General features: G+C 42.0%; 2 protein-coding genes across 2 annotated transcripts; both read left to right on the plus strand.

The window, feature by feature from the left end:
* The first annotated feature begins 5349 nt into the window (after positions 1-5349).
* On the plus strand, positions 5350-37510 carry BSH (transcription regulatory protein SNF5, putative (BSH)). Its single transcript, XM_086514110.1, has 11 exons — positions 5350-5506; positions 5591-5679; positions 5815-5909; positions 5981-6052; positions 6147-6194; positions 6285-6368; positions 36504-36542; positions 36608-36696; positions 36806-36865; positions 36949-37044; positions 37118-37510. The coding sequence occupies exons 1-11, from the start codon at positions 5451-5453 to the stop codon at positions 37176-37178; spliced, it is 789 nt and encodes a 262-aa protein (XP_086370236.1). The 5' UTR covers positions 5350-5450; the 3' UTR covers positions 37179-37510.
* On the plus strand, positions 28852-30187 carry LOC147455304 (uncharacterized). Its single transcript, XM_086515233.1, has 2 exons — positions 28852-29027; positions 29123-30187. The coding sequence occupies exons 1-2, from the start codon at positions 28983-28985 to the stop codon at positions 29555-29557; spliced, it is 480 nt and encodes a 159-aa protein (XP_086371359.1). The 5' UTR covers positions 28852-28982; the 3' UTR covers positions 29558-30187.
* Positions 37511-72089: the final 34579 nt, after the last annotated feature.

The following is a 72089-nucleotide window of genomic DNA, read 5'->3' on the forward strand; positions in this document are numbered from 1 at the left end:
TAACATAGGCCACTCGGGCCATTGTGGCCTTCAAGTGGGAGATTGTAAGGGTTCATGCCATATTGGTTGGGTGTTGCCCATTACTAACTTTCACCTTAATTATTCTATAATACATGTAATGGAATTGGCCTATTTAATTTGAGAGTAGCGGAAATTAATGAGAGTACTTTTGAGAAATGACTTTGTGAGCATAGCGGGTGAACATAATTGAAGATAGCAACATAATCATAGCAATTAGTTAACTTGGCATGAACAATACTTTTGCAAGAGAGAGAATTTAGAGAACATGACAACAGTTGAGGACCGGATTTATGTGGAGCCGGTCCCCCCTCCAACAGGCATTTGTATTATGATTTCTCCCATTAAGAGAGACTTGTTACAATACAATCTTTGTGTTCCTTGTGACCTAGGTGATGCAATGAAGATGGAAAGCTTCATGCATCACAAACATAACATAAACTTGAAGAAAGCTTTAACTATCCCAAGCCTCAGTCCCAAGACCTCAAACACCTTCGAAGGTGGAGAGAGCTAGCAGGGAATGAGGATAGGGAAGAGGAAGAAGAAACATTTAGTAGGAGAAAGAATTAGTTCCTCACTTATCATAACTCTTGTTGCTAGCATACATAATAGCATAGTAATGAAGAAGAAGGAGATGGCAAGCTTAAGCATTGAAGCATGGCTCTTGGTTGGATTTGCACTCCATATCCAAGAGTGTTGGTGTAGGCTCTCAACCTCTACTTGCTTGGAGAAGGAGATGGAGCTCTTGCACTTTGCATAGCACACAATGAGAGTGTTTGTGAGTATGTGTGGGTGAGTATACCCCCTAAGCAACCCCTCTCCTTGCTAGGTCGACCCCCTCTTCTAGCTCATCATTGAAGCTCATTGGCTCATGCCAAGCCTAGCCAATCACAAGCTTGAGCCATTTCTAGCAATAGGTGTAGTCTTGGGACAAGTTTCCCCCTTTCCCCTTTGAGAGAGAGGACTTGATAAATGCAAAAACAATTAGATAATTGTTATAAATTATCATTGGACCCCTTTTAATCCTAGCCAATAGAGTTCAAGCACCTCATGGAGGTAACATGGGTAGGAGCTTGACATGTGTCCCTGTTGCCTCTTTAAGCTTGGGATTTCCTTGAGAGTGTGTGTGTGTGTTCTCTCTCTAGCCCCTAAGAAAAGGGCTCGCCCCCCTCTTTGTAGAGATCTTTTTGACCTTTGGTGCTCAAGCACCTTAGTCATCAAGCATGACTAAGCACTTGGACTAGGGGTGTTCCCACAAGCATCTCAGGCAAGCATGCCAAAGCACCTCAAGCACCTTAATCATGCAGCAGGTCAAGTACCTCAAGCATGACAAGCACCTCGAGCTTGGGCCGGGTTCCCACCTCAAGCTCAGACCTAGCTTACCTAAGGTCAAAGGACTTTTACACACATTATTGGAGGTCTTCAATGAAGCTAACCCTAAGGTCTTATGCTCCATTGGTTAGCCTTGCTCTTTGATAGACCATCTCTCATTTGGGCCCCTTTACCATTGGCCCCGTGTTGAGATAGATCTATAAGCACATATCTATATCTTAACACTTGTTCCCGTTCATTCTCCCACATTAAGTGATCAATTTAATGTGAGAAAATCATTTGGGTTGGTTAGATATTAGATTTTATGACAATACATAAAAAATAAAGGGATGTGGATGATCTATCCACATAGAGCTCCACCCATACAGCCGCTCGTGCTCCTGCACTCGCACTCACGCACGCTCTTACTCAGCTCACAATTTCTTCAAAAAGAAAAGATAGCCTATATATGCTCTAATAAAAATGTCAGAGAATTGGTATTAAAGTGCATCCAAAATTACAGATTAGAGTAACTAATCAATTGTGTAACACACTGAGCATTTTTCAACATGATAATTGCAAATCAAGAATTAAATTAGATTCAAATCACACATCACATACATGTACTAACACACACACACACACACACACACACACACACACAGAGAGAGAGAGAGAGAGAGAGAGAGAGAGAGAGAGAGAGAGAGAGAGAGAGAGAGAGAGAGAGAGAGAGAGAGAGAGAATTAGACACCAGAAGTCGAGGGCTGAACTTTTTGGAGCCAACCCCTTCTCTGAAAGAACTTTGTATTGGCATTATTCTTCTTCTTTAGAATAGCTTTTGGTCAATAAAACTGGCTAATTGCACTTCTAACTGCACAAATTGAAGAGATGAAAGCTCTAAAATTTGGCAGAGATTATGATTAGTCTTTTCACTCAATACACCTCGATGAACTCAATTTCAAGGCTCTTAACACCTCGCAGATGGTAGGATTTTCAAAGATTAAGCAAGAATTAGGTTGGAAAAAAGATATGTAAGCATTAAGAAGTAGTAATTTTGGTTTAGTTAATTATGCATAAGCTTGAGCAGCCATATCTCTGGAAATGGGTAGAGAGAGAGAGAGAGAGAGAGAGAGAGAGAGAGAGAGAGAATCAATGATGAGCCTTGAGAAGAGCATGGAGACGTTCCTTTGACTAAGGATTGTACGGAGCTTCAAGAGCCAAAAGATACACCTGTTCTCTTTGATGCAATCCCAAAGAAAAACAAAAAAGTCTACCTTTCGCAGTCCTCAAACCAAAAAAATTTGAACATGCAACTTGTTCATCTCGTTGTTTTCATTAAGACGTGAAACCCAATTTTTTTGAAAAATGCCTTCTTTTTTGAGTTATTCTAAAAATACTCACACTAGATCTTTTAGAGATAGTTTTCTATTTTTAAAACTACTCATTCTACCTTCTCTCTTGCATGGAGGCTTGTGGACCATATCCCTTACCTCCACATAGCTTTCAGCTGACATGTGTGGATGATAATACCTTGGGGTCCTATTCCCACCTTTTGGTTAGACATACTACCCACTTTTGGAGGCTTTCGAGATATGTTTTCCACTCTTTTGGACTTGCAAACATCGTGTTTTCTTCCCATGAAATATGGGATGAATCCTTCTCGAATTCCAATGGCACTTTTGAAAAATGTATTCAATTTTGGAACTCTTTAGTTCACAAACACATTTCTTTGTCCCTTGTACATGATTGACCCTTCTACTATTTTTATTTTCTCTCACTAGAATGGCCAATTCTAGAGAGAAAAAATTCATCCAAGTAAATAAAAAATGAAATGTGATGGCACCTCCCAAATATTCTAAATTTCCTCCTTAATCAAAGGAATCTCTAGGACATATTAGAATGAAACCAACCTCGCAAAGTCTTAGAGGAACCTTACAGAGAAACGACAACTGGATACTGATCCGCTGACATGCATCTATCTAGTCGTTTTTTATGGTAGAGAGAACCTCTGGTGTAATTTTTCCAAGAAAAGTCACCAATGTCTCCTACATCCACTAGATAAAACGTATCAAAAAGATCATTGAAAGTTGAAAACTCAAAACCTCTAAGAGAAGTTCTTAGTGCCTTATATCTTTCCTTTTTGGTTTCCACCATGTTATAGTCCCCCAACAACACAAGAGGTTTATCCATTTTAGCCACCAAAGAATTCCGTAGAGCAATTCTGTTTTGATCAAAACCACCCACATAGCAAATTTCACCAGCTTGCATCCAAGTCAAAGATAGTTGAGGTAGGAGTCTTGAAGTGGGGAGTGAAGATCCACAAGTCAGGGGCAATAACCTTGAGCCTACTATCAACATCATTAGCGGAGTCTTTGAGCTCTTGAAGAGCAATAAATTCAATGGGATTATTATTAAGCCATTATTTTATTAAAGATACTTTTTTAGGGTAATTGAAACCCTTGATATGCCAAGAAACTCCTTTCATCTTTTGGGTTTGTTAGGTTTTTTCCCTGGGTTATCTAAGGACTTTTGAGGAGAGTGTTCAACCTATGTATGATTCCATTTGTTATTCTTGAGGACATCCATGGCCACAATCTCTTTTTGGGAAATAACTTCCTTTTCTGACTCTAGGTTCATAAAAAGAACCAACTTCTCATCGTTTAAAGAACTAGCAAACATAGAGATTAGGGAAAGGTTTACTTGGTTGTTGAGGTTTGTGGGGCTGTCTCTCTTTTTGAGTCTCCTTGGGCGCTTGAGAAGTAGAAGTCCCTCTTTCTATCACTCTAGTTGCTATAGAGGGGGTTGTTTTTCCCATCGCAGAACTAGAACGTTGATCTTTTTTCTCAGTAGTTGTTGGGAAAACTGTCGGGACACCCTCCCTAGGTTTCCAAGTGGGCAATCCTTGATTTTATGAGTTTTAAGGCCTCAATGAAAGCAAGCATGAGGCAGGTGTTTGAAGACAATTTGCTGCAAGAAATAAGTCCCATTGTCTAGGTTTAATTTAACAAACTCGTGTATTGTTTTATCCAAATCCATGTCAACTAAAATTTTGAGGGTGCCATACTAGGTTGTAATCCCTAAGAGATCAACTACCAAGGACCTCCCAACAAATTGTGCTATGATCCTCAAAAAGTTATAACACTAGAACGATAAGTGTGGAAGCTCCTTTCAAACAGGATACATGGAAGAGTCAATCCCTTCAAGACATAAATAACATGATCATCGAACAAGACACAGAGGTGAGATTTTAAACATCCATTGCTGGCCCCCTAGGGTTGAACAACCATACCTTCATTATTAAGAAGAATAATGTAAATTTTTTAAGGTAAAACTTGGATATGCATAACCTTTATGCTCTTGATTATCCAATTATCTATGAACCAAGAACGCGGGACTTCTAAAGGAGGGTGATCCCCATAGATCATCATAACTAGTACACACTTTTCATATTCATTTTATGCTTATTAACCAGAACTCTTTATTGCCGTTGTTTCAGGATCTCCATTGCACGTAGTTTGTTGCATGTTTTCAGGAGCTTCAGTTTTGGTTTGACAAGAGACATCCTTAGTAGAGCCTAGATGTGGGGATGTTCCTCCTTTGGCAAGGTTTTGTTGCAGGGCATGGTGTAAAGCTGAGGCTGGTGCGTAGAAGAGGGTAAAGGGTCACTTGAGCCAGATTGTGGATGTTGTGTGAGCAACATAGTTGAGGTGGATGATGACGCACCTACTGCTGCAAAGAGGAGGATGAACCGAGTGAGTAGATACAATGAGTGGGGTAGGCACGAGTGCATGCAAATGATTACTCAATGGGGAAATAGAGAGAGTTTTCTCGAGCTTACTAATCATTATTATTCCATTGCCTAAGGACACCTTCATGCTCAACATGTGTCCTTGAGTGGTACAGGGGATTAGGATTAGAATCAGGGAACTGAGCATTAGTGGCGATTTGGGAAGTTAGCGGCGGGGTTAAATCTTGTGCTTTGTGTGTATTCTTTCTCCCTTGGTTAAATTCAACCCTCCCCAAAGACTCAACACCGAAGGTGTCCTCTTCAAAATGAGGTGTTCAATACGTTTTAAAGTTGTCGTCCCGTTTGCATTTGCGACGCAGTCCGACTGTCCGACATGAAAGGGGGTGCTCATGGAGGTGGTGCTCTCAAGTCCAACGTTAAATTTCGAATGTAAGCGAGATGGTCTACTTGTACGTTTTTGCATGTGCGAGCAGCGCAGACATCTTTGAAGCTTGCGCTTGCCTTGTCTTTCAGGCCAACAGCAGAGAACCTCATTCCTATCCGCATCGATGTGGAGGTCGAAGGGCAACGCTTTAAGGACGCTTTCACTTGGAATCCTAATGGTAAGCACAGTGAGTGCACGTGCGTCTCTGGGGTGTGTGTGTGTGTGTGTGTGTGTGTGTGTGTGTGAGAGAGAGAGAGAGAGAGAGAGAGAGAGAGAGAGAGAGAGCGCTTTTGATTTCTTACCATTTCTACAGAGCCTGATTTGGAGATTACTGGCTTTGCGAGGCGAACTGTGAAAGACTTAAATCTGCCAATGGCATTCATACCTCTCATAATCCAATCCATTCAGGTCTTTGTCATGTGCTTTCTGATTTAAGTTAAGAGTCACATGCTGACAGGTTGATCTTGGTTGCAAGTCAGACCCAAGTCAACGAGTTTCGTAGCTATGAAGGTCTAGAGATGATAGCAGGCGAGAGGGTTCATTGCTTGAAGGTCGGCATAATTGTACTGCAGAAGTATGATATTTGAGCTTGTATAAATGCATCTGTTTAGAGCTTCCTATTCGAAAAGGTCTCTGCTTTTGCAGCTTGATTTAAGAGTGAATAGCACAGTTATCCGCGACCAATTTTTATGGGTGCGCATTTTCCTTTGAGAAAGTAGATCTTTTGAGGTTCTCCATAAAGTCGTTCCATGGCATATTTAGTCTTTATTTGGATCTGTGTAGGATCTTGGGAACCTTGAAAGCGACCCAGAAGAGTTTGCCAGGTGTATTTGCAAGGACCTCGAACTTGACGATCCTGAAGTTGGTGTGAGTACTTCTCATCGATTGATTTAACTGTTTCTTCTTCAGTTGCAAGTTGCAAGGCTGTTACCATCAGCAGCTTCTTCTCTACTTGAACTCAAAGGTGTGAACTTAAAACATGTGCTTTGTCACATGGTTAGGATTCTTTTGTGCTAACCATGTCAAAGGGCTTGTGTGGTGTACATATGTTGTGCAAACTATGGATAAAAACTGTTATTAACCATTGATCTTTTTCCCAAGGTTCTCTGTCAGCCCTCTTTGTGTACAAAAGTCGTCAATAGCCTTGAGGTTGTTAAAGTTTATAGCATCTCAAGTGAATAGCCCAATGTGATCCCAATATTTATTTTGGCTTTAGGTATTTATTTTACTTATTTGTCAAATCTTGGGTAAGGCAATTTGCTAAGGTGAGTATAGAAGCACGCATAGCCCCCATTGTATAGATCATCAATTCATTGCCAAGGTTGGTTGTTTCAGAAGTCTCTCTCTCTCTCTCTCTCTCTCTCTCTCTCTCGTGTATTCTCTCCATTGCTCTACACTTCTGCATCGTGAACTTTGACATGGTATCAAAGCTTTGGAGGAACTAGCACGCGGTGAAGGAGGCCCTCTTGAGTCTCTCCAATGGCGGCGGCGTCGTATTGCTTGGCGTTATAGCGTTTTTAAAACCCAGGAGAAAATTGAGGAAACAACGTGTCGGAGTCTCTCACGGAGTACCAAAGTGCCAACGTTATAAAACGCTAGGCGTTGGTGGCTCCTGTTGTGAGTAGTCCTTGGCAGCATAGCTTTGACAACTAGGGTTTTGAAATCCTCAATGTTGAGTTGGGCGACGGTGAACCTCCCCTTCGAGGCGTATTGAAACGCTGGCACTAGAGCCTAAAGACAACGACCTTCCCCCTTGTTGGCTACCTCTCCCCTTGTACCAAAGAGAGCGTTTTGAAATGCTAGAGCCAAAGGGGCTATGGGAGGTAGGGATTGTGGGGTTCTTGTGCAGTGCAGATTCTCTTTGGAGCGGCTTGGGGGATTTTTCGAAGACTTTTGGCAGTGCGAGGAGGAACCCTAATATTTTCCAGACCTTGTACCTGCAAGATGGCCCCCCCTTGCTCGAGCGCTAGCGACAACAATGACCAACACCATGTATCGGCTATGGAAAGTGGATCAACCAACACCCAATTAACGGCCTATGCACGGACGAGGTTCTTAAGGAAGCCGTCAATATGTTTGGCTCAAAATTGTGAAGCCAAAACTAAATGGACCAGTTGGCTAGAGGACAAAGGCAAAGACAAGCTTGACAAGGACAGCAGTACTAGTGCTCAGTTAGCTGCCTTGGTACCCATGAGGTTCGAGAGCGGTTGTTATAAATGCGAGAAGACCCCTTGTTTGGCTCGAGAATGCGAAGCCATGGGCAAAAGCAAGAACTCACAAAAGGACAAAGGTAAAGGCAAGCTGGACAAAGATAACGGTGATAAAGATTTGACAGAGGAGATCAGCATGGCACACGTGGTAGCTGTTTTACAGGCTTGGACACTCCAAGTGAGATATCAATAGCAACACACAAACGGAAACTGTAAAATCATTGAACTTGACGAGAAAAAGAGAGAAGGAAAGTCTACACGGCACGGCGGAGTTCCGCGCCCAGATGCACTAGCCCCAAGGACAAGCGCCCCTTTTGGTATTTCTTTATTATTGAGTCGCAACAATACAACTTCCGAGGGTCCTCTGCTCTCAGACTCTGTGGCTAGATGCTCTAGAGAGTCAGAGGCCCAAGGGTCCTTATAGATTTACCAGGGATGCCCAAAAGCAGAGCTCCAAAAGCATCAGGTTCAAAAGCACCTTTTTGTCACAGATGCGAGCTCTTAGAAGAGTTCTAGAAAGTTTTAGAAGAATCTACAAAGTTCTAGAAGCTCGAAGAAGAATCTAGAAGTTTCTAAAGAGTTCTAGAAGCTTGAGAAAGAACGTAGAAGGTTCTTAACCTCCTTAAGCTCGAGAAGGTTCTTAACCTCCTTAAGCTTAAGAAAGAACCTAGAAGGTTCTTAACCTCTGTAATCACTTCCGGCGAGTGATCGGACGAAAAGGCAGATGGAGCGGTAATCTACACACTTGGCAACACTTTTAGTACTTCAAAACAACTTAAATAACTGAAAGAGAAGACACGACCCGGCGGAGTTCCGAGCCAAGACGTATTGGCCCCAAAGATTGGCACCTCTTTCGGTATTTCTTTATTATTACTTCAAGTTGGTACAACTCCCGATGGAACCAACTCTCAAGCTCTGCGTCCAGATGCCCTAAAAGAGTGGCCGATAGGGCACTTATAAAGAGTATAAGCGATGCCAGAGCCCCAAAAGCATAAGGCCTAAAGCACTTAATCCTTAAAAGCTCTGGCTCCAAAAAGCTCATGTAAAATGTGCCCATAGCCAGCGTAAAAACTTCACTTGACCCGCTGGCCGGTCACAAGGTGAGGGGGCAGGCGGCGGAGCGAGGTGACTAGCGATAGGGATGGGAGAGACGGGAGGGGCGGGTGGAGGTGGTGGTGGTGGCCGAGGGGTGGGGACGGTAGGCAGAGGGGATGTTGGGGGCGACGCTGAGGTGGACGGGGTATCTGTTGGCTCATCCGGCTGTAGTGGGTCGAAACGGTTTCCTATGGGAACCCACTGTTGCTGGCTTGGTGCAGGCCGACCACCAGGGTCGCCAAACTGGCGTGGGGTCCTTGGCGATGTCGACCACGAACTTGTTGCCAACTCTCTTCTGCCTGGGCACTTGTTTCGGAGGAGGTACCCGTCCGTGCTTCTTGAGTCCTTGTTTGCTGAGCCGGGCCAGCCTTAGTAGTTGGGTGTGTGGCGTGGGTCGAGGCCTCCTTCGTGGACATGCCTTCGCGAGATGGCCCATCTGTCTGCACATGAAGCACTGATTTAGCAGCCTCAAATACTTCACCTTCTAACGAAGCCAATCACCACTCACACAAGGTAGTAGAACGTCCTTTGGGACGGTGTGAGTGTCTCGAATGAGAACCCGTATCGAGGGTATATGTCACGTGACACATCCCAACCCTATGTGTATGTGGACAAGCTACACCACAGCAGGGTTCAGTGAGTCCAGTCAGTTTAGATTAGCAGTGATCTGGCACTTTTGTGAGTCTATTCGTAGACCGTGCATGCCCAGTCACTTAGCATAGATGCATATCCTCCGGTTGCACACAGCATGATCATCGGAATTCCCATCGGAATCCATTAGCATCAGTTAGGGGAATTTTCCAGTGCATTTAGCCTATTTTCCTATTTATTGGTTATTTTCACTTATTATTTTTAAGTGACTTTCCAACAAAAGTAGGTAGGGCAATTTTGCCAAGTTAATATATAAGCAAACCCAAGTTAGCACTTTCTGACAGAAGAGGCAGCAGGAGCTTCCCGCTCAATAGGCAACTTCTCAGCAGTACCCCCCCCCTCAGCACCCTCAGCACTTAGCCTCGCCATCTTCTCCCATCCCCTTGGCGTTTCCACAGCATCATCCCTCGCCTTGAAGCTTCCCCCTTCTGGCGACAGTTCCCCTGCAGATCAGCCCCAAGGCCTAGCGTTTGGGATCTCAGCCTCAGCAAAAACGCCAGCAAGTCACTTCAGCCTTTCAGTGTTTTTCTCAACAAGTACTAACGCTAGACCCTGCTGCCCATCCCAGCGTTTTCCATTTCAGCCACCAGCGTTTTTGCCCAGCAAGCTTCAGCGTTTTTGGCTAAAGGACACCTCAGCCAGCATTAGTGGTTTTCAGCCCCTAACTGCAGCAAATACTCTCTGTTTTCAGCAGATGAACAGTAGTAGATACAGCCCATAACAAGGTAGGATCAACACGTACGTCCGGAACCAATCCGTACCGTACGGTTGATCTGTACGGATCCGTACCGTACGGATCGATCCGTACGGTGCCTTTTTTTATAAAAAAAATTCCAGCTCTTATCCAACGTGAGGGTTTCGCAAGGCCTAGGCGATTATTTTTTGGGGCATACTTTTAAGGCACTGGAGCATTGAGCAGTAAGAGAAAACCAGTAACCAGTCACTACACAGAAATTGCAGAGAAACAGTGTGCAGGTAAAGTCTCTCTCTCTCTCTCTCTCTCTCTCTCTCTATCCTCCAAGTTCCTCCTGCAGGCTCCCTCTCTCTCTCTCTCTCTGTCTCTTTCTCTCACTCATGTGACGTGTCTGTCTTATTGTTTGCGATAGATTCATCATGCCTAAGCCATGCAACCCCTATTGAAAGGAGCATACCAATGTCATCCGCATTATCAACACTCCAGGCCAACGGGTTTCGGCACTCGACGATGGCAATGCAAGTACTGTAATTTTCAGCTCACGAGTACAATTTCTCGTGTCGTCAAGCACCTAACAGGCATTGGCACGACCAACAATTGTGGAGGGTGCAAAAAGGTTCCACAGGATATTAGGGACAAGCTGATTGCAGAGAATTTTTCGGAAGTACCAACACCAAAAAAAATTACAAGTAGCCAACACACACAAGATGCTCTTCATGATGCTCTTATTGGGGATTTTGGTGGTTCATCTTCCGAGGTTCAAGAGGATCATCCCACTGCTGATTTTAGTAGAAAGAGGGCTCGAGTTGTGGAGGAGGAGAAAGATCGAGGTGATATGGATGCACGTAGGCAAAGCACCTCGTCTTCGTGTGTGAACTCTCTTTCTTGGGTGAAGGAGCGTCAAAAGGTGGCTGAGATGGAGATTGCTCGCACTCTCATTGAGTGCAACATCTCCTTCAATGTTTTGAGAACTGAGCAATGGAAGAGGATGGTCCGGGCTATAGCTGATGTTGGTTACACAGATTCATGGTCAGGGGTGGAGTATAAGAAGATGCGCACTACAATGCTTGATGAGCAGAAGGCTTTGATAGATAAGGCTTTGGTCCCGGTCAAGGCCAGTTGGCAGCAGTTTGGGTGCACCATCATATCAGATGGCTAGAGTGATGTTCGTAGGCGGCACATCATTAATATTCTTGTGTCGTCTTGTCTTGGCACATACTTCTTGCGCGCTGCGGATGCAAGGAAGGTCGGGGAGCGCATCAGTGGTGAGTTTATCTTTGGGCACATCAAGAAAGCTATTGATGAGATTGGGAAGGAGAATGTGGTACAGGTTGTACAATGCCTCAAATTGTAAACTTATGGGTGAAATGGTCGAGGCAGCTTACCCTCGGATTTCTTGGACTCCATGTGCTGCGCATTGTCTTGACTTACTTATGGAGGATATAGGCAAGTTGCCTTGGGTATTGCCTATTGTTACAGATGCCACTAAGATGACCACCTTTTTCCACAAGAAACATCAAGCTTTAGCTATCTTCAGGAGTCACAGTCCACTTGATATGGTGCGACCCTCAAAGACCAGATTTGCTTATATGTATTTAGTGCTACAGAGACTCTTCAAATTGAGGGATCCACTTCTCCAGACGGTCGTGGACCTGAAGTGGAGATTGATGCATCACTCGTAGACAGAGCCCACTAAATACATACAACGACGATGGGTGCTCGATGAGTCCTTTTGGACACAGGTTTAGAGTTTGACAATGGCATTGCAGCCAGTGTATGTGCTTCTTCGAGTCACAGACATGGAGGGCTCTACATTGGGCCTAGTCTATCATCTCTTCATGGAGATGAAGAGACACATTACAGAGTGCGTGTCTCTGACACAGAGCTGGTAAGTACTTGTCTTTTGAAATCGATTATTGCTTCTGTTGCAAATCTTCTAGTAGTTGTCATTTGAATTTGCCAATTCAGCTTTGTTTTATTGCTGAAAATCTCAGCCGAGATGACATCATGGCCATTGTAGAAAGGAGATGGACTTTCATGAGTCGTCCCATCGTCCCATTCATGGGATGGCTGCATTGCTTCATCCTTTCTACAAGATGCCAGAGCTTTTCCATGAGAAAAGTCTCTTAAAGCTCAAGGATGATTACATCAATATGATGTACGACATTGACGATCAGCTGGAGATTGATGTAGAGATGATCAGCTTCATGAACAATCTAGGACCATCCTTTGCTAGAGCTGTGGTGTTGAGGCCAGAGGCTACCAAGTTTCCTCTTACATGGTGGCAAAATTATGGGAGATGAGGTCTTCCAACGCTTACACATCTGGCTTTACAAGTACTTTCACAGGTAATTGAGAATCTTGAGACTTATAGTTTTTGTACAATGTAATTCGTATTTACTATTGCCATATATTAAATCTCAATGCTCATTGTTGTAGGATTGCTCGGCTGGTGCATGCGAGCGCAACTGGAGCGCTTAATCCTTGATACATACGAAGATCCGCAATCGTCTCAGCATAGAGAAGTTAGTCTATTGCCGAGCAAATATGAGGCTTGTGCGAGGCTACCACGCTTTGGTAACACCCAAGCAGGTCTACTATTAATTTTCACATGAATGATTGAATCATGAATCATGATACACTCGGCCATTGAGTACTTAGTACATACTAAATAATATTTCCTCTATTTTCATTTTTCAACAGGCGGACCCAACACGCGTGAAGATGGTGGCAGATCCTTGTGCTATAGAGGAGGTGGAGATGCAGATAAAAAATGAGCAGGACGAGATTATTCGGCTGCTTCACAAGGAGTTGGAGACTGTTGATCGGCGTGTGACGAGGTCACGCGCACGAGCTTTGGCTATTCCTCTACGTGAGCATGTCACAAAGTGATGACGTGGCGGACAGCAGAAACCCTAATTTTTGCCAAAAACCCTAAAGTTCCTGCAAACCCTAATTTTTGCCAGAAACCCTAATTTTCAGAAATCGCGGAGGCTAGGGAGATTTTTTTTTTTTAATTTACTTTTTTTTAAAGATGAACGACACGAATTTCGCTTTTGAAGAAAATACTTTTTTTAAACAAAAAAAAAAGGAGAACTTGAGAGAGAAGAGCTTTTGAGCTCTTATGCTTTTTATTTTAAAAGCTTTTGGGGCTCTGCTTTTGGGCATTCCCTTGTAACCTTTAAATTAGTGGTGAGGGCCTCACTTCTCAGAGCATCTGGACGCAGAGTCTGAGAGTGAATCCCGACCCACTCTCTTGTACTTTGAACTGATTAATATAAAAAGAAATACCGAAAGGGGCGTCAGTCTTTGGGGCCAATATCTCTAGGCACGGAACTCCGTCGGGCCAGTGCAAATCTATTGTGATCTGTGAATTGTTTTGAAGTGGTTATTTGGTGCTGTCGCGGTTGATTCTTGACTTGGAGTGTCCAAGTCTGTTACAGTGGTATCAGAGCACGGCCGATTTCTCTTCTACGGGAAATCCGATCCCCGAATTTTTTTCCGCGGCACCTATGGCTTCAGGCAATGATAAGTCGACTCTCTCTGCATCTGGAGATGCGGGCAAGGATCACAACGAAGATTCCGGCATGGAGTATGGCCCGCCTAGGCCTACTCCAGCGGAGGAAAGAGAGATGACGCGTCGTCAATTGATCGGCGATGCAACGAAGATGATGCTCAGTTTTGCCAAGGACCCGAAGATGGCAAAATATATGAACTAGACCTCTTTGGAAGAGGTACAGATGGAGTGGCAAAGAACCACAACACCACTCCCGAAACCCGCTCTCAAGAAACCTTCTGCCTCCAAGAAATATACGGAGAAGGAACTGGAGAACGTGGTTGATGCACGGATTGCTCAGCTTTTCGACGTGCAAAAGAAAGACAAAAAAGCACGGCAAAAAGCAGAAGAAAGGCACTGACTTCCCAAGATATTTGGGTCGTCGGTCGACATTCGACAACGCAAAGAAACAGAAGGAGCGTGCCAAGTTTGAAGGCTTACCCAGTTCTTCTTCTTCTTCTGACAGTTCTTCTAGCTCTTCAGACTCGAGCGAAGAAGACAGAAAAAGCAAAAAAAAAAGCGAAGCAAGAAACAAAGCTTCGGAAAGGGTAAGAAAAAGGCAAAGAAGACTAAATCTCACCCAGAGACTGACAGTTCTACTGAGGACTCGTCTACAGACAGCTCAGATTCTAATGATGGAAACTTCTATGCGAACAAGAAGAATTTTTACAAAGCCAACCAGTATGACTTTCTCGAAGATAAAAGCAAGAAAGTCCGAGAGTTTAAGGAAGGTGGCCACTCGATCAAGTTTGATATTTTTTCAGGATACTCAGATGCTTCGGGCAGGTTATAGGGATCCTCGTGCTTTAGCAGGATTGACTTGAAGAGTGGATATCATCAGATCAGGATAGCGCCAGCAGATGTCTACAAGACAGCTTTTCGGACGACTTTTGGGTTATTTGAGTTTTTGGTGATGCCTTTTGGCTTAACCAATGCTCCTGCGACATTTAACCAGATGATGGACAGGATTTTTCGAGAGTACAGGCTATTTGTTGGCACTTTCTTTGACGACATCATTGTTTTCTCCAAGAATGAGGCAGAACACAGAGATCGTCTGCTTCAAGTCTTTCAGGCATTACGAGATCACACGTTAGTGATTAATGCAAAGAAAAGTGAATTTTTCCTACCAGAGATACACTTTTTGGGACACATTGTGTCAGCAGCAAGAGTGCAAATGGACCCGGCCAAGATAGAGACTATCCGTGATTGGCCCAATTTGAGGAATGTCCATGAAGTTAGAAGCTTCTTGGGACTGTGTTTGTACTACAGGCGGTTCATACGAAAGTTTGCAGAGGTTGCTTCCCCTTTGCATACCTTGACACAGAAAGGAGTACCTTTTCCATGGGGACCCATAGAGGTGACTGCCTTTCGGACATTGAAAGAGAAGTTGACTACAGGACCTGTTTTGACTTTGCCGGACTTGCAGAAGTCATTTGAAGTATATTGTGATGCTTGTGGTCGTAGTTTGGGTACGGTCTTGATGCAAGAAGACCATGTCATAGCTTACAAGAGCCGTTTGTTCTCTAGGCCGGAGATGACAACACAGATTTATCAGAAAGAGCTTTTGGCGGTTACCCATGCTCTTACTCAGTGGCGGCATTACCTACTCGGAGCGGATTTTACTGTTTTTACAGACCATCAGAGTTTGCGCTACTTCTTGTCACAAAAGCAGCTTTCGGAAAAGCAGATGCGGTGAGCGAACATCTTGTCACAGTTCCACTTCCAGATTGTCCATGTGCAGGGACAGAAGAATGTAGTGGCAGATACTTTGTCTCGGAAACCGTTGGTTCTGGCTATTTCCGCGATACATCATAGGAGCTTCGAGGATATGGTCGATCAGTATGCCACAGATACAGATTTTGCAGATATTTTCACACGGATACAGGATGGAGAGACAATAGCTGGATACTCCCTTCGGGAAGGCTACTTGATGAAAAAGACTATGTTGTGCGTTACACAACCGTTGAGGGAAAAGGTTATGACTGAATGCCACTGTCCACCTTTTACAGGTCACCGCGGCATTGCTACCACCATGAAAGGGGTAGAGAGATACTTCTTTTGGCCGTGACTCAAAAAGGACGCGGAAGAGTTGTGCGCAGTATGCCAGAAGGTCAAGTTTGACAGGCATAAGGCACAGGGATTGTTACACCCTTTACCCATACCCACCCGCCCCTGGGAAAGTATTGAAATGGATTTCATTTTTGATCTCCCGATTACACAGAATGATCACGATGATTTTCCGATTACATGGCACGTCTGAGACGATTGTCTCCAACAGAGACCCCAGATTTATGAGTTTGTTTTGGAAGGCAATTTGGGAGAACATTGGCACGCGGTTGCAATTCTCGTCATCGTTCCACTTGCAGACTGACGGACAATTTGAGATTGCCAATTCAGTGGTTTTAGATTTATTGAAGTCTTGTATCTCGGATCAGAAGACTCAATGGGAAAAGAACTTACCTTTGGTGGAATTTGCCTACAATAACACGATACACTCTTCGACAGAGAAGATGCCATGTGAGATTGTTGAAAGTGCTGCGAAGGTTCCATCCTCCCTGAGCACGAAAGATTAGATATTGGAAGCGGATGAATATTCGTGAGATTTGGATATGGCTTTTGCCAAGGTTCGCGAGACTTTGCAGGAGTCAAGAACGACAGAAAAAGGCAGCGGATCGCCATCGTCGCGACTTGAAATTGAAGGAGGATGATTGGGTGCTCTTACGTTTTGAGAAGGCACGCCATTGAAAGAAAAAGGGAAAGGAGAGGCTTTTTCCAAAGCTTAGTATGCGATACTACGGACCTTTCCAGATCACTGACAAGATAAATGATGTCTCCTTCCGATTGAAACTGCCAGATACTTGGAGGATTCACAATGCATTGCATGTGAATCTCTTGAAACCTGTTAAGGGTGATGTGCCTGATGATGGGGAGCCTGATGAGCAACCCGAAGTGGAAGAAAACGAGGAGATCCTTGTTTCTGAACAGATTTTGGCACATAACGATATGAAGAAAGGTAAAGTCCGAAGGCGGTTCTTGGTTAAGTTCAAGAACTTTCCTACATTTGATGCGAAGTGGATGGAGGAGGAGGACCTAGCAGATACTCCTCGGATTGTGAAACTTTACCTCGATGTTTTGGTTTAGCATAGTCTACTCCAAATGGAACCCAGAATTCAGCTTGGCCGGAGATCCGGTGCAGTGGGATGCACAAGAGGGGAGTCACTCCGCTCCCTTGTCAACAGATGCCTTGATTTTGATACTAAAGTCACTGATGTCTCTTTGAGCTTCAGGGATACTGAGAGCTGACAGTATTCTGCTGGATGACTTTATGAAATGGAATTCCTGATAATGATATTGATTTGTTCTTGACTTCTTGTGAGTGCAGGAACTGATAGCCAAAATGACTGCAGCATTTTGGTCTGATTGATCTCGAATAGACATGGTTGCAATAGGGGTTAGTCAATCGGACATCGATGAGGTCCCGATTGGACCTAGATGTGATTGCTAGCTACATTGCCAATAAATCATGGTCTAAGATCCGAATGAATGTTGAATGTCATGTGATGTCCTGTGATGTCTGGTGATGTCGTGTGATGTGACTGTCGATTTTGTACATGTGCTAGATGTGTGTTCCTAGTACGTAGGTACTAACAGTCAGTGTTTGCTAACACGATTTATGGCTTTTGTCAGTTTTGCAAGCGTAATTGCGGTCGATTACAATGCTTTCAAGAGGGGGTATGTCACAAAGTGATGACGTGGCGGACAACAGAAACCCTAATTTCTGCCAGAAACCCTAAAATTCCTGCAAACCCTAATTTCTGCCAAAAACCCTAATTTTCGGAAATCGTGGAGGTTGGAAAAAAAAATCTTTAAAATAAAATAAAAATGATGAGCGACGCGAATTTCGCTTTTGAAGAGAATGCTTGTTTTTAACAAAAAAAAAGGAGAACTTGAGAGAGAAGAGCTTTTGAGCTCTTATGCTTTTTATTTTAAAAGCTTTTGGGGCTCTGCTTTTGGGCATCCCTTGTAACCTTTAAATTAGTGGTGAGGGCCTCACTTCTCAGCGCATCTGGACGCAGAGTTTGAGAGTGAATCCCGACCCACTCTCTTGTACTTTGAACTGATTAATATAAAAAGAAATACCGAAAGGGGCGCCAGTCTTTGGGGCCAATATCTCTAGGCACGGAGCTCCGCCGGGCCAGTGCAAATCTATTGTGATCTGTGAATTGTTTTGAAGTGGTTATTTGGTGCTGTCGCAGTTGATTCTTGACTTGGAGTGTCCAAGTCTGTTACAGAGCATGCTCCAGGCCCAGATAGTGCTCGAAGAGAGAGCATTCATAAAGGGAAGCTACTTGTTCGTTCTTCTCAGAAACGGGCAAACGAGGCTGTTCGTCTCATTCAGGCTTCGATAGAGGCAATAGAGGATGATCTACATGTGGCACAGGTGTCCGTGATGCCAGAGCCAAAGTACGACGAAGAGGGCAATGTTCTGACGGATGGGGACTTGGTCTCTTCAACAGAGTCTTCATCTGCATCTGATGATTTTTTTTGAGGATGGGGCCATCACATGGATGATGGGCTAGCTTTGAGCTAGCTATTTAGTGCTTTCTACTACTCTATAGACAAATTTTTTGAGTAGGATGGTTTCATTTATGATTGATGATGAGCCTTTTGTTATGGCGTGGGCCTTGTAGGCTATCACCTATGGTACTTTGTCATTTGATGTTTTCAGCATTGGTGTGTTCATTGTTATTTCAGATCTCATTTGACTCTTGAACTTTGATGTTCTTGTTCAATTATCAATGTCGTCTTAACTTTTAAGTCTCTTGCAGTAGTTACACAGTATGTGGTTGTCTTGTAAAACATGTCTTTGAATGTTTCTATAAGTTGTTGGCTTCTCTCTTGATTTATATTGGAAAAGTCCTAGAAAATTTAGTATTTTGCGGTTTTTTTACAAGAGTACGTATTTTTACGTACATAAAATTTTTTCCTATACGGAACAACGTACAATCCGTACATATACGCCACGTACAGTACGTTTGGTACCACCTTGGCCCATAATAGTTGCAGAAGTTCCCCCATCATTAGCCAAAGAAAACGCAGCCAAAACAGTCATTTTAACTCAGCCACCAAAACAGTCCCCGAATTCAGCGATTAGAAGATCCCAGATTTAGCCGTCGTCATCACCGTCGTCGTCATCGGCATAGTCCCATTGCATCAGTCCATCGCATTCGCATTGTACACCTTTGTGCAATCAAAGTAGACCACTCTCGCCGACGAGAGTGGGGCCTTCGGAGGAGGGTTTTACAACCTCTCGGGTGTCGTATCTCTTCTCTCTCCTTCTCTTAGTCTCATTCACTTGCACGCACAATATCCATTCACTTTGTTCGTGATCATAGCACTCTCCATAAGACGGAAAGCTCTTTCTTTCCCTAAGAACTAAAAGGAACCTTGAGCAATAAAGATCACTAATCTTGAGAAAATACAACATTCATTCCGCTGCACCTAACATTGGTATCAGAGCTTTGGAAGTGTTCTGCATTACTCAAGGAAAGAACCACAAGAACCACAAGAATTTTTTTTTGCTTGTTGTGATCGCACGAACCCAAGTTTACTTTGGGCGTGGCGATTCCTAATCGTGTTTTGTTGAAGATGACAGGAATCCCAAGAAAGAAGGGCTTGTCTAGCCTCCCCTTGTGTCTGTTTTCACTCATTGAGAGCGGACCGTGCACTTAGCGGCCGGCCAATCGACGTGAGGTTGGAAAGAGCAACCTTGGTGTGAGCGCAAGGCCGCCAAGGGGTGCGCTGTCACAAACGGGAGCGCATAACAATATAAAATATACTCAGATAAATAGAATTTATCTCTCTTATTATTGAAGCCAAAGGATATATATATATATATATATATATATATATATAGAGAGAGAGAGAGAGAGAGAGAGAGAGAGAGAGAGAGAGAGAGAGAGAGAGAGTGAGAAGATCGACACAGTACTGGGGACTAGAAGATGGGCTGGCCCCCCCCCTTAAAGAGAATTCTTTATTAGGGAGAATCTTTTTACAAGCACAAGAACCGGAGAAAACCCCTCCGTTCTAAATCTCTGACTCAATGGTCGTTCCTTCCCGTAAGGGAAATCCGAGAGACAAGCTCTCAATCCTTTTTCCGTCTGTACTCGGAGTTGAGACTCCGTAGACAATTTCCGAATTCCGTTTCCGGAATTCCCAAGCGTAGGCCGAAGCCTTCTCGCTTCTCCTTCGCGATGGAAGTACCTGCAAACACACACGCAAACACACGACAACAATTCGTATGGCGAATCCACAATAGGTACCTGTCGCTCTTGCGCGAGAAAAGCGACTTCCGTGCTTCGTAGTCTCGCGATCTCTCGCGTCTCTTGGCGGCAGAGTCTTCTCTTGCTGGTGCTGGCAACCTCCCTTCGGTGAGGGCATGTGGTGCTTTTATAGCTCCTTCACCACGGCACGAATAGCTGCTCGCGGAGAGATTTTTTTTTTCGTTTTTTTTTTTTTTTTTCCTGCTCTATCCGAAATAGGGAGAGAGAATTCGCTGGTTGGTTTTGTTGCTTTATTTTCTAAGTGGTTGCCCACTTATTAAGTGGACGGTCGGCATATTTTTAAAATTGGTCTGAACATGCCCAAAAACTCAATAAAACCTTATAAGTTAAAATCAATGCTTTCACAGTACTTCCCAGGCGTCCCTGGATGCAACCACATGCACGAATGCAATGCAAACATAGATTCCTCGCGGGAAAGCGTTTGCTCTTCCCGGAAAACTCGTTCAAATTTTCCGCTTTTTAAGAAAAGCTTCTCAAAACCCATCTTTATTCTTGTGCTTGCGTCTTTACGCGTATTCCTCTTTCCAGTTCGGATTTTCTCTCGACTATGGATATCCCCTTTCCGATGCACCCGTCAGCCACCTTGTGACGCATCAAGAATACCCATCACCTAGTCCTTTCCTACCGAACTTACGGTACAATCCCCTTCACGATGCTCTATGTCACCCATCCTATGACGCATCAGAGATGTCCGTTCCCGGATGGTCGGATACTTCTTCCCGATGCTCCCTGTCACCCATCCGATGTGACGCATCAGAAGTACCCGTTCCTGGTGGCCTTACAGATATTCTCGTTCACAGTGCTATCGTCATTACTTTGAATGACGCACTAGGAATACTCTGTACTCGAATGTCTCCAGTGAGAAAAACCCTCACTTAAAATTCCAATAATTCATTTAGAATTATTTTTCCTTGATGTTCCAAGCGAGAAAACCCTCACTTATGAATCCAATAATTCATTTAGAATTATTTTTCTGTCAGATAAAGCCAATTTAGCAACATGCGCCAGCAGAAAGGAGTAGAACTCGGGTGAAGAGAAGATCCTTCTCCAACGAGATTTGCAAGCGAAAGAAAACCTCAAGAACCCAAGAACCTCAAGACTCAAGAACCTCAAGAACCCAAGATTCTCACGAATCAAGGACCTCAAGAACCAAGACCCTCAAGAACCCAAGTTCCTTGCGAGCTAAGAACCCAAGATGATAGTGCATGGTCGTCACCCGAAGCGGAATGGATACTTCGCATACAGGTGATGAGCATGAGAGAGGCGACGAAGACTCGTCCCCGCCCGGAGATGATTTCTTCAACCCTCCCCCTTCGCCATCTACTCCAACAAGTCCACCAAACCCTATGGAGGAAATGGTCAAGCAAATGATGGCCATGATGGATAGACAAGAAGCAAGTCGCCTTGCTCAGGACCGTGAGCGCGACAAAAGAGACCGTGAACGCGACGACAGAATTGCAAGAATGGCCGTAGACCAAGAAGCCAAGGACCGCGAGCGCGGCGAAAGAAACGCAACATTTGCCGCATAACAAAAAGAAAATCGCATTGCTTTAGAACGCGAGCGCGACGCAAAAAGAAAGAAAAGAAATAAGGAAGGAGGAAGCGACAGCACGAGCCGTAGCTTTGGAGGCCGAGCGTGAAGCTCGACGAGAGCTACGCACTCAAGAGTTGCTTGCCCAAGTCCTAGCCTCGAAGACCGAACCACCCAAAGATCGTGGGAGTTCGTCAAGTGGCGCAAGCCACGACGCGGATTCCAACCATCCGGTTACAAAAAAGTTTACTTTCAGTAAGTATCACGGTAAGATGGATGCTACAATGATTCATTCTTGGTTGCATCAATTTAATGCTTATTTTGCGGCAACTAAGAAAACAGGCAATAGCAAAGTTCTGACGGCAGCTATGTGCCTTGCCGGTGATGCCATCAATTGGTACCATGCATGACAAGAGGCACAGCTAGCTGCGCACCTAGAGGCAGCCGACGATTTCACGCCCCTCTCTTTTAGTTGGGCTGATTTCCAAGACAAGCTCAAGGCGCGGTTTATGCCACCTTAGTACCTCGTACGATTGAAGGACGATTGGCGCACTCTCAAGCAAAATGGTATGCCGGTCATGTCTTTTTCTAATCGTGTTTTGCAGGTAGGTACCCAACTATGCATGTCGGATGAAGAACGCAAAGAGGCTTTTCTCTTTGGATTGGACGAGTATATCAAGTACAATGTCGAGGTTCTCGATCCAATCGATCTCAACAAGGTGGTAGCGATTGCTCTCGCACAGGAGATGAAGCACAACAAGGGAAAGCCTAAGGAGAACAAGAGTTCCACAAGTACCCCGCAGACTTCTCAGAACCCTCAGAACGGTAAGAACGGTAAGAATGATAACTCTTCTAACCAATCTTCCAACAGTCTCTCATCAAAGAATTCTTCCAATGAATCTAAGGGTAAGGCTAACACAATTGCTAAACCTAAGCTTACTCCAGATGAAAAGGTAGCACAAGATCACGTCGGAAGAACAAAGCACGTGTTCTAAGGAAGGTCGTTGTTGTCATTGTCACATTAAGGGTCACATAAAAAGAACATGTCCTAAGCTTGAATCGAATGAATCTAAAGAACCCACAGCACCCACTACATTTGTCAATGCAATGAATGATAACACGGGTGTGCCCAAAGTTTCTCAGGACCCTCCCATTGATGATTCTCTCATTAAATGTTATGGTCGTACGTCGGGGCACCGTTTTGTCATATTGTTTGACTCAAGTAGTATGCATGATGTGAACAGTCCCTCTCTTGTTGAGAGAGCCCGCCTCGAAGTTAGTCCGATATCTCCTATTGAGGTCTCTGGCTTTCGTCCTGGGATGGACGCTCTCATCACGAAGGAGTGCCTTGATGTATTGTTTGCAATCCAATAGACTGCCTTCACTAGAAGATTTGTTGTTTCTCCTCTCTCAGGATGTGATATGATTTTAGGCATTCGATGGTTTGGTGATAATGACGCTCTCCTGAAATTTGCGGCTAACACTAAAACTCTCAATGCCGACAGTGATTCTCCTATTGTCATTCATGGAGAGGACATTGCTCCTTCTCAATCTCTCATTGCTAATATGCAGGACAAGGTTGAAAGGATTCGGGATAAGGAGATTCTCTCAATCTCTTTTTCTCCACAGCATGACACACAGAATTTGCATGATTATGAGCAGCATGATGAATTGAATGATAATGATTTGCATGATGATTTGGATGACAAAGACCAGCATGATGACTTGCTTGAAGAAGATGTGATTGTTCACCAGGATGAGGTGTTAGTTGATGCTTTTTCTAGCGAAGCTAACCTCGTTGTAGAATCGATCAATCACCAAGAATCGATCTTGGCTTTCGAGTCCAGGTCCACAGATCCCCCACAAAACGATTCGATAGATCCCGAAGAAGCGATCTTGGCTCTCGAGCCTTGGTCCAAAGAACCATCATAGGAAGTATTGTGTGTTCGCATGATCGATACGCACGCATTGTTCGAGTGTTTCATTCGTAAAGGTTTCCTGTATTTTAGTCAGCATCGTTATGTGATCCCTTTTCCTAGGCATGACATATTATATGTTGAGCACGTTTCTATCATGGATGAGTACGAATGTATGCGGATTTTTCGTAAAAAGCTGAAAAGTTTGTATCTCAGGAAGTCACATTCCATGTCTCTTCCTTGGCATGACACAGTTTCCGAACGAGCACGTTGCACATGATAGTATGAGCACTAAGCATGGGCATTTCCATTGTGATTTGCCACAGTTGATTGATTTCGATCAAACAGAAAAGATTCGACCTCATTGTTTGCATGTGTTTGATGAACGGGTTGTCACTCCGTCTCTATGTTCGTCTACATTGCATACACAATCTTTACAGAAGACAAGATTTTTTTCCTTCACTTTACATGGAATGGGTATGTTCATGGTTTTGTGTTGGAGATGGTTTTAGGAATTTTCAGCCATGGAGATTCTTGAAGACGAAAGAAGCAGGATACTCGACGAAGTTGAAGCATCAAAGGAGCCACTGAAGACTTTGTGTCGCTTTCGGCGCGGCCCAAAGAAGCAAGCGGTGCAAACCTATATGAAGTTCAAGTACCGCACGACCCACACATCAGAGTGGGCCGGCGAAGAGTCCCTTCCAGGATTCCGGATGCTATTGGCTATCTCCCTCGACGCCATACACTTCGGTACCAGTACCTCACTTTGAAAAGGAGGGGATGTCACGTGACACATCCCAACCCTATGTGTCCGTGGACAAGCTATACCACAGCAGGGTTCAGTCAGTCCAGTCAATTTAGATTAGCAGTGATCTGGCACTTTTGTGAGTCTATTCGTAGACGGTGCATGCCCAATCACTTAGCATAGATGCATATCCTCCGGTTGCACACAACATGATCATCGGAATTCCCATCAGAATCCATTAGCATCAGTTAGGGGAATTTTCCAATGCATTTAGTCTATTTTCCTATTTATTGGTTATTTTCACTTATTATTTTTAAGTGACTTTCCAACAAAAGTAGGTAGGGCAATTTTGCCAAGTTAATATATAAGCAAACCCAAGTTAGCACTTTCTGACAGAAGAGGCAGCAGGAGCTTCCCGCTCAACAGGCAACTTCGCAGCAGAACCCCCCCCCTCAGCACCCTCAGCACTTAGCCTCGCCATCTTCTCCCATCCCCTTGGTGTTTCCACAGCATCATCCCTCGCCTTGAAGCTTCTCCCTTCTGGCGACAGTCCCCTGCAGATCAGCCCCAAGGCCTAGCGTTTGGGATCTCAGCCTCAGCAAAAACGCCAGCAAGTCACTTCAGCCTTTCAGCGTTTTTCTCAACAAGTACTAACGCTAGACCCTGCTGCCCATCCCAGCGTTTTCCATTTCAGCCACCAGCGTTTTTGCCCAGCAGGCTTCAGCGTTTTTGGCTAAAGGACACCTCAGCCAGCGTTAGTGGTTTTCAGCCCCTAACAGCAGCAGATACTCACAGTTTTCAGCAGATGAACAGTAGCAGCTACAGCCCATAATAGTTGCAGAAGTTCCCCCATCATTAGCCAAAGAAAACGCAGCCAAAACAGTCATTTTCAGCCACCAAAACAGTCCCCGAATTCAACGATTAGAAGATCCCAGATTTAGCCGTCGTCATCACCGTCATCGTCATCGGCATAGTCCCATTGCATTAGTCCATTGCATTCGCATTGTACACCTTTGTGCAATCAAAGTAGACCACTCTCGCCGACGAGAGTGGGGCCTTCGGAGGAGGGTTTTACAACCTCTCGGGTGTCGTGTCTCTTCTCTCTCCTTCTCTCAGTCTCATTCACTTGCACGCACAATATCCACTCACTTTGTTCGTGATCATAGCACTCTCCATAAGACGGAAAGCTCTCTCTTTCCCTAAGAACTAAAAGGAACCTTGAGCAATAAAGGTCACTAATCTGGAGAAAATACAACATTCATTCCGTTGCACCTAACAGTATACCTGTTGCCCTGGAGGCAACAGAAGTTGCCGTGCTTGGCGTCTCCAAAACGGTCCCAATCTCGAAACCTTTCTTGGAAAGAAGCGGGAGTCTAAGGTGCAGCGGAATGAATGTTTGAACTTTGCTCAAGATGAGTGCTCCGAACTGTGCTCAAGGTTCCGTTGTTCTTATGGAAGGTAGAGCCTTCCGTTCTTAATGAGATAATGCTATGATCACAAACAAAGTGAATGGACACTGTGCGTGCAAGTGTATGAGATTGAGAGATAGAGAGAGAAGAGAGATACGACACCAAAGACGTAAAATCGTCCTCCGAAGGCCCCACTCTCGTCGGCGAGAGTGGTCTACTATTGATTGCACAATCTGGTACAAATGAATGCAAGTGACTGATGCAAGTCTAGGCTATGTCGACGATGACGACGGTGATGACAAAGTTGACCTAAGGGCTGAAATCTGAAATCTTTCTACTGCTGTCCAAAAACGCTATGGGCTAAAATTTGCAAATCTTCTATCGGCTGAATTCTGACTCTATGTCGATGACGACGATGCGACGACGACGCGTTGAAAACATAGATGCTAAAATCTGCGTTTTCCGGGCTGAAACTGTAAACCTGGCGGAAACTGATCGTGCGGCAAGGAACTGTTGCGGGAAGGTGAGATCTACGAGGTTCGGGACTTGATCCGCGAGTACTAACTGCTGAAAACTGAAAACGCTGATGGTCCTTGACTTTCCGTCGCGGGGAATCTGCAAACGCTAGGGTCAGGGTTGTTTCCGTACGTACGTACGGTTGCATTCAGTACCGTACAGTACTTCCGTACCGAATCCGTACGTACGGTATCATTCCGTACGTGCAGGGCATTAATTTTTTTTTTTCGCCGGTTGGTTTCTTATCCGCCTAGTCGGACTGTTTGGGTGAGGCTTTTTATAAGCCAACCTATGCTATACCTCTTATTACCACAACACAATAGCATAAAAAAGTCTCTGGAGTTTGCACAGTTTCTGCACAGAGACCAAGGAAGGGTGGAACGCCACCGATAAGGTCCTTCCCTCCCTCCCTCCCTTTGTGTTTGGAGTCTGCAAGCCTCAAGGAGGCACTCTAGAGTCCTGACCTCGCGAAAATGTGTAAGTTTTGTATTCAACTTTGATTCGTGCTTTAATTGTGTTGCAGAGTTATCATGTCTCGTCGACCTAATCCTCTTTGGGCCGAGCACACTAATGTCCTGAGAGTTGTCAACACAGGAGGCCAAGCAGGTTCAGGGACTCGCACTTGGGTGTGCAAGTACTGCGGAGAGCAGATGACCAGTACAATTACCAGGGTTTTGAAGCACCTCACTGGTATTGGCACCACTGGACATTGTGGGGGTTGCGAGGCTATCCCGCAAGCATTGAGGGATGCCTTGATTTTGGAGCATTTTCCTCCAGGATCTACTGCATCGTCACAGTCAGGGGGAGCACGTGCAGCAGCAGCAGCAACAGAGGATGCCTTGCAGGATGCATTACTTGGAGATATTGGCGGCTCTGCGTTTGCAGCGCCATCATTTGCAGGCACTAGTAGAAAGAGAGCTCGTGTTTCATAGGCTGAGGATGAGGGTGCTAGTGCTTCAGCAGCAAGTGCAGGTGGGGTTGAGGGTGTACGTGGCCCAAGGCAAACCACATTGCCATCACGTGTACACAGTGATTCGTGGGTAAAAGAGCGACAGAAAGTTTCAGAGATGGAGATTGCACGGACTCTCATAGAGTGCAACATTGCATTCGATGTGTTGAAGACTGATCAATGGAAGAGGATGGTGAGAGCTATTTCACAGGTTGGTGCTACAGATTCTTGGAATGGTCTTGACTACCAAAAGATGCGCACTACCATGCTTGACGACCAAAAAGAGATCATAGACCGAGCATTGACTCCAGTGAAGGTTGGGTGGCAACAATTTGGATGCACTATTCTTTCTGATGGGTGGAGTGACACGCGGAGGCGCCACATTATCAATATCCTTGTTTCCTCCTGCTTGGGCACATACTTCTTACGAGCCGTGGATGCAGGGAAAGCTGGAGAACGCATTTCTGCGGCGTTCATCTTTAAACATATTCGCCACGCCATCAAGGAGGTTGGGGAGAAGAACGTCGTGTAGGTAGATACTGATTCCTGACCATGTGGCATGCACATTTGAATTTTGCATACATTGTCCAACGTAATAATGTCCACACTTCATTTAATATCTTGTCATGACTCATTGTAGGTGGTCACTGATAATGCCTCCAATTGCAAGCCCATGGAGGATATGGTGGAGGCTGAGTTCAAGCACATTGTGTGGACACCATGCGCTGCACATTGCCTAGACCTTCTCAGGGAGGACATAGGCAAGCTTCCTTGGGTGCAGCCTACAGTGTCTGATGCGTCCAAGCTTACCACTTTTTTCTGCAAAAAACACCAGGCTTTGGCAATCTTCAGGAGCCACAGCACAGTAGACATGGTGCGTCCCTCAAAGACCAGATTTGCATACATGTATCTGGTGCTTCAGAGGCTGTTCAGATTGAGAGATCCACTGTTGCAGACAGTTTGGATCCAAAGTGGAGATTGATGCACCACGCTCAGTCAGAGGCGACCAAGTACATTCAAAGAAAGGTTCTTGATGAGACCTTCTGGACATAGGTGCAGTCGTTGGCAGTGGCTCTACAGCCATTGTATGTACTGCTACGGGTCACAGACATGGAGGGCTCTACACTTGGGTTGGTCTATCATATGTTTATGCAGATGAAGACACACATTTCTGGATGTACCTCATTGACACAGGATCGGTAAGTACAAACTACAAAGTGCTCTAATGTCCTCATGTGACATGTCTATTTATAATTTTTCAAAACACATACTTACTGTGACTATTTTGTTTGCAGTTGTGATGATATTTTGGCTATTGTAGAGACTCGATGGCAGTTCATGCGTCGTCCCATCCATGGGATGGCTGCAGTTCTCCATCCTCTCTACAAGAGCCAAGAATTGTTTGAGGAGGCTTCATTGCTCACACTACGCTCTGAATATCTTAACATTATATATGATGAGGATGAGCAATTGATTCTGGATTCAGAGATGAGTAGCTACATGAACAGTTTAGGACCCACCTTTGTGCGGTCCGTAGCATTGAGAAAGGAAGCTACCAAGCTTCCTTTAACATGGTGGCAGAACTATGGACGCCAGGGCCTTCCCAAGTTGTGTCACCTTGCATTGCGTATCCTTTCTCAGGTGAATACTGAAGTCTGAATGATAATTTATAATTATTGAATGATAAATCTATATTGTCACACGTGACACTTGTGACCCATGAGTGTTCGCTATTTGAATTGCTGTAGGATTGCTCAGCTGGGGCATGCGAGCGCAATTGGAGCGCATACTCTCTTATTCACACGAAGATCCGCAATCGTCTTAGCACCAAGCAGTTAGAGAGACTGGTTTATTGCCGTGCTAACATGCGGCTTGTGCGCAGCTTTCATGCCTTGGGGACACCCAAGCAGGTGAGATTTACATGCACATTTATGAAAACAAGTCAATGATCAAAAGACAGTGTTGAATCATGGACTCTGTTTTAACTTTTGTCTTGTCATTGTAGGTGGATCCCACAGAGTTGAAGATGGTGGCAGATCCTACTGCGGAGGAGGTCGATGCACGGATTAAAGATGAGCAGGAGGAGATCCTTCGAGAGTTGCACAGGGAGCTAGAGGGCGTGGATCGCCGGGTCACTAGATCTCGCTCTCGAGCTTACAGTATTCCTCTTCTCATTGCTGCTGCAGATCCAGAGGTTGCACACAGAGAGAGCATTCGCAGAGGAAAGTTACCTGTTCAGCTTGCTCGTAGACGAGCCAATGAGGCTGTTCGACTCATCCACACCCAGAGTTCAGAGGCTGATGATCCAGATGAGGGTGATGCACCCCTAGCATCTGTGCCAGAGGAGAGAGAGCCCGATTATGATGATGAGGGCAATGTCTTGACAGATGGAGACATGCTCTTTGAGTCTTCATCAGCCTCTGATGATGATTTTGAGTAGTAGTGATTGCCCAGTGCTTTGGGTCTTTGGACTTGGAACTTGGACGTTTGTCATGACTCATTTATGCTTTTTATTTTGTTGCTTGAGCCACCCAGACTCTTTATTGAGTGACTATGTTATTTTTGTATCAGGATTCAACATTCAGTTATGTACTTTTGAGTCTTGACTTACACTATGCCATGTGGTCTGGACTCGATTCTAGCGGTTACTTAACTTGTGGGGTGATTTTAAGTGTTTTTTCAAAGTTGTGGCTATGTTTAAGTATTGTGCAGTGTTTTTAAATTAGATAGGTTGTATATAAATTTGAAATTCTTTGTATTTTTAGCTTCTAAAAATATACTACGAATTTTACGTACCTTATGGCCCAATCCATACGGTACAATGTACAATACATACCGAACACGTACCGAATACTACGTACCTTACAACCTTGGCTAGGGTTGTGCTGCAAATCAAAAATGCTAGGGACTGAAATTGGTCTTTCTGTCGCCGTGGTTTTGCAAATGCAAAAACGCTAGGCTGATCTGCTGTGTAGCGAATCGCGATGGCGCCGGGGCTGATCTGATCCCAAAACGCTAGCTTTAGGCTTCTGCTCCAAAAACGCTAGGTCTCCTGGGGAGAAGTTGCCTATTGAGCGTGGAGCTCCTGCTGCCTCTTCTGCCATTTTGTGCTAACTTGGGTTTGCTTATATATTTTCTTACCCAATTTGCCCTACCTACTTTTGTTGGGAAGTCACTTAAAAATAATAAGTGAACAATGTCAAAAATAGGGAAAATAGGCTAAATGCACTGGAAAATTCCCCTAACTGATTCTGATGGATTCTGATGGGAATACTGATGATCATGCTGTGTGCAACCAGAGGATATGCATCTACACTAAGTGAGTGGGCATGCACGATCTACGAATAGACTCACAAAAGTGCCAGATCACTTCTAAATCTAGACTTGACTGGACTGACTGAACCCTTGTCGTGCTGTAGCTTGTCCATGGACACATAGGGTTGGGATGTGTCACGTGACATCCCCTCCTTTTCAAAGTGAGGTATTGGTACCGAACTGTATGGCCCCGAGGGAGATCGCCAATAGCATCCGGAATCCTGGAAGGGACTCTTCGCCGGCCCACTCTGATGTGTGGGTCGTGCGGTACTTGAACTTCATAAAGGTCTGCAATGCTTGCTTCTTTGGGCCGTGCCGAAAGCAACACAAAGTCTTTTGTGGCTCCTTCGATGCGTCAACTTCGTTGAGAGTCATGCTTCCTTCTTCTTCAAGAAACTTCATGGCTGAAAATTCTTGAAACCATTTCCAACACAAAACCATGAACATACCCATTCCCTGTAAAGTGAAGGAAAAAAATCTTGTCTTCGCTAAAGACTGTGTATGCAATGTAGATGAACATAGAGACGGAGGGACAAACCGTTCATCAAACACATGCAAACAATGAGATCGAATCTTTCTCTTATGATCTAGAGCAATCAACTGTGGCAAAACACAATGGAAATGCCCACGCTTGGTGCTCATACTTTCATGTGCTCGTTCGGAAACTGTGTCATACCAAGGAAGAGACATGGAATGTGACTTCCTTACATACATACTTTTCAGCTTTTCATGAAAAATCCGCATACATTCGTGCTCATCCATGAGAGAAACGTGTTCAACATACAATATGTCATGCCTAGGAAAAGGGATCACATAACGATGCTGACTAAAATACAGGAAACGATCCCGAATGAAACACTCGAACAATGCGTGCGTATCAATCATCCGAACACATAATACTTCATGTGAGGGTTCGTTGGACCTAGGCTTGAGAGCCAAGATCTGTTCTTCCTGAATGATCGAATCGTCTTGTGGGGGTTCTTTGGACGTCGATTCGAAAGCCAAGATCGGTACTTCGTGATTGATCGAATCTACAACAAGGTTAGCTTTGCTAGAAAAAGCATCCACTAATACATCATCCTTCTGAACAATCACATCATCTTCATGCAACTCATCATGCTTGTGAGAAATCACATCTTGATAATGCAAATCATCATACTTGTCATTGGCATCCAAATCATCATGCTTAGCAATGTCATTCAAATCATCATGCTTATCTTTGTCATCCAAATCATCATGCTTGTCATTCAAATCATCATGCAAATCATTGTCATTCAATTCATCATGCTCATCATTATTATTCAATTCATCATGCTTCTCATAATCATGCAAATCCTGTGGGTCATGCTTTGGAGAAGAAGAGACTGAGAGAGTCTCCTTTCCCCAAATCTCTTGCATCTGTGCCTGAACTTGAGAATAGAGTCGCCAGAACTCTTTGTTTTGTCAGTCGCTCTGGTCTTGTATTGCTTTGGCTTCCTTCCTTGCTGCTTTTCGTTCTGCTCATCTTTTTGCGTGTCTGCGTTCCATTTCTGCCATTCTTTCTGCATATCTTGCTTCGCGTTCTAACTTCCTTTTCATAAATATCTGGTCCAACTCCTCCATAAGAGTTAGTGCAATCCTTGACGTAGATGGGGAAGCGTCGGAAAAACCTCATGGTGGGGAAAATTCTTCTTCGCCTCTCTCATGCTCATCACCTCCAAGCGAAGTATCCATTCCGCTTCAAGTGATGACCATTCTGAAGTCGTGGGTTCTTGTGGTCTTGGGTTCTTAAGTTCACGAGGAACTTGGGTTCTTGGGTTCTTGAGCGTCTTGAGGTCTTGAGGTTCTTGAGGTTCTTAAGGTTCTTGAGGTTTTCTTTCGCTTGCAAACCGCGTTGGAGAAGGATCTCCTCTTCATCCGAGTTCTACTCTTTTCCGCGGGCACACCCCTTGGCGGCCTTGCGCTCACACAAAGGTTGCTTTTTCCCACCTCACGTCGATTGGCCGGCCGCTAAGTGCACGGTCCGCTCTCAATGAGTGAAAAGAGACACAAGGGGAGGCTGGACAAGCCTTTCTTTCTTGGGATTCCTGTCACTCTTCAAAAAACACGATTAGGAATCGACACGCCCAAGCGAACTTGGGTTCATGCGACCGCAACAAGCAAAAAAATTCTTGTGGTTCTTTCCTTGAGTGATACAGAACACTGCCAAAGCTCTGATACCAATGTAAGGTGCAGCGGAATGAATGTTTGAACTTTGCTCAAGATGAGTGCTCCGAACTATGCTCAAGGTTCCTTTTGTTCTTATGGAAGGTAGAGCCTTCCGTTCTTAATGAGAGAATGCTATGATCACAAACAAAGTGAATGGACACTGCGTGCAAGTGTATGAGACTGAGAGATAGAGAGAGAAGAGAGATAGGACACCAGAGACGTTGTAAAACCCTCCTCCGAAGGCCCCACTCTCGTCGGCGAGAGTGGTCTACTATTGATTGCACAATCTGGTACAAATGAATGCAAGTGATTGATGCAAGTCTAGGCTATGTCGACGATGACGACGGTGATGACGAAGTCGACCTAAGGGCTGAAATCTGCAATCTTTCTACTGTTGTCCAAAAACGCTATGGGCTGAAATCTGCAAAGCTTCTATCGGCTGAATTCTGACTCTATGTCGATGACGACGATGCGACGACGAGGCGCTGAAAACGCAGATGCTGAAATCTGCGTTTTCCGGGCTGAAATTGTAAACCTGGCGGAAACTGACCGTGCGGCGAGGAACTGTTGCGGGAAGGTGAGATCTGCGAGGTTCGGGACTTGATCCACGGGTACTAACTGCTGAAAACTGAAAACGCTGATGGTCCTTGACTTTCCGTCGCAGGGAATCTGCAGATGCTAGGGTTGTGCTGCAAATAAAAAACGCTAGGGACTGAAATTGGTCTTTCTGTCGCCGTGGTTCTGCAAATGCAAAAACGCTAGGCTGATCTGCTGTGTAGCGAATCGCGATGGCGCCGGGGCTGATTTGATCCCAAAATGCTAGCTTTAGGCTTCTGCTCCAAAAACGCTAGGTCTCCTGGGGGGTTCTGTTGAGAAGTTGCCTGTTGAGCGTGGAGCTCCTGCTGCCTCTTCTGCCATTTAGTGCTAACTTGGGTTTGCTTGTATATTTTCTTACCCAATTTTCCCTACCTACTTTTGTTGGGAAGTCACTTAAAAATAATAAGTGAAAAATGTCAAAAATAGGGAAAATAGGCTAAATGCACTCGAAAATTCCCCTAACTGTTTCTGATGGATTCTTATGGGAATACTGATGATCATGCTATGTGCAACTAGAGGATATGCTATGTGCAACTACACTAAGTGACTGGGCATGCACGGTCTACGAATAGACTCACAAAAGTGCCAGATCACTTCTAAATCTAGACTTGACTGGATTGACTGAACCCTTGTCGTGTTGTAGCTTGTCCACGGACACATAGGGTTGGATGTGTCACGTGACAGGGAGGTACTCTCTCCTCAAGCCAACGAAACAGATCGAAATGGGCAGGTTTGCCTCCTCGACAAGAACTTCGGTAGCCAGATCGAAGCCATGATGCCGCTGTCGAAAACGAGCTCTGGATGCTGGGATGGCCAAGGGGCTCATCGCAATGACCTGACGCCATCTCGGAAGTCTCAAACTCTATCTGATAGCTGTCAGATCTTACCAGCTGGCGGGCCTATACCTGATGCTGAGCTCTTGCAGTTGCTGATTGTCACTTTTCACCACTAGTGGCTTTTGGTGGTTAAGGTCCTTGATCTACGGTTGCTGATTGGGCTTTTGGTGGAAGTGGCTATCCTTCAGAGATTGCTGTCATCCTCTCTCCACTTAGCTTGTCAGGGCACTTTTTACTCTCTTTAGGAGAGGTTTTTTACCTTGGCATTTAGTTTTTACCGTTCGGCCATGTGCCTAGCTGTAGCTAGATTTTATAGTTTTTTTTTCCGTTTGATGCCTACGGGCCTGCTATGTAAACATTGATGTGCTTGCCCTAAGAATAGGCACCATTTGGGCGTTCTGAGGGGATTTTCAAGTAATAGAATCAGCCTCTTTTTCTTGGAAAAAAGGAGAGAGAGAGAAATGAAATGAAATGATATATTAACGTCTACAAAAGGCCAAAATGACCTATGAGACCAACTGATTACAATGATGAGTCTAGTACCAAGTCTAGGTACAAACAAAGAAAACTACAAACAAAGAACTGATCTAGGAGTGCTACCGACTCCTATGGTATCATGCCACAATGGTACAGAATGGGGATAAGTGTCACCATGATATAATATGCAGTAGCATGAGGCCTATCCTGATCGACACTCTGGGTGTCGTGCTAGAATCCTATGGATCCTCTGTCGCAATCTCCGTCGGTGCTGCGTGGCTCCCCTCCTCGGTCGCGGTCGTGTCGATCTCCCCAACTCTATAGCTCGGTCAATGAGAGTACCGTTGGTGTGTGTATGGGTGGGAACCGAGCTCTGTGATGGTGGTGTCCCCTCTGGCTCTGTGGTACTCAGACTGAAGAAATCTGAGATGCGTCTCTGGGGTTGTCTCTGTCTTTGCCCTCTCAATAGAGCGTCTCTATGTCTCTGTATCTCAAGTAGAAATAATCCGAGACATCTTTGATCCTGATATCTGATGACTCTATCTAACGAGTCAAAACCATCTCTGAATAAACAATGAAAGCGTCCCCGTATCTCATAGTAGACTGTGCAATGACATATGTAGTGAAACTCTGTCTCTGGCTGTGCATGGCATAACTGACATATCCTACTGTTTGCTGGTATGCCTCTGAATCTACCTGTCTCAATCCCAAGTTGGTGTGAACATGTGCGAATCTGGCCTATGGCACATCGTAACCCATGAGATAGATGTGTGTCCATGTAGCTGGGCCGTGTGACAAATCCGTGTGTCGTGAGTTGGAGAAGATGCTCTCTATAGAAAGCCCTCTTCGTACCCAACTCCCGTGATGGCTCTATCCATGTCCTCTTGCTATCAAGCTGGATAAGATCCTGCCGAATGAGTCTAGTAGTCTCCATCCGTGTAAGAGCCAAAGATGGTGCATCAAGAGAATACTGGAAAGGGGGCAGCTTGTCCATGCTGAAACCATGCCTCTGAAACCATGAGCTCATCTGTGCATACCAACATGATGTATCTCCCTGTAATGCCAGCTGTCTGGATGACTCAAGAGCAAGCCTAGCATACCTGTCCCTGGTGGTGTCCCATAAGCTGTGTACAAATGATACTGATCTGGTGAGTGCCTCAACCTCCATAGGTGGGGCAGCCAGCTCCGCACGTATGATGTCATGTGGAACTGAGGCCTTGGCTCTAATCAACCTAGAAATCATAGATATCAAGGGTCTCTCCATATTACTCCATCCAGCATTGTCAACAGAAGGTCCCCAAACCTGAACCCCGTAGTGCATAACTGAAGCGACCAAAGTGTCGAAAAGCCAGAGCTTTGTTCGAGGTTCCTGGAACTGAACCTGCGAACAAATCCTCTCTAAACCGCCTAGGGCTGCATAGGCACGAGTCAATCTAGTGTCTGCTGCCACTTTCAGTGTGAACCTCGGTCCACTAAAGACCACCCCAAGATATGTGTATGCATCAGTGTACTCCATACTGTCTTGCCCATATTTGAATGTAGGTGCTGATCTCCTAACCCACTGTGGCGTGGTATTAAATACCATGACCTTGGTTTTACCAAGGTTGACAGACAATCCACTATCCCCTGCAAAACTATGCAATGCGTCCAAATGTCTCTGCATACCCTCTGGTGAGTCTGATATCAACACGATATCGTCAGCATACAATAAAAGAGGGATCCATGTCCCCGCAAGCTGAGCACCTCTATCTTCTCCTCTGTCAATATAATCAGAGACCTCATCAACATACATACCAAATAAAGTAGAGGACAATGGGCATCCCTGTTTCACTCCGATAGTGGAGTGAACTATGTCAGATATCCCCTCTGATGTGCGTACATGACCCATCACTGAGAGAGAGAGAGAGAGAGAGAGAGAGAGAGAGAGAGAGAGAGAGAGAGAGAGAGAGATTTCTTGATTTGATGACAACACAGCCTGCAGTTGCTTTTGCCATTCGGGAGCAGCTTTATGAGGTAGGTTCTTTAAGTAAATGAAATTTCTACTAGACATATGTGAAAGTGTGGCATTGGTTCAACAGCTGGCTGTCCTCAGTGTATCTTCTGGGAGAGAGACTCGTATTAGCAAAAAGTCACGTCGGGAGTGGGCATTGGACTTCTCTCAATCAAGGTACAGATTTGCAGGATTTTGGCATCATAGTCCATTTCTTTGAAGGCATTCTTGTGCAGTGTAGCATTTTTGCTTGTTATTGATCTGAAATGCCTGTTTTTGGTTGCAGCAAGGCAGTGTCTGCCTTTGAGTTGATGAAAAGATCAAGCTCCAAGAGCAGTGCTGTGAGGTACACCATGTGTTCAGAAGGAGCTTTCTTGGTCAAATGATTGGTTTAATCTGAGTTCATGTTCTGGGATTATTGTGAACCAGGAAGAGGAATGAATGGGACTTTTTTGAGCCCATAGTAGAGATTTTGACTAGGGAAGAAGTCGAAGCTTTAGAGGCAAGGGAGGAGCGGAATGCAAGGTATATACTGGCCTGTTTTTAAGGCTAGATAAGTTTCTTGGAGTGGTGGGTGAGGGGTTCTTTCTTTGTACAGGATAAAGAAGAGGCAAGAGGAAAAGGACGATCTTTATGTGAACCGTTACTCCAGAGCATGATGAGAATTTTGATCTCCAACTGAAGATGAATTTCATTTCAAGGACATCATGTTGAGTTGTCAGTTAAAGAGCAGAATGCACCAGGTTTTGCCCCCTTGGGTCTTCACTTTGCAGCAATTACACATGAATTTTGCCCCCCTAGAGTTAGTGTGTGTAGGGCGTCACGAAGGAGCAAATTACACCCCCAATTTGGTCTTCTTTGATTGTAAAGCAGGAGCTGTTCAGGACAACGAGAAAAAACGCAACAACATTGGGCCACTAGACTGAGAATGAAAGAGTCGAAGTCATTCTCATTGGACAGTTAATTTAGTTTATTTAGCTTCCAACGAAAAGTAAGGTGTTTCAGCGTTGTTATGCAATGTCCATTTATGTAGTGAGAAGGGAAGAATCATGTGGTTAACTTAGATAACTGATTGGTGTTGTGATAGAAGTTCTTAATATAGTTGTAGCTTTTCACAGTCGATGGATTAGATGCAAAGAATCTTCCAGAAAAAAGCCAAATAATTAATAAAGAATATGGATGACTACCTTGGAGATAGTTGATTAACATTGTAGAACTTGCATCTTTTGGTGCTGGATGGGCTACTTTGCAGCATATGAAAATCTTTCCGTGGAAATCGAGAGTAGATCTAGCACCAAATTTCTCTATCAGCAGATATTGCATGATGAGAGTACGATGCCGTGAAGAGCGTTTTAGTAACAAAAATTTGCTTCAATTGGTATTTTTGTGTTATATGATACCAGATAATTAGTGAGCAATCATGGTGGCATTCCTGATATTTAAGAATTGTAGTGTCATTTGAAGCAAAAAAATGCCCAGTTAAGATGAGAGGTCTCATTGGTTTTTGTGATTCTTACTGAAAGGTAGAATCTTTTCTCTCTATTTGTATTTTCCTACTGTTTTTCACTATACAATCCCTGAAAAACTGTAAATTGACGTTTAATAATAGGGCTCAAAGCACCACAAAAAACCCATCTTTGGTATGTAGATGGTTTGAGATCCCTCGCTATATCACCTTGACCGTTTGTTCTAAAAGTGGAAGGGTGTACCTTACATGAAATGCTTTAGTATGCATTTGCATAATTTTTTTCTCAATAAATGATAAATAGAAGTGTCCTTGAATTAAGTTGGCCTTTTAATTTAGACGACCAAATGCCAAATCTTAAGGTGTTAGCAACCTTCGATCCAGCATATTTATGCAAAATATGCAGGCCTTGTAGTTACACCACTTGTAGTTCACAAGTTGGGCCTTCTTTTGGCTTAAGAGGTTAAGTTTGTTAGCATGATCAGAGGTTCAACTTGGTACTCTTTTGTCTTAAAGAATAAACTTGTTTAGGGGCTAGAAGGTTCATTTTGGCACTTTTCTCACTCGAAGGATGAACTTGTCTATCTTTTTCTTGTCTCAACACAATTGGGATGTTATCAAGTAGCAAGCAATGGTCTTTGTAGTGTTGCATTAGTTGATGTGCAACTAAAAGCATTGGTTATCCCCGGGATTCAAATTGAAGTGAGTTGATAAAAAACTAGCTGCATGCATATCCTATTGAGCCTCTTGACAAGAGAAGATACATCCTCCCCAAGCTCTCATGATCGATCCATAGAGCTTCATTTTTAATGCAATCTTGGATTGTTTGGCAGTAGCTCCAAAATGCCTCTCTAAAGGTGGTCCATGCCTCGTGTGCAATGGTACAATTGTAAATTGCTTTGCCTAGTCTCCACTCATTCAACCTTATTTAGTGGTTCAACAACTACCCATAGCTGTGCGCACATATGCAGCCCTTTGTTTTTGTCTACCATGTGTGAAACCTCCTTGGTTGTTAAACTTGGCAATGTCTTTTTTGACCCCAATGATGGTGCTTCGCTTGTGAGCAAGAGGAAGGGCTTACCCGATGGTGGGTAGTATCTAATCCTCAAGGTTCATATAAAAATGATATTACCTTAAGAGAGGGTAATGACATACATAGTTTGGGATACATGTTGGTTCTTAAGGAGGTGATTTAAAATACATAGCCAAGAGGGCCCTCGATAAAAATCATGTTGCTTTCGCTTGGCTTGTGGAAATTCTATGAATCTCTTAAAGTCAAGATTTAAGTGTAAATAATGCAAAGTGAGTATGTGGTGGGTAAGCTTCCACTTCAAGAGCTTATGGGTGAGAGGCTTGAAGCCTTGTGGGGATCGGCTCTGAAAAAGGTTACAAATTATGTGGTGGGAAGAGGCCGTTGGGCTATATAGCTAAAAGGATGAAAGAGCTGGTGTGCCAGTGGTAGTTGGCAGACCTCCTTTGGGGCTTTTAAAACAAGCTTACCACCTTTTTGAGATCCATTACTAGACGATTGGGGTAGGAGATTGGAGTGTCAACATGCGAGCAGGTAATTGGTCGCAATTTTACATGGGAGGGGAAGGTCTTACCTTGTGATGGGCAATATTTATTCCTCAAGGTATAAATAAGAATCATATTACCCTAAGTGAGGATAATGACATACACAGCTTGGGATACATGATTGGTGCTTGATGAGGCCATGTAAAATACAAAGTCAAGAGTAATTTTGACAAAAATTTAAGTTTTTTAAATGGTGTTTAAATGAGAAGGACCTTGGCTCATGGAGAGACCCTTAACTGTATGAATTTGCTCTTAATGACAAACTTTTAGTGTCAATACGTGAGTATTGAATTTCCACTTGAGTGTATGTTTGAGAGGCTTGAGGCCTTATGGGAATCAACTCTAGAGCCGAGGGGCTTAGGGTCTTGAGGTTGCAAATTTTATGGTGGGAACAAGCCCTTGAGCTATATAGCTAAAAGGATAAAGGCAGACCTACTTAGATGTATTAAAACAAGCTCTCTTGAGATTTGTCGTCGAATGGGAGAGATTGGAGTGTCAATGCAAAAGCAGGCAACCATGTGCAACTCTACATAAGAGGAGGTTGGTCGGCCAATTCAATTGAGGCAAAACCAAGATCTTTAATTTGGTTGGAGTCATCTGGTTGGACCTAACCCATCCCTTCAAATCAAGTAAGGCACGCTGTTGAGATCTTTTCAGAGGTCAGTATGCCTATTAGTTGGCCACATATTTCAAAGCTTAAAGACTCAATTAAAGCTTCTCTAGAGAGTATTCTAAACACATGCTCGAGAAGTGAAGTGGAGTTTTTGACCTTGAAGAGTAATCAAGCTTGAAGAGTAATCAAGCTAGAATAACACAAAAAAATGACTTAATCAGTAAAGCTAAAGGGGAGTCAATCATTGCTTGTAGATAGGTGGAATCAAGTGCAAGGTAAATTCCTTCTTCCTAATCACATTAGTACGAATAGTGGTAGTGCAATGAGACATATTCCATCGCTTATTGGCTTGAAAAGAAGATAAATTAGACAAGAAATTAGCAAGATGCCTAATGTGCAAGGCAAAAGCTTGATTCAATCGTGTGAGCAAGTAGAGGACTCACATAAATTTAGCAAATAGAGAATGCAAATGACCAAGATCTAAGTAATAATCTACACCACACTTTGATAACACTTGTTGGTGTAGGTTAATTAGGGTGGATGATATAGTGTACGTTCATGGCTAATACATGGTGGTTAGATTAAACTAGAGCTTAATTGTGCACTCAATATATAGAAAGATATAGTTTCAAAAGCTTAATTACTCTTTACAAAGTGTATACAAGGCATACTCTTTTGTAAAGCCAGAAAGAGTACAATAGGGGTCACATAATGAACACTACATTAGATGGCTCAAGCTAACCATACCACCTTTTAAGGTTGACTATGATTTCCACATCACATTCCACATAGCACTTATCCCCAATATTTCTACAAGGCTTACACATAATCACAACAATGGAAAGGGGAAGGGGGTTCACACAAGATGCTACAATGCCAACGGTCATTGTAGCCCTCCAATTGTCGTTGTTCCAAGGGAGTGATTCACATATCATCGTCGCTTCCGAGTTGACCATGCCAAACCTACTCTCCTACCTGCCCTCGCCTTTGTTGCAACTCCAGTAGACCCCTGCTCCCTCCTTGGAATGCTACACGCAATGTCCTTACTGGTCCTCTCTCTTGTCCTCTTCCTTGCACATTGACATGTTTTGATTGCAATAGCCCGGTCAGCTTGAATGTACTTCACTAGGAGTGATTTTTCTAGAGATTATTGCTTCTATCCATCTAGTCATATGGTCAACTGCCTTGACGATGGGAGAAATTGACATATTGTGCTCAAAGAGAGAACAAATTGCATTAGTTTTGCAATTTTCAAATAGTCCAAGGAACAATCTTGGTGATTGAGGCTCAAAAATAATACTCTTATCCCTTTCTTTATGACAACTCTTGCAGTTTTCACTACTCTTAATGCTATACATTTCTAAGAAAACTAGGCCACATAACGTTTGACTATAGAAACTTCCTACTGTCTCCTATGCAAATTGTCCACCCTCACAAGATAGAGAGGATCGATATGATATTCTTTGCGAAAGGCAATTTCCATAGTATTGACGTTGCAGTAGAGATCAAAATTGATCAGTATGTACCTTTTGCGTTCCAAATCAGTCATAGCCATAGTGATTTATACTTATTTTCTGGGACTCTTTTACTTTGGAGTCGAGTCTTGTTGATTGTCCATTGAGGTATGTTATGATCAATCCCAAAGATTACGGGGGGGTTTGCATTAGGTAATGATATTCACTATTCTCAATTCAACATTTACAAAAATCATTGGGAATATTGGACTCTCAAGTAATATTACTCCTGGAACCAACTTTAAAGAAAACAAAGTTGAAATTATCGATGTTTCAGGTAGCTCTGCAAAGGAGATAGAGGGAAATTTATTTTTTGTTTCTTCGGGTAACGGATAACCATGGCATTCATCGTTGAAACATAGGAAGCAACCATAACATTCATGGCAATATAGAACATTTTGTGGGTGCTACACCAAACAATGTTGCCAATGGAAAGCACTCTGCATGTATGCTTTTGTCACTAGTATTGATGAAATTGAGGCCATTCATCAATGCTACATTAATAATTGTGTATGAACAACCAACACTTCTTGCTAGTAGTTCTCCCATGTTGGGGATGGAACAAAAATATGATGGGCATTCTTAGGTGAAGCCGACCCAGGCAAGGATGACTTCCTCTATTGTGATAAGGCAAAGTAGATGTGGAAGTCATCTAATGTGTAGTAATAGCACATCCCATGAAAGCCAATATTCATCATGAACACACAATCACTCGTTTGCTAAGGGGGTATTGAGATCTGCAATACAAAGAACACGTGAGTTTGTTTCTCGTGTTATTTAGAAGTTCTGGCAACAACACCAAGCCACTTGCAACTAAATATTGCTAAACAGATCGTGCTGAAAGATGTGATGCAAGAGGATAGTGGTGAGCTAAACAACAATGATCTCTTGTGAATTTTGGAGGAGATGAGTACGAAGCGAGCATTTTATTGTGCAGGAGCAATGCCACATGTGCAAGAAAAACCAAAGAAAAATTCCCTAAAGGAAAAGCAAGCAGAGATGCCACCCTAATAGTAATTAATTAAAAAAATCAATGAAAAAATAGATTCATAAATTTAAACATGCATGTGTATGTTAGTATGTACAAGTGCATGCGAACATGCATATGTGTGTGCATGTGAGGATATGTGTAATCAAGAGGTTGTGTACTCACATGCATGCACTTGCGCGGTCGCAACATGTGCATCTACTAATCATTGTCCATATCCTATAGTCATTGTTCCAAGGCTTTCCATTTACCAAGTGGTGAGGTCTGTGCTCATAATATCTTTGGAAGCTTGCATGGTCGGTTGTACAGAGAGTTGATTGCCCTATGATGCAACTAGGCATCAATCAACATATGCCCATGCATATGCCGAATCTTCTATGAGAGAATAGTGATCCAGAAAGCAACAAGCCCGAGGATTAATCCTAAGCTGGCATTTCATCTTTAGAGATGGCAAGCCTGGGTAAGTCTCGGATGCTAGGTGCCCCTAGGTGCACATAGGCACTATGGTCTTTGCATTATATTTATGGTGGGCTTCCTAACTTGCTTATGATCATGCTCATAATATCCAAGCACCTAGCCACACTACTTGCTCCAAAAAAATAGAATGATGACTCTATTTGTCTACCAAATTTTATAATTGAGAACTCCAACATCCTTGATTTAAGCAAAATACTTACCCCAGCTTCAATATACTGCAAGTTCGCATTGAAGTTGGTTGCACTCATGATGTGCCCTATCATTGAAGTTGTCTACCATCAATAGTCCCTCCCTTTTTCTAGGTTACAATCTAGAGTTCAATTTGCTCCAAGTATGGGTTAGAAAATACTCCAAGCATATATCCAAGTTGGATATACTCCAAATTTGGCTCCAAGTTTGGGTTTAGAGCCTCAAAAGCTACTAATTGGAGATTCTAGTTTGAGATTCTTTCTCTCTCTCTCTCTCTCTCTCTCTCTCTCTCTCTCTCTCTCTCTCTCTCTCTCTCTCTCTCTCTCTCTCTCTCTCTCAAGCATTGGCACAGATGCTTTCTCATGTTCATGAGTTGAATATACTTGTACCAAGATGTTTTCATCTACTAATATGTTATAATGCAAAGATTTGGGTTTACATTATAGAGTTCAATACCCTCCAAGTATGGCTCCAAGTTTGGTTTAGAAATAAGTCCAAGTTTATATCCAAGTTGGATATACTCCAAGTTTGGCTTCAAGTCTGGGTTAAAGCCTTAAAAGCTATTAGTTGGAGATTCTACGTTTTGAGAGTCTCTCTCTCTCTCTCTCTCTCTCTCTCTCTCTCTCTCTCTCTCTCTCTCTCTCTCTCTCTCTCTCTCTCTCTCGGTGACTTGAGAGCATTTGCACATATGCTCTTGTACTCATGTTCATGAATTGAATATACTTAGGCCAAAATGTTTTCATCAGTTGACATCCAATATGTTTATAATCCAGGCTAATATTCTAGAGTTCAATATAATTTAAGTATGGCTCCAAGTTTGGGTTAGAACCTTAAAATCTACTCGTTGGAGATTCTAGGTATGAGAGCCTCTCTCTCTCTCTCTCTCTCTCTCTCTCTCTCTCTCTCTCTCTCTCTCTCTCTCTCTCTCTCTCTCTCTCTCTAGATGGATATGTGATCAGACTCGCCTATACAGACACTCATTTATCCTATGGGATACAATGTGCTATTGGTCAGATGTGCACATCATCGCATCAGCTAGAGATTGAGACTGTCAGATTTAGGAAAGTACCAACAGAAGCCAGAATATGCCAATTGTGTCATATAGAGCTAAAGACAGAGTTCCATCACATTTGTCACTATTTGGTATACTATGAGATATGAGGCCGCTCTCATGCCTGTTTAGAGAGGGCTTTGGACCGTTGGCTAGAGTCATGAGATATCAAGATGAGAGATTGCCTTAAGTTGTCTTTGCTAGATTTGCGCAGACACGAGGAGTGTTTCGTGAGGAGACCACGCAGTGGGAGACATTTACAGTGGGAGATCACTGACTTCTTTAGAGTAGGATTCAACAGCCAGATAAACATGCCTCACATTAGACTTCAGAGCCCACTTATACCAAAGGTATACTAGTGGATAGAGCCATTGAGCTCGGGAGAGCTAGGCGCCCACATCTACGTGGGTGACCACCATGATATCGACGGAGGCTTCACCAGAGGATCATGACTATTCTAGTACGATATGGGAGACGCCCAGTATGACTATTTGCAGAGGTGGACATTGACGAAGCTCTTTAGCGGACGAATGGAATACTTTCTTTGACAACGCCCAATGTTGAGCATCCTCGAGCATTGACGACGACGACGACGATTTTAGTCTTTAATCTTTCACTTTACCTCATTTTATTTTTGTACCCAGACATTGGATTAGATCCACAAGGATTGTATCACTTTGGTCTCATAGGTAATTTTGGCTTTTTAAAGACGTTTAGTATAACATTTCATTTCTCTCTATTGTATGTATTATCTCTCTCTTTGGTGACTTGCAAGCATTGGAACAAATTCTCTTATACTCATGTTCAAGAGTTCAATATACTTGGTAAAGATGTTTTCATTTGCCAATATGTTTATAATCCAAAGGTTGTAAGTTTAAATCCAAGTTAGATATACTCCTAGTTTGGTTCGAAGTTGGGATGAGAGCCTTAAAAGCTACTGATTGGAGATTCTAGGCTTAAAATTCTCTCTCTCTCTCTCTCTCTCTCTATATATATATATATATATTGTATTCATTCTCTCTCTCTCTCTCTCTCTCTCTCTCTCTCTCTCACACACACACACACACACACACACACACACACGCACACACTTGCAAGCATTGGCACATATGCTCTTGTACTCTTGTTCATGAGTTGAATATACTAGGACCAAGATTCTACACTTGAAATTTTGTGTATGTGTGTGTGCGTGCATGAGTGTTTGTGTGTGTGTGTGTGTGTGTGTGTGTGTGTGTGTGTGTGTGTGTGTGTGTGTGTGTGTGTGTGCACGTGTGTGTGTCTGTGTTCCAATAACAATATAGCATAAACACCAAAGAATCCTTTCAAATTACAAAAGACACTAGAAACTATGTCAATGAAAAGGTGGTATAATTCGCATTCATCATACTTTATACACAAGTACAAGAGAATCAAGAGCCTGAAGATATATAAGTCCGCTCTCCAAGCCAGGGAACTTTGAAAACCATAGTTGAGAAGGTAACCCTCACGTGTATCCATGGAAACATCACAACTTTCAATTAGCATTGGCACCGTATGCAGGTGATGCATGGGTATCCCACATGTTATAGATGTCACCCAACTTAATTGCTTTCAAAGATAAATAATAAGAAAGGTAAATCTAATTATAAATTTAGAGATGGTTTCATTTACAAGGTGGAAAACCATATGGAGCCCCTGTGCTTTACAAGCTCTCATGAGATAAGGCCGAAGACAAGTTTTATGAGGAAATTTAGCCTCGAAGTGGGCCACATATTCCTATTTCTTGCCTTTACAGTGTTTGGCTCTAATTGCCGCTATTTTTTCAGAGTCAATTGACAGTACTCATACGTGCGGTCAATCTATACCTTGGAGTCACCTGTAACATAAGAAGTCATTAGTAAATAAGCCCAACACCCATTTAGTCGGAGGCGGAGACCATATGTAAGGTAGTAAGTATGAGTGTTAAACCCTATATTTCATATTTCATTATTTTTTCAAAAAGCAAGGGATGTGTGCCACAAATGCCCATAACCTCAATGTAATAAGCGACCACATACGGCCTTATGAGCAGTCTAATTTACAACCAAAATTAAGATAATTCACAACCCATCCTAATCATAACCATATTCAGCCACCATCCATCATAACCAACCAATCATTTGGCCCATTTAATCAGTTATGCCCAAGAACCATAAACACAATAGCATGGACCGTAACTGAACAAGAGTGGAATGCTCGATAACCAACCAAAGTCACATCAACCTTAGTATAAACACCACGACAGCCTTACCAGACCATACATGCCAATGTCTAACACCCACAAGTGGGTTACCCCCACTATATAGGGTCATATACCAATCAACCCCTCTATATAGGAACCATAGAATAACCACTGTGGTCACAATCAATCATAACCCAGTATAGAACCACCCATTCATGGCTAAGTGATTAAATGTTAAAGCTCTATATCCACACCACTTAAAACAGTTTAGACCAAAACCAAGCGGCTATGGTAAGCTCGATAACAAATTCAGAGGCACAACATCAGTATTACACCAGCCGCGCCAGCCATAATAGAGTAAACCAGGCCGTATGATTACACCAAAAAAATCCAACCCTATCATATAGGCCATTCATCAAGAGCTTCTGTCATTATATTTTAGCTACAACAACAAATCATGGCAATTCAAAGCAACATTTATCTAGTGTATGCAAGAGGAAACCACCTTTTAAAGTTATTCTAAAAACATGCCTAAAAAAGCCCGTAGATATGCATTGCCTTGTATCCCTAGCCTCAAAGGGAATTTCAAAGCCGCAGACAAAAGGATGCACATATATATGCCAATGATAGGTTAATCATAGACTAAAAGCCTTTCCTAAACCCGTACGGTGAAAAAAAAACCAGTATAGTAAATGTTACAGTAGAAATTGCCATTTATGTATATTCCGGCATAAGCATGAAGAATATCACCATAACAGCAAGTGAATCATGTTACATCAAACACTATGGACAGTAGTCCATATCAATGTCATAGGTCACCTGAGATTGATTTGGAGCAGCCAACTCCACAATAGCTAGCTTATCCTTGCCTTTTGCCATATAACCGACAATGTTAACACTACACCTCTTGCAGGTAACACCCTCACAGTCCCAATGTATAGACAACAACTCTCAAGTACACACATACACAAAAAAATCATGCAATACCAATGCTAAGTGAGCATGGGAGCTCACCTTTTATAGTGTTTGGAGCAAGTAGCCACATTCCTCCAGCACAGTAAGGCGGGCCCATCATCAAGAGGTAGACGTAAACAGCAGTGCCGCGTAGTACAGAGAGAGGGGGGGGAGAAAGGGGGGGGGGGGGGGGGAGAGAGAGAGAGAGAGAGAGAGAGAGAGAGAGAGAGAGAGAGAGAGAGAGAGCACCTAGTGGCGCAGTAGCGCAGACCCGTCAGTAGGGAGCCACCGTGAAGTTAAGCGAAAAAAGGTAGGGTTTGCAGACCCAGGAGACCCGCCAAATGAACATAATCCCTTTAAATACAAGGGTTAGGTACCATTAAGGTACCACCCTCTAGAATCCTTTTATATTTATACAGTGAATTCAAGCCATTATTCCACCCAAGGTTTCCAAACCTAGCCAATTATACGAAGGATATAGCAAGGCAATGTGTCCTCCCCACTTTAACCCAATTAACAACCAAGAGTTAGATACCATTAAGGTACCACTTACTAAATTTTGTTTTTTCATTTCAAACAGGTTATACACCAAGGGCACCCCCAGCCAACAGTCTTAGCAAGATATACCAAGGAAATAGTAACATGCCAGGACTAGCCATGTATGTGTGTGTGTGTGTGTGTATGTGTGCGCGCTCGGTTTCATGATTCGTTATTTGACATTCGTTTTATTCGTGAATAATGATCGATTAATACGTTCTAAAGATTTATTCGTGCATATTATTCGTTGCCATGTCAGCTTTAAAAAAAAAAACGTTTTATTGCTTACATATCGATCGATAAACTATTGATCGATAGGCTTTTGATCGATAGTTTAAATTGATCTATATGTTTTCGATCAATATAATAGTAGTATATAAAGGCCAAATTTGCGTGTTTTAGCTATAATTCCCTTCACCAAAGTGTCAGGTTACCTCCGACATAGAAAGGTTGAGTTGTCAACTTAAAAAATCTTTGACTTTTTAAGAAAATATTATTTTTAATATTTATACATTAAAAAGAAAATAATCATATAGATTTGAATCACCTATAATTCTTAACAATAGAAGTTATCCTTTAGCTCTATTGATAAGATTAAATAAATTACTCTAAGCAATAGAGACTATACTTTTAGCTCTACTTGTTTAAGAATAGATAAATAATAATCATACGCATTAGAGGCTACTTTTCTAGCTATAGTGCGAATGTATAATCCTAAACATTAGAAGCTATACTCTTAGCTCTATTTGTTTTAGAATAGATACTAAAAGTGATATTTGATGGTTAAAATCTATCATAGCTATAATATGTGCACAAATAATAGTGTTAGTTCATACATTTTGGAACATATACACATACATGTAGGGTCTTTTGGTTGTCATGAACAAATGTTCTTACCTCCATATAGACATAGAATAGGTCCACTTAGTGCCTCTTTGTTGTTATGAGATGATTCTCTTACTTCCAAGTGAGGTTTAAGGTATGAAGTAGGATTCACTTGGTTGTTATCGAGCTTATGCTCTTACCTCTAAGTGAATATGGTGGATTACCTATAGAATTCACTAGGTTATAGAACGCACTAGGTTGTGATTGAGCAAAAGCTCTTACCTCCTAGTGAATATTAGTCATGCATAGTACTTAGGAGTCACATGGATGTTATCGAGCTCATGCTCTTACCTCTATGTTGATATAGAAATTAGAGAACTCAGTTATTTTAGGGTCGATTGGTTGTGTTTGAGCAGTAGATCCTACCTCCAAAAGACATAGATAGTGGAATGCGAGATGACTCCATCGCTCGTTTAGGTTGTCTTGAGCAAAGGCTCTTTACCACCTAGTAGCCAAGAATGATATATCCATTGGTGATCTTCCCCAAAATATTATCTTAACACTATTCATTCATCATTTTAATTTAGCAAATCATATCTATAACCTTTTATCTTTCTCATTGCACTATTATGGTGAAACATTATAATCATAGTGTATCTATTGATTGTAGGATATATTTTGTTAAAGTGAGAAAGCATGGTGCAAGGAAAAGAGTGGTCGTATGTGGAGGAAAAAGAGAGAGACAAAACAGTTTCGTTTTTGGAATGCAAACATTGTGGGCATAAGTGGCACGGCAACGCAACTCGCATCAAAGAATTTATTCGGCACTAGTCCCAATGTGAAAGAATGTGGAGCACCGCCTAACGACATATGGGTCCATTTTGCAGGGTATGTAAAGAAATGCAAACAGGCACAACTTCTTCCTAAGAGATAGAAGGGTATGATAGGTGCGTCATTTGTCAACATAGAAGAAGTGAGTGTAGATCAAGAAGACATGCGAGCTAACCAAGGACCTTTAATGGGAACAACCCGAACACCTCAAAGTCTTTACACTTTTCCAAATGGTGCCATGGGAGGGATAGATGCTAGTCCTGGGAAATCCAGCAGAGCCGGTACGCTTGGGACTCTACAGGAAGCATTCACTCAACATGAAATTCTCAAATCGCATCTAAAGTGGACACGAGCCTTCATGGCTTCTGGAATCCCATTTATTGTCATAAGAAATCCTATTTTCAAAGATGCCCTAATGTCAACTGCAAAAAAAGGATTCATCTATCTTTATTATAATAAAATTCGAACAAAGTATGTTGACAAAGTCAAGAGCAGTACAGAAGCAATTCTTAGGTGAACAGTGCTTGACTTTGTTCCAGCCTTTGGTTGTACCATAGCCCTCGATGGATGGACAAGTTGTCAGAAAAAACCATTGATTAATGTCATGGTAATTTGTCCCAAAGGTGCAATGTTTTTAAAGGCCATTGATACCTCATTGAAAGAGAAGACATCTCTCTACTTGAAAAAGGTATATGAGCGAGCTATTGCTCGACTAAGTGGACCGAAGAATGTGGCTTCAAACTACAAAGGAGCGGGTTTAGCCATTATGAAAAAGTACTCAGAAATTACATGGATTGGATGTGCAACTCACACCCTGAATTTACTCCTAAAGGATATGGGCAATTTATCATTCATAAAACAGGTTCTTATTGACGCCAATCACATAGTCTTTATACGGGAACATCAATTTACATATGCTTTATTTCGCTCCAAGTCTCCGAAAAAAGCACTTCAAATTTTCTGTGCCACATAGTTTGCTACATCATACTATGTTTTGAATAATCTCATTGAAGTGCGAGCGGCTCTTACAGAAACTGTTGCAGATCGCCGTTGGAAGGCTTGGATCAGCAAGTATCCAAGCCATCGCGAAGCAACTCAAAAATGTGTGTCCTTGGTGCGATCTTCTCTCTTTTGGCGGAACATTGACAAACTTGTTCCTATGTGGAACTACTAAGGGTTGTCGACACAGATAAGTTTGTCATTGGTAAGGTTTATTGGATCATGTCTGAGGCGTTGCGTCAAACCAAAGAATACAACCACTACAATGCAAGAGAGAGATCACAGATCGTGCATCTTGTGGAAAAACGATGGGCTCAAATGCACACACCATTGCATGGTGCTGCATTTGTCTTGGATCCAAAGTTCCAGTGATGAACGGACAAGCCTCCAACAAAGAGGTGATGAGAGACTTTAAAACTTCTGCTCGCAGTTGTTGTGCCAGGCGACGATGGCATGGATGCATTCCAATAGAGGGTGGATTATGCCAATAGGGAAGGAACTTTCGGAGATCCTTGGGTTCTTAATAGTGTAAAAAATATTTCAGGCCCAGTATGATGGAAAGAATATGGAGGAGACGTAGTCAAGTTACAACACGTGGCGACAAGGGTGCTTTCGGTCACTGCATCCAGTGGTAGTTGTGGGTGCAATTGGTCTTCTTATGACTTTGTGCACTCAAAGCGTAGAAATCGCTTAACTCCTGCTCGTGCCGCAGACCTTGTGTATGTCTTTTGTAACATGCATCTCCTTCATGCACCCACAAAGATAGACACACGTGCGACCGAAGTACACTTTGGAGTAGTTTATCGATTGATAGATTATAAATTATTTGAAAATACCATGTATTTTACGATAATACGCGAATAATGACGAGTTATTGGATATAAATTGCATTATTCGATCAAATAAATGCAACGCAGTGTGTGTGTAGCAACTTGCAAGCTTGTTGCCAATGCTTGCAAGAGAGGGGAAGTTAGCTACAAACTAGGCGAAAATCACCACATTGGAAGGAAGAAAAAAAATGAAATCTTTCCCTCTTCCTAAACTACAATAAATTGAATAACAATTTTCTTATGATGAAAGGTCTAGTTAGCGTTTAGGTGTTTGCATTCAATCAATAAGGAGGAAAAGAGAAGTTAACACATTGTAGCAATAATACTTAGAGAAGCAATGGAATTTGGGCTATCTGTATGATGGATTTAGTCACATTCGATGTGTAATTGACATAGATCTACCATAATTTAAATTGAGTGTGGTATGGTGGGACTTTGGAATTAGAGCATAAAACACCATTCTACAAATATAAATATGATTGCAACGAAACAACAAGGTTCCAATTTTCTTTCATTACAACACTATAAGCCTTTGTATTTGGGACCACACAAAGTTTTCAATGCAAAGAAGCTATCAGAAGACCAAAGCTTTGATCAACATGCAGCCGCAGCCGCAGCCCTGCACTGCTTGCATGTCATGATTCGTGTTGTTTTATAGTATGCATAGCCTAGAAGCCATGCTAAACTCGTGTTTAGGTGGTTGATAGAAGGTCTCATGTTGTCTAGTAATAAGAAACTAGCTCATCTATAATTACACTTGAATTTAAAAGTTGTTCATCAAGTCTCATCTTATGGATTCTTCTAACAAGGTGAGTTTGTTCTTGGGCTATGTTGCTTCGCATGCAATTGCTGTTGATTATCCAAAGAAATATGTTGTGATCAATCCAAAAGATTATGGATGGTCGAGTAACACTAAGGTGCATGCAATTGTTTCTATCCTAGAGGGAGATATTCAAAATCAAGTGAGGGATGATGTCACAATAGGCAATGAGTTTCATATTCAAAATTCACAAAGAAATTCTTGCTCGTTCAAAATGAAGGATCCTCTAGCAATCTGACACCCGACATGTTTCCCAAAGATGATAGAGTTCCTCTTATTGATATATTAGATAGCTCTTTGGATGAACTTGAGGAAAAAGAAAAGTTCCCTTTTCCTAGATATGAGGGAAGTAATGACAGTCATAGTGAAGAAATAGGAAACTACTATAGCTTTCTTGGCGACCATAACAACTAGGGCATTAAGGACAACATGGAGTGTTTTGTGTGCTCTACACTTAGAGAAGTTGCTTCAAAAATCAATGCATTATATTATTTCTAGCTTCTCAATTATTGAACATGCTGAAGAGATTCCCACTATTTTGGAAATTGTGTGCACGAATCGCCCCATGTTTCTGTTGGTGGCTCAACTATGGTGGGGATTGAACGGAATTATGATGAGCATTGCTGGGAAAAGCCAGTCCAAACAAGGATGAATTTATATTGTGTTAAGGAGAAGTAAATGTGAATGCCATCTAATGTGCAATAATGGTGTGTGTCCCATTAAAGTCCATAGTGGTAGACCAAATGAGATAGCATAGATAGGAAGATTATTACATGCAATCCTGTCATTGCTCTAGGTACTTGCTTCATCCCATATAATGATTTCTTTAACCTACATACAAGATCATGTAACTTCATATTCACATAACCCTATGTTTCCTCCATAAAAACAATTTCATCCAAGTCGCCATTCAAGAAGGAATTCTTTATATCCATCTGTTTCAACGCCCATCTTAAAGCTACAAACACTACAATAAACACACGAACGGTATCCACCATAGCTATAAGGTTGAACGCCTCCTCATAATCAATCCCATACATTTGTGCTTAACCAGCAACAAGCCTTTCTTTGTACCTGCTCACACTACCATCGGCATTGTGCTTTATCTTGTAGACCCACTTACATCCAATTTCCTTCTTCCCCTCTAGTAATGGCACCAAATCCCATGCTCCATTTACATCAAGAAAAACAATGTCCTTGTCCATATCTTCACTCTATAATATTTTCCATATATGCACAATGATGAGGCACATAAGTGTCATTAGTCAATCTTTGCACAAGACTTCTTACTCTCTCAAATTTTCATGGTCCAAGATCACTTCCAGGTGCCTTATTCCATGCTTGCATCTTTCTTGCATCCGGAGTCTTCACAGAGGATATGCCAAACTCCTCATCTAAGCTTTGCTCAAATGCACTGTTGTCACCATAATCATGGCTTGCACTCAAATTTGACAACTTAGGGATATCATCAACTTTTCCCTTTCCTTTCTTGAAATTTTAAGAGTTAGTAGGACTTACTCTTTCATGCAACGTGCCGCTTCATGGATTCTCACCACGACCTACACTGGATGACCCTTGCAACCCACTCAAAACCTATGACTACGCACTTATTTATCTTGAAACCACATCCTCTCTTACATCATCCCCTAAATAATCCTTCACAACAACATACAAACTTTCCATTTTATAAAAAACAACATCTTTACTCACTCTAACTTTATCCATGACAAAATTGGAACACTTATACCCTTTCTTCCCAAGGGAATAGCCAATGAATACACATATTTTTTATTTTGGGTCAAGCTTACTTCTCAACTAATCAAGCACAATGGAAGATGAGGCACATAGTAGAAGTTACCAGAGCTTTGATGAATGAGAAGTACATGCCTCCTTGTTATTGAGATGAGGCTGTAGCTACAAATGTTTACATTATGAACAGAATCCCTACTATTGCAATGCATGATATGACACCAGAAATGAAGTTTTGTGGTGAGAAAATGGATGTATCATATGTTAATGTGTTCATATGTATTCCCTATGTGCAATAACACCATTTTTCTATAGAGTATCCCTACATGAAAACTATCTCTGAACTCCATGCTTTTTCAAAAAACCATTGAATTCATTGGAGAGGTATTCTCCCTCTCCATCTAACCTCAGGCACTTTACATGTTTCGCAATCTGTTTTTCAACCATAGCCTTGAAATTTTGAAAGTTCATAAACAACTTATTTTTTGCTTCATGAAATATATTGATACCTTCCTCGTATGGTCATCAATAAAGCTCACATAGTATGTGCATACACCCATAGATGCAGTCTTTTCCAGACCCCATACATTTGTATGTACTAGTTTCAATAAATTCTTGTTTACATGCTTGTCATGAGAAAATGATGTTTTTTCTTGCTTTTTAAACTAAAAAGGTTCACTTTTTTTTTTTCATTTTAGTAACTTTAAAAGTCGGAAAACCTTTAACCATCCCTTTAGTTTGCATCATTTTCAACCTTTTGCAAATTTGCATGACCAATATGTTTGTGCCAGATCTCAATATTTGCAAGAACTCATGCGCCTTGTGCAAACAGGGCAACATTCGACACATTCACATCTAAAGTAAATATTCAACCCACTTTCTTTCCCTACGCAACCAACCTTCCATTCTTCTTATGCTCTTTGATAAAGAGACCATCATAGTTAAACCTAACCTACAAACCTTGGTCAACAATTATCTATTCAATAACCCTCTGTTGGACAACCATTAGGTACATGTAGTACATAAACGAAGTACTTTACTTTACCATCTATCATAGACAATGGTACATTTCCTGTATACATAATGGGATTTGGAACGTATTTTTTTACAATCTGTTTTTTTTCGGAATCTGCCCATGCAGATTCCAAAAAGATTCTTTCTCTCTCTCAACCTTGATAGTTGAGGATCCAATATTTCTCTCTCTCTCTCTCTCTCTCTCTCTCTCTCTCTCTCTCTCTCTCTCTCTCTCTCTCTCTCTCTCTATTTTTCCCTTGATCAAACTAAGGGAGCCAATGACCTCAAACATTCATTATTTGAAAATCTCCCTCTCTCATGCACACACATACACAAGCACAAAAACACACCCGAATCATTACTCTCTCTCTCTCTCTCTCTCTCTCTCTCTCTCTCTCTTAAATATCATAATTCATACTGAGCAACAAGTTTATCCACCAAGCGGACAATGGTACACCCGAATCATTCACAACAAGAAAATTTTAAGGTTTTTTCGAACCAAAATAATCCTATCCGACTTTTACCTGGATGAACAACATTGAAAGACTGGTGAAATATACGCGTATAAACTGATATTGAAAGGCTTCAAAGTAAACATTTTAATTGAAACAAAAATTTCAAATTGATAGATATGGAGGAAAACAGAACGTTATAATATTACAAATGGCCACAGGGTTCATGGATTATTGTTCTAACACTAGCTTACAATGGGAAAATCTAGTTGCCATCCTTGCTAGTGTCATCGTCGTTATCATTGTCATTGTCATCGTCCTCATTGTTTCCATTGTTAGCTCCATTGGGTTGTCCCTACGAAGAAATGTATGCCATCCACACTTCTTATTGCATTGTGGGAAAAACTCGCAACTTGTTCGACATCCTCTTTGGTAGCTCATACATGGAATTGAATGGGGAATTCATGGAATTATTGGTTGCACGAAAAGCCTCCACGCTATTGAAAATGTAGTTAATGTGCACATTATTGACCATCCTTAGATCCATGCCCATGTTGAGTGGATTACTCACACCAATTGCGGTGTCCACGGTGTTGGAATGTGTGCGGTTTAGCTGGGAAGGTGCGGAACCTACGGCTGTGAGAGTTTGTGATGAGAGTCACAAACACTTTGTGAAAAAACGTTTATGGAGAATCATCAACCCTCTTCCTAAAGATGGTTTAAATTCTAAGGGCATTCGTGACAAGATAGTTACAAGCCCTCTCCCCTATTGTGCTTGGAAATTGCTTGCTTTCATAGACAAGTTCATGATGAAAGATTCACCAATTCACATCCAATTTTACTTTAAAAGAGCAATTAGGAACGCTAAACTTTAAGCCATGAAAATTTAACTCTCTTAGAAGAAAAAATTCCATTCAAAACTCAAACCTTTTTCACAGAAACATGTAGCTTCTCCCTCAATCACATAGTCGTAACTTCAAAGAGTTGAAAGGAATACTCGAGCTTCCATCTTCATGGCGACCATTTTTTGATTTTTTAGAGATTTAAGAGCTTCTATATTGAATCCCACACACCATTTTGATAAGGGGAAATCCTAATTCACTCCCTCACAGGCTCATATACAAGATTGCAACGAGGTGGGACTACACTACACATAGATTGAGCAACCATGGAAGCAATTGCACAATAGTGAAAAATTTCAGGTTTATTCACTAAAAAGAAGGCCTCTCTCTCTTCTCCATGGAATTTTCAACTGAGGTGTCAATTTTTCGGCCATTGTTCCACTTTGGACCAAAACTAGGCCATTTTCAGCTCATTTTTTACCCAAAAAAGACCATTTTTGTTGCGAAAAATCCTAAACAAAGTCAAAAAATCCCTAAAATTATGGATCTCTCACATGAGCATAAAAAAATAAATGTGCATCAATTTTAATCAATATTCCATTTTGGATCATTTTCTATGCAATTTTATTAGCTGCTATTTTTGGGTATTTTTGTTCGCATTGGTCTTTGTAGGCGAGATGAGTGTGCCTCTATGAAAACCTTGGAATATGTACTTCACAAAACCAAAATAGACATCTTATCAAGTGGGAAAGCACGCAAAGGCGCCACATCTAGGGCCATGACTCCTTGGATAGGTATGTACATGATAGTAACCGCAGTGGCCGCTTCAACATATATCACAATATGTACATTATTGCTTTTATTTACATGCATTTCAATGATAGGGGAAGAGGACGCAATACAGGTCATGGAGGTGGTCGAGGAAAAGGCAACACCAAGTGCAACAACATGATAATTTTTAAAGACTAAACACAGGTGGTTGAGAAAACTTTTGAGGAAGGGGGGGGCTAACATGTCATAGAAACGTGCAAAGTAATAATACAGGTCAACATGAGAATGCTATATGCTGGAATTGTGGGAGACATGGTCACTTTGAAATTGACTATCCAGATAGGAGATATCAAAATAATTATGCAACCACTAATAGGAATGTAGATGAGCTTGAGAGGCTATTTGCGGTGCAAGAAATATTATGTCTGCAAATGTGGCAAAGCTTGGTGATAATGTCTGGTATGTGGATTTAGGTGCATCAAATCACATGATTACTCATGGTGAGTGGTTCACAAAATTGTAGACTTTGCAGATTCTTGGTTATGTAGAGACTAGGATACAACTCATCCCATTATGCATACAAGAAATATACCATTATGTATGATAGATGGAAAAGTACATGGCTGATGTATTGCACATACCTAATATTATAAAGAACTTGGTTTCTGTTGGGTAGATAGTTGAGAAGGGTTTGCAAATCAAGTTTAACTCTAATAACATCTATGTCAAAGAGTACAAGAAGAATGAGAAGTTGGTTGCATAGGGAAAGAAAGTGGGCAGAATGTTTACGATTGATGTAAATGTGCCTAAGGTGAATGTGATCATGTTTGCACAAGGTGCAAGAGTTGTTGTAGATATAGAAATTTGGCAAAATCAAATTGGTATGTGAATCTACAACGACTAAAGACAATGCAAACTAAGGAGATGGTTATAGGTTTTCCAGAATTTAAAGGTGCTCAAATGCAAAATTCTATGAAGCTTCTTAGTTTGGAAAGTAGGAAAAAGCATCCTTTTCTCACCATAAGCATGTATTGAAATTAGTACACACTTTTATATGGGGTCCAACAAAGAAGACTGCATCCATGGGTAGATGTATGTACTTGATTCATTGATGACCATACGAGGAAGGTATGGATCTATCTCATGAAGGAAAAAAGTGAGATATTTATGCAATTTTAGAATTTCAAGGATATCTTTGAAAAAAAGACAAAGAAAAATATAAAGTGCATGAGATCAAATGGAGAGGGGAGAATACTTCGCAAATGAGTTCAATAGTTTTTTTTAAAACATGGAATTCAAAGGCATTTTTCATGCAGGTGTACTTTGTAGCAAAACAATGTTGTAGAGAGGAAGAACATACACATAGTAGAAGTAGCTAGAGCTATGATGAATGAGAAGAACATGCCTCATTATTATTGGGTTGGGGCTATTACTATAGGTATTTTCATCATGAATAGGACCCCTACTATTGTAGTGCATGATATGACACATGAAGAGAAGTTCAATGGTGAAAAACTTAATGTATCAGTGTTCAAAGTGTTTAGATGAGTTGCGAAGCAAATTTGACCCAAAGGATGAAAAAAGTGTGTTCATTGGTTATTCCCTTGAACAAAAAGGGTATAATTGTTACAATCTTGTCACATGTAAAGCTAGAGTGAGAAGAGATGTTGTTTTTTTATGAAATGCCAAGTTGGTATGCTCATGTAAAGGGTGATTTAGGGGTTGATGTAAGAGAGAATGTGGTTACAAAAAAAAATTGTGCAATCACAAATTTTGAGTGGGCCACAAAGGTCACCCAGTGCAAGTTACTGTGAGAAGCCATGTAATGGTAAGTTATGTGAAAGAGTGAGTCCTGCTAAATCACCAAATGTGTCAAGAAAAGGAAAGAAAAATGTTGATGTTGCCCTTAAGTTGCCAAATTTAAGTGCAAATCATGATGATGGTGACAATAGTGGTTCCGAGAAGAGTTTAGATGAGGAGTTTGGCATACCCTCTATGAAGACTCCGGGTGCCAAAAGGATGCAAACAAGGAATAAAGAACCTATAAGTGATCCTAGAATACACATATTTGAGAGAGAAAGAAATCATGTGCAAAGATTGACTATTTTCCTTGATTCAATGCCTAGTCATAAGAGTTGGTCAATTCCTTTCTTATAAAGACAGTGATCCAATACGAAGTGGGATCTGGTTTTCTCAATAACCTTTGGATCAAACTTTATATGTATGTTTCTTGGGGTGCTAGACTGAAGACTAACCAAACACTATAGCAAATATGGATGACATATCCCTATGAAAACATTGAGAAATCGAGGTGGGAAATGTGTGAAACATGGATAGAAATAGCACAAGCATTGATAGAACCCATCCAAACCCTTCTACAAAATGAGGCAAAATAACAAAAAATCAAACTAGAACCACAACAAGAAGTAGAAGAAAAAGGCCCACCACAAATTGTCAATGAGCCAAAAATAGACTTGACCAACTGTGGTTGCAAACACCACAGATGACAATAGGTCTTGTTTGATAGCACCTATCCTAGAGATCAAGGAACTATGGCTGTGAAAAATTATTGGAAGGCCTTAGAAGGGCAAAGAGGGGAAGCACAACCTGCCAATCTGTCCCAATCTCTGAGATAAACATGGAGAATGAGCATGAAAATCTAGATATCCAATCCCTTTACAATGATATTAGATATGTAGCATCCGAAGATAACAAACCATGCACCTTGAGAACTGTAGGATCGGTGTAAAAGATGCGAGAGCAAAAAGAGCATGTGAGTGCGGTGCGGTGCAGTAGGATACACACACGATATGGTGGAGCTTCACTTTATGGGAATAGAGTGAGTAAGCCCCTTATTCATAGGTATATAAAGAATAAGGTATGAGTACACATGTGGGAGGTTGGACATGGTGAGTGTGGCTACAAAACTATGCCTTAAGTTACTTCCTTTAATCAATGCATCCAATCGTAAACAAGGATTCAAGGATGCACATTCAGGTTGAAATGGTGCAAAGGTTCCAACTAGTCCAAAGCATGTTCTCCATGCTCATTTTACCATATCGTGTAATCAAAGCACTCAAAGAGACAATGTCACAAAAGAGGAAGCTTTGTTTGGAAACTTTGGACATTACTAAGAGTATCGCACTTGACAAACATGTCAGCAAGAGCAACGCCTAGCAATACATGCATCTCCATCACTAACATTTGCTTTTCCCTTTTTTAATCTCTCCAATTGTAGCATAAGCTTTGAAGTTTCTCAGGAGCTTTGTTGGAATACTTTTAGCCTACCAAAGTGCATACACTTGCAACAGTACCATGCTCTGATAGCCAAGTTCTAAAATCTTGTTATAAACTTTTTCCTCTTCTTCAGTGGTAGGATGGTCTTCAAGGATGCATGCATAGGTCTCTTTATGTGGAAGGTTCCCCTTGCATACATTCATCTTTGAAGCAATTTATAGCCTTTTGAAAGTAAATGTTATGATCAAAGAACCCTAGGAGATGGTGTCATGAGAACATACACTCTTTAGGAATTTTGGTATGTTGTTAAGGGCATCAACTTGGTAAGCATGGCCACAACATCACCACACTTGGTATGTATGTCCACTAAACACTACTCAACACATTGTGAAGCTCTAATAGTCTATGCCTCAAAATTTCCCGATAAAACTTTCCCCTTGTTAGTGGTTTTAGAGGTAACATAGGCTTTCAAGTTGCATATATAGGTCATTTCATTTGGAAACTGCCCTAAGTTCAAATTAATCTAGAGCCTTTTTTTAATCATTTTGTCAAAGAGTGGTCCGAAGCAAACAAGAAGAGCTTATATGTGAGAGAAAGCATTGTGCTATCAAGTTAATACGTGCTTTGGTTTTGAATTGCATCTTTTTGACTTGGATCTTTTGTAAATGTATACCACTTACATAATACATAGCCTATAAAATCCTCACAAGTATCCTGAGTATTTTTTTGGCCATGGTGTCAAACCACCCATATAGGGGCACTTAGTCAATCACAAGTTACGTACTTTGTCCTTAGCTTCGAACACTTATTTTTTGCCCTTGGGTGTCTGTTGTAACAAATTGCTTCTTCTTGAATTAGGAAGACTAAACACACACACACACACACACACACACACACACACACACACACAAGGTTTATCAATGTCCTCGAGGCATAGTTGAAATATGAGACATATCAATGTACATGTGTCCCCAAAGAACTCAAATTCATGTGTGTGTGTGTGGTTTTATATCATAGTATTCAACAACCTCTCTATTATTAACTTTTCATTTTCATTAAACTGTTTCATTACATTTATTCACTCACACCCATTACCTTTGTCTATCTTCTAGAAACGATAGAAGGTGCAAAAATAAAGTGTCACCAAAAATAAAATAAGTTGAAAGGTATGGGTATTGCGTCCAATTTAGTCATTTGAATTTTCCTAGTTCGTTACATTTGTAGAGATCTAGTATGGCTGCTTTGTTGCCCCCTTGTTAGGCAGCATTGTAACATGTATGCAAAGGCTATATTTTGGTCAAAAAGGAGCATTCTCGGAGCATTCTAAGTTTCCTAAGCATGGTTGTGTGTGGACTACTTACAAATCGCAGCTTGTCCATAGTGATGTTTGTGTTTTAATGCATACTCCATCTTTTGGGAATCATTTGTACTTTGTGAATTTTATTAATGATTACTCCATTCATGCATTAGTGTATTTATATAAGGAAAATTATGAAGCGTTCATTTGCTTTAAAGAAATTCTCCTTATGGCTAAAAACGTGTCTCGTTTTACTATGGGCACCCCTTTCTGATCAAGGGGGGAGTATGTGTCTAAAGAGTTCAATGAATTTTTGTCGAGTCTTGGGATAAAACACCAGTGTATAGTGCCATTTATATCGTCCCAAAAAATAGTAGTTTTGAGAGGATTAACACTAGGTTGGTAACCTAACAGGACATAAAAATGTCCTTTCAGGGTTTTGAAAAAAACCTCCAAAACCATAGTAGATCCACTCATTTTGTAAAATCCTTTCATGAGGTTATAGTTCAAGGCCTACTACACATGGAAAAAATAAGAAACTTGTAGAATTTCTCATCTTTTGGTCACACCAAGCCTCCAAAGTTGATGGACCAGTACATTTTCATCAAAACAGTCATTTCTCACGTTTTGTTGCATAAAGATAAGATTAGGGATTTTTGTAGGACTTGAGATAAATTCCCTAGTTAACTTCAATGGGTTGGTGATCAGAACATATGATTGCTTCTCACTCACTATTTCACGAGATCCACTAGCCCACAAGCCATTGAGTATGAACCCATGACTGCAAAGCCCATTGCCAATGAGCCAAAGGTATTTGAGACATTCTTGATAGACCTCACCAAGGCAATCCAAGAGTCTCTTAAGGATAATCGACCCCCTCAAAATAGTCACATGTATCTAAGAAGGGAGCAACAATGGTGTTCCATTTGCTTATGTCCACATAGCACTAGTGAGTGCCCTACGTTTAGAGTAAAATTTAATGGAATTTGCAACGCATGTGGTAGGTATGGTCACCAAGCTAAGGATTGTTTAATGATCAAACATATGATGGCAAATAGACCACCTGTAGCCTGGACGGATGCGCCTCGAGCTCCTGTATTGATGCCTGCTCCACCTGTTGAGCAACTACCGCAACACATGGTCCCTAGATCTCAAAATGTTGTACAAGCTACTTTGCTACCACCTCCTGTGCTAGGACCGCAGCGCCCGCATCCAAGAGTCGCCCCTATGAACCAAGTGGGTTGCGAGCCATCCAATGCTTATGCAGATGGCTGTGAGGAGGAAATAGACACTAGTATTGCCTACGGACTTGATACATTGGAAGAGTGTCCTATATACCATTAGGAAAAATATGAACCCTCTAGGGGCCCTTTGGGATTAAGGTTAATTAGAGGTCAGCCAATAGGAAGAGGGTGGTGGACACACTCTATACCCTCAAAAAAGTAGGGGGACAAGGTAGCCTTACACCTCTTAATTGTCTCTTACCTAGTGAGAAGGTAAGGGAGGTGGCTAGGGGAAAGAGAGGGGGGGGGGACCACTTTGACCTCTTTTCCCCCACTTTTTGGCCCGGATTTAAAAATACACAAAAAATTTCAAATTTTCAAAAAATTTCAAATTTCAAGTTTTCCCTCCTTAAAAGGTCCCCAAACCTATTTCATGGTCAAAAAAGTATTTTTGACCTTCAAAAGTTAAAAACGTGCACTAAAAAATCCAAAAAATTGATTTTTTTTAAAAACAAATCAAAACATCATTTTCACCCTCCAAAGTCTTTCCAAACCTATTCTATAGCTAAAAAGTGTTTTTCTCTCTCTACAAACCTTTTTCCAAGCTCTCCATTGCTGCAACAACCACATGCACCCCCTATAGTCTATCATTATCTCTCTGCTAGCTTTCTCCCACCTCCATTGTAGCACCAAGCAAGCTCCTCCTCCATCTCTTCCCCTTACCCACCACATAGTTTCACACCAAGCTAGCTCCTCTCCCTTTTCTCATCTCCATTACAACATGAAACAAGATTCTACTCCTTCTACTTTCATTCACTCACACTACATGGAAACCTCTACTCCCGAAGGTGACAAAAGTATGAGCTCACATGAGTTGCATACCACAACAATAGGAGGTGTGAATATCGCGTGGGCATTGCAAGGGTTCATCTCCAACATAAAGATAGAATGGTAAGAAAACTACCCTTGTAGCTTACATTCAGAGCTTAACATCATCTCCATCTTTAAGTTTATCATGCTGGAGAGAATTAACCTCTTTATGGATTTCAGTGTTTAGGCTTCACACCTCATAACACTGGGTGGTGCTATTTTGTTGATGACTTTGGTGCGCCATCTATAGTTGTGTAGCATGTGATTTGATTCTCACAATGTTAGTAAGTTGTGTTATCTATGGAGAGTCGTCAAAGATTTTTCTTGTAATTTATTCTTCATATAATTGTCATTAGATAATTGGAATGATATCATTTTGTACTTTATAACTTTGTGCTCACATAATCTTTTGTTTACTTACAGATTCAACTTGTTTTAAGAGGACATGAGCAAGCAACCATGTGCAGAGATGGAAATCACTCTATTTTTGTTCCTTGAGGAACCTTTCACTACCATGTTAAACGATTTTGATAAGAATAGTAGGTGTTTTTTAGAATCTTGAACCAATAGGGACTCTCTAGGAGCTCTCATAGAAGCCATCCATATAGTACTACTATCTTCCCTAGTGTCATAGACACACAAATACTCAAGTGTATATGAATCTCTAGATGAGGAAGACAAATACTTGTAAGATAAGCCTAACAGCAACAACATTGTCTCCATTTGTAATTATTTTTCATGAGGCTGGATTCCTCTATAAATGCAATATAAATATGTTTTTTTGTTAAATGGTGTCGCATTGAGTGAGAGCATTTAATTTAGATTACTGAAGTTTCATACAAATCTGAGAAATATTGTTTACTTTTATGGATATTTTGATTTGCCTGTACGATGATTCAAGTCGCAAGTCTTAATCACTCCACCTTGAAGAAATTCAAGCAATATTTTGATTTCAGTTTAATCATTAATGGTTATTCTTATTAAAGTGGATCATAAACTTTGTCAAGATGTCCTCATTTGGGGATGTTGAATATATATCATTAGCAATGTTTCACAAGAACACTAGGTGGACACAAGGAAGTAAAAATTGGCTCCTTGTTTGGTCGATTTCTAGTGTTTAATGTTTAGTGCACAGGATTTGTGAGGCCGTTGACATGGGGAGTTCACTAAAGTATATGTAACATAGCACATGTGTTCAACAGAAGGGATTTTATATTCTTGTAAAGTTGCAGAAACATGTGTAGATAAGGCCTATAAGGGGTACTTTTAATCCATTCTAGTGAACGCACGTGATATAGGAAAATTTTACATAGTGAATGCTCCGGACCTTTGAACACAAAGAAAGGGGGGGGAGGGGGGGGGAGCTCTAATTACATCTGAGTGAAAAGAAGTGGAATTTGTACTGTCATGTTGCATAAAGATTTGCTTTCACTTAATCTAAAAAAAAATTGGTATCTTGGGGTGCAGACAAGGCCATATAATGCAAAAAAAGGGGTGGCCACAAGCGCGCGTAGTGAGCCATCCAAAACTGCTGGATGGGCCATATGTGGGCCCTTGTGGCTACCCTTTTTTTGCATAATTAGGCTATTGCTGCACTCCAGAACCGTGGAAAAGATGAGATGAACCTAAAATTGAACTTTTCAAGCACATTATGTCTTCCTTCAACTCAACTTACTAGTTCCCTGCACCAAAAGGGCAAATCACATTGGACAGTATAAAAATCTAGTCTCATGCTGCATAAACATGTGGTTTCATCAAATATTAACATTCTTGCTATTATAAGGGGCAGACAAGGCCATATAATGCAAAAAAAAGGGTGGCCACAAGGGCGCACAGGTGAGCCATCCAAAACTGTTGGATGGGCCATCTGCGCGCCCTTGTGGCCACCCTTTTTTTGCATAATTAGGCTATTGTTGCACTCCAGGACCTTGGAAAAGGTGAGATGAATGTAAAATTTAACTTTTCAAGCACATTATGCCTTCCTTCAACTCAACTTACTAGTTCCCTACACCAAAAGGCCAAATCACATTGGACAATATAAAAATCTAGTCTCATGCTACATAAACATCTGGTTTCATCAGCTATTAACATTTTTGCTATCCTAAGGGGCAAACAAAGCTAGAAAATGCAAAAAAAAGGGTGGCCACAAGGGCGCGCAGATGAGCCATCCAAAACTGCTGGATAGGCCATCTGCGCGCCCTTGTGGCCACCCTTTTTTTTTTGCATAATTAGGCTATTGTTGCACTCCAGGACCTTGGAAAAGGTGAGATGAATGTAAAATTTAACTTTTCAAGCACATTATGCCTTCCTTCAACTCAACTTACTAGTTCCCTACACCAAAAGGCCAAATCACATTGGACAATATAAAAATCTAGTCTCATGCTACATAAACATCTGGTTTCATCAGCTATTAACATTTTTGCTATCCTAAGGGGCAAACAAAGCTAGAAAATGCAAAAAAAAGGGTGGCCACAAGGGCGCGCAGATGAGCCATCCAAAACTGCTGGATGGGCCATCTGCGCGCCCTTGTGGCCACCCTTTTTTTTGCATTTTCTAGCTTTGTTTGCCCCTTAGGATGGCAAAAATGTTAATATTTGATTTAAATTTAACTCTTCATGGCCAAAACCACTTAACTTAAAACACATGGATAAACAGAAAAGCCAAATCACTATGGAGATAGTAGACACAACTCTTAATCATTTTGTCATTGCAAAGTCATCTGAAATGATGTGAGCCTCTACAACTTCTTGAATAGCCTCGAACGCTATTGCTTGCATTTTATACTGATTTCCATAGCTTTGAAGCACCTCCTTCACCGTGTGAGCATATTTTTGATGCATGGCCATGATTCAAGTGTTAAGTTTTTTTTTTTTTTTTTTTTAATAAGTGTTGAACTTTTCGGTTGTTTTCAACAGCTTCTAGATTTCAATCGGCTCCGAATCTGTCTGGGCTTGTCTCACATGAATTTGTTCATCTCATCGCGTTCTTCGACCATCATGTGATGAGAAAAAATCATATCTTGCTCGCATTCTCCAAAAATCAATGTGCAAGTTGACAATTTATTTAAAAATGATGTAAAACATACATTTTTTACTTTTTTCTTAATCTACGGGCTCCAACGAGCATTAAAACCATGGAATCTGAAAATACTCAAAGAATCATTGTTTTTTATTGTGTTAAGGACTGTATTTCCTACATACAAAACTTTCCCAAAATCTCGCCCTAACACCTTCAAAAGTGGCTTCCAAGGAGTGTACTCGGTCAAAATTTGAAACTGAAGAAAAACAATCAGAATGAACTCCTAGACTGTGTATAAATTTTAGAATAACCAAAATTTCCTTCAAAAAAAAGTTATGCTAAAAATTTGAAAATAGCCCCCCATTGGACTCCCCACAATGATAGAAGTCAAAGGGTTCAAGGAGAGGTATGGTGTCACAAGTGCATGGTGGGAATCTCATCGAGGTTTATTCTGTCAAGATCTCTTGTACTTTATCATGTCTTCTCATGTAAAATCTTACCAAAAAAAAAAAGATACTTTAAATGACTACAAATCTTATTTAACTTATCAAACAATCTAAAATATGGTAGACCAAGAGCGCTCTTATACATCAACAAACAAAAAAGTCCAAACTTCTTCTCATTAACTTTGATAAACATACATTCGTGAACAACTTCCAAGGGGTAGTGCAATCATAGTTCTTACATCCATTCCATGACATGGTATGCTCATGGGGTGACCTATCATATAAAAATATCTCTGGTGGGGGTGCCCTCATGTTAGGAAAGGGTGTGTTGCTGATGAAAAGTTGTTGTATTGTCCTACTAGGGATCTCTCCATGTTAGCATAGTGATTTTTGGTGTAGTGAGAGCCACATTGCTTAAGGAGAGCTTTGTGCCACCGTAAAAGCTTCATGTTATGCTAGTTCCTTGAGCCATTCTTGCATTAGGATGAGATTACCCACCTCTAATAAGGATGGATTTGAAGCACCTACCTGCAAGATGTAACAAAGAAGGCTGTTTTAGAGGAAAAGTGGTGACACTTGACCTCTCTAACCTGCACCCACTATTTCTTGTAATGCCACTGTTTTGAGCTGAAGAGCTTGACATTCGTTCATCCACAAATGCAAAGAAGCACCTGCACCCATACACAACCAATTGCAATAGCCTAACAAGCCTACTTCTCCCCTCCCAAGATATTGAAGAACCATACACATTCGTCTCACCGACAATATGACGATCTTGGGATGACCTCTGCTCACCCTCACGTGCGGCCTTCGGTGCAAACACTGCGGACAAGCAATATGTACACTTTTGTTGTGCGGAGTACATGGTGGTGGAGGGATACGATTTGTGATGTCCGTGAGCACCATGGCAGTTGTTGCGTGAGGAAGCAAAGATTGAAAAGAAAGAGGGGGGAGGGAGACGGAGGAACATGGGAGGAGAGAAGGGGGCAGAGGGGGAGAGGGAGAGAGAGGGGAGGAGGAGGAGAGAAGGGGGTAGGGAGGGAGAGGAGAGGAGAGGAACATGGGAGGAGAGAAGGGGGCAGAGGGGGGAGAGGGAGAGAGAGGGGAGGAGGAGGAGAGAAGGGGGTAGGGAGGGAGAGGAGAGGGAGAGAGGAGGAAGGAGGAGGAGAGAACAAAGGTTTTTTTTTTGGGGGGATTTTTTTTTTGAAAAAGTGGACTTTTAGTGTTTGTAGGTTTAAAAAAATGTCAAAAAATGATTTTTTGATGTGTATATATTTTGGGAGGGAATTTTAAGTCAAAAATAAGTAAAAATAACTTTCTTGAAAAAAAGTCAAATTTTGGCTCTTAGTGACCCACGTTTTTGCTGATGTGGCCACACCCCTTTACTCCCTTCACTTTCCAAAAGCTAGAGAGAGAAAGTGACCTCTTAGGTCCACATCCTACATGTGTCTAAAAAAAGGCTAGAAAAGACTACTCAAAACTAACTTCTTGAATGCCCTTGTCCCCTTAACCCTACACAACATTAGCTTTAATCCCTAAAAATTAGGATTCCTTACAAGGCCCATGCAAGGTTCATATTTCTCCTAATGCTACATGGAAGATTGTTGGGGGCAAGTCAAGCCGGTTTATCAAGCTGCTGCTCTCGCATCCAGAGGTCAAAATATCAACACCCAGGCTAGGAGGCCACCTCTTCAATGCTACGAGTGTGGTGGACCACATCGGGCAGTGGAGTGCCCTATTAGGCTTCAAAAGAATGCTGCAGAGATGCAAATGAATCAAGGGAGCACGTCTGCAATGCCAATACTCACATGTAATTGTTGTGGCATAGATCACTTGATTGCCCAATGCCCCTATAACCCAAATGCGCCTAAAATCACACCCCTAAATTTGGTCGAAATTGCTAGTGTGACATCGCCAATACCATCCGTCGCACCCGCTTATGCGATTACACGGTCCATGCTTCAAGGGCCAGGCCATATCCTCGAAGAGAGAGATACCGCGTCAGTTATCCAAGCAAAGAAAAAGAAAACACGAAGGAAGAGGTCGCAGAATATGGGAAATTCAAAGCCAAGTTCCAAAACAAACATAGGAACAGGAGATGACCCCGTGTATATGAATGACCTCGAGGATGATTCAGATTCAATCGAGACAATGGAGACTAGAACCAATACCACAAAGGGAAAGACCGAAAAAGAAAACCGTAACATGGAACCAAATGAAAACCGAATAAGAGAAAACCATAAAGAGCCTCTGAAAACACCACAAGTGTTTCCAAATCCAATCCAAGACCCCCAAGATAAACCGCAGGGGCAAAAAGGGAAGAATCGTAAAAAGAAGATTGGGACGTACCCAAACCCACTAGACGAGATTGAGCAGGTGAAACATCTAAGAGGTTTAGTGGAGGAGACTCAAAGGAAACTAGAACCAGAACCCATGCATGTCAGAATTCATGACACAGTGTTTCCCACGCAAGTTCATCCACCCCACATGAACCATAGACCGTTAGCCATATCTAGTATCATCCAAGAAGGGAGTGAGGACGGGACATCAGAAAGTGAGCATACACGTTTCTTGTTGGAAAGAATGTTTAACGAAGGAATACCTGATCCCATTGAGGAATATGAGATTCCATCCTCACCAGTTCCTAGTCAAGGACCTACACCCTGCAAAATGCCAATGAATGTTGCCAAACTAGTGGACTTCATGTCTTCTGAGGTCCGAACCACGATCATAGCAAAGCTGTATGGAGATCCTGAGTTATTCTTTGCACTTAGAGCATTCCTTAACGGAGAGCTACAAACGGGATTACCGCAGTTTGCGCAACCAAATAGGCCTGACTCGATTATGATTGATGAGGAAAATCATGTGCAATCACTTGACTTAGATGGACACGAGTCTGTGATCGAGGTACCCATTAACGAATTAGGGCAGTATTTTGAAGGCGACGAGTCTAATGCGACCCTACCCATCACTACCAAGGGATTAACTATAAAGGGAATTCTTGATGGTGGTGCGGGAGTTAGCATCGTTACAAAAGATTGTTGGGAATCCATGGGAAAACCCCGCCTCAGTGTTACTAACATTGTGGTAAAGATGGCAAATGGTACCATAGCCAAACCTATGGGGATGCTCAAGGATCTTAAGATCAAAGTTCTAGGACACAAGGTACGACATACGTTCATTGTAATGGATTTCTCTAAACACCTTATGTCATATGAAATGATTTTAGGACGACCATTCATGAGGGAAGCACAAATGGTTCATGATTGGTCTAAAAATCATGTCTATTTGCAATTCCAAGACTCTGTCCTTAGAGTGGATTTGGTGACTGGTAAGGTACACCCCTTAGGGAGTAAAACCATTATTGATCATCGCTCTGACACCACAGTTCACTCGCCCCACTACAATATTGTTACACTTGTAAGAAGGATACAGACATTGGCCAAGATTCTCCTTACATGGATGTGTTACCGGGTATGACGGAATCAGACAACGTGGACTGGGTACACCTAGCTGCAACCATAGATACCTGGGGAAATAGAGGAACCACTTGGGTCACACCAGAGGGGGAAGAGGTACCACAAATTGCACCTCTGAACATGATAAGTGCCATACATGCATCTTCTAAGGGCAAGGCAATTGTAGACCAATCTGACAGTGACACCGATAGCTCAATAGAAGACTTTGACCAACACGACTCAGACACGGACTCCCAGAGTGAAATGGATTCTGAATCTCATGAATTAGAGAGTGGGGCAAGTTCAGAGTCAAAACATTCGGAAGGACCGAGCACATCAACCGATGATAGCTCCTCCGAGAGTGAAGAGGACACCAACGAGGACTCCTTTAGTGAGCCAGATCTAAATGCAAATCAAAAGCAGGTCTCAAATAAGAAAAAGAAAAACTTTAAGAGGCGTCGATATCGAGCCAATGTACGTGCTAGGATAAAAAAGAAGAGATCCTCAACAGAATGGCTCAGTTCTATAGGAGCATGTGATGCTCATCGAAAATTGGTAGACGATTGGGGTGAATATCTCCAAAATGTTATGTGGTGTAGACCACGACCCCATGACATAGCCCAATTAGAGATCATAGACAAGCCAAAGTTGAGCTGCACTGCAAGGAGGCGTCAAAACCAAGAGTTAGCTCGACAACACAAGAAAGCAGAAATAGAAGCACAGACCAAAGCACAACCAGAATCCACAGACTTGCATCCTGCACCAGAACATTCAAATCTTACACCACAGGGGAAGCAAAGGTTGTGTACACAAAAGCCCAAAGAATACCTATCGATGGGAATAATGGAATCTATGATGGTCCGGCAATAGTTAAAGAAATAGAATTAGCCGACCCCGGTGAAGAATCAAAACCTGTTTTTATTGCCCAAGACCTCACAGAAGTTGAAGAGGCGGTCCTCAAAGAGCTTCTCAAGGAATTCAAGGACATATTCGCTTGGACATACCATGATATGAAAGGTGTTCCACCTTCTGTGGTCCAACATACGATCCCTATGATTAGCACTGTGAAGCCCGTACAACAAAGACCCTACCCGATGAATCCTAAGTACGCAAAGATCATTCAAGAAGAACTAGAAAAGCTTATCAAATGTGGGTTCATATATCCTATTGAACACTCTGAATGGGTGTCTCCAATAGTTATCGTGCCAAAAAAGAATGGGAAACTCAGGGTGTGCGTGGACCTCAAAAAAGTTAATGCAGCTACTAGAAGAGACCATTACCCCCTACCATATTCCGAACATGTACTCAAAAGAGTTGCAGGCAAG

Source organism: Adiantum capillus-veneris, chromosome 6 (genome assembly GCF_014529385.1).
Source record: "Adiantum capillus-veneris isolate H3 chromosome 6, ASM1452938v2, whole genome shotgun sequence".
Classification (NCBI taxonomy): domain Eukaryota; kingdom Viridiplantae; phylum Streptophyta; class Polypodiopsida; order Polypodiales; family Pteridaceae; genus Adiantum; species Adiantum capillus-veneris.

Bases quoted from the DNA above. Each gene is read 5' to 3' on its own strand.
- BSH (XM_086514110.1), top strand. From the start codon at position 5,451: ATGAAAGGGGGTGCTCATGGAGGTGGTGCTCTCAAGTCCAACGTTAAA. The intron at 6,195-6,284 runs GTGCGCATTTTC...GGATCTGTGTAG, and splicing joins TCCGCGACCAATTTTTATGG to GATCTTGGGAACCTTGAAAG. The intron at 6,369-36,503 runs GTGAGTACTTCT...ATGACAACACAG, and splicing joins TTGACGATCCTGAAGTTGGT to CCTGCAGTTGCTTTTGCCAT.
- LOC147455304 (XM_086515233.1), top strand. From the start codon at position 28,983: ATGCGGCTTGTGCGCAGCTTTCATGCCTTGGGGACACCCAAGCAG. The intron at 29,028-29,122 runs GTGAGATTTACA...TTGTCATTGTAG, and splicing joins CCTTGGGGACACCCAAGCAG to GTGGATCCCACAGAGTTGAA.